The sequence below is a fragment of the Symphodus melops genome (assembly GCF_947650265.1).
Source record: "Symphodus melops genome assembly, chromosome: 13".
NCBI lineage: Eukaryota > Metazoa > Chordata > Actinopteri > Labriformes > Labridae > Symphodus > Symphodus melops.
In genome coordinates, this window is record NC_136703.1 from 21,227,411 (window position 1) to 21,288,929 (window position 61,519).

The window sequence follows — 61,519 nt, forward strand, 5'->3', positions numbered from 1 at the left end:
ACTGCTATAGAGACGACACTGGTTCACAGACAATTACAGTGTAATATGTAGACAGTGGGTGAACTAGTTATTAAGCTATACATATATTTCCAGCATCAGACCTTTAAAATTATAGGTCATGTTTAAAACAATGTCACAGTTTCCTGATGTTTTTTTTTTTTTCCTTCTGGTAAGACCAGGTGGGGTGCAGACGGGAGGAGTGAGTGTTAACACGTAACCTGTTTGTGCGTATTTGTCCTCTAGTGGTGGCAGCGGGGCCAGAGCAGCTGACAACGGTAATGGGGATGACTGTGTCGTGATCTCTGACTCGGACGAGGAGCCCGGTGAGGACGCTAGGGAGGCTGAACAAGGTCACAGTCGGAAGGAGGAGGAGGAGGAAGAGGAGGATGAAGAAGAAGAGGCGGCGGAGGGAGAACAAGAAGAAGAAGAGGAGGAGGAGGAGAGAGGGCCAAGCGCTGGTGAGTTAGAAAGTAAAACTCAACAATACAGGTAAAACCCGACTGGTCCACACAGCGGCTGTGAGCACAGCTACACTTCCCCACTTCACAGATTGAATCAGTCTTGATGATGAGATACATTCATGCGTTTTTTCTTTTATGTTGTTTGGAAAGCCACATTATTTTCTTTTTGTTGTTGCTGATATTCTGAGGGCAAGCGCTTGTAAGCTTCCAAGTTCACTAGGTTGTGTTGTAGCTGAAATAGGAATGTGTGGGTAATGCAGCCTAAACTGAATAGACAGGAAATATGTTCCCCTCAGATGAGAGCCCAGAGGAGGGCGAAGACGATGATGCTGGAGAAATTGTGATCGACGGTAAGACATCACTCTTAACAGCAGTGCGACAAATGTATCATTTGAAAATGAACAATAGATTTAGGAGCTCTGGGGATGAAAGTCCATCTTGGGTTTTTTTTTTCTTAAACTCTTTGTCAGACTTTATTTTACGAACGTACTTGACGGACTTATCAAAGAGTGTCCGGTGCAGTCAAGGGTGATATTTTTCTATAAGCGCGGGTCCCTTGAAATCTTAACCTGTTTTTGTCCAATAGGCTCTGATGACAGTGAACAGGACGAAGAGGAGGAGGCCTGAGAAGAGGAAGAGGAGGTGTGTTGGACCAGAGACCAGGAGGATAAAAAGGACGCCTGGTGTGGAAGAGACCCAGAGCAATTAATTGTCATTTTTATGCACAGAATATATCTATTCTTTTTTTTGTTTTTTGTTGTTTTATACCTAAAATAGGTAGAAACCATTTTCAATCAGGGTTAACTGTAATAATAAAGCCAAGGCAGCATGTTTTCCCCTCTATTTTATACAGTCAGTGCTGTGTATTCTGATGTCCTCTGATTAACTCTTTTGCAAATTGTCGTTTTCTTAATCTGTTCTTAGGCATGTTGTGCCTGTCTATTCATTCAAGTAGTGTTCCTCGGACGATGCGGAACACACTGCAAAGGCTACACACATGCACACACACACACACACACACACATGCACACACGGTGGGGAGAATTGGTGAGGGATTGTGGCTCTTTTGAGGTGTAATAAATGTTCTACAAACAGAACAAAAACATGCAGAAAGTGGCATTAATAGCGGTCATTTTCAAGACAATTGCTTTTGTCTGCTATGAGAATCGACATGAAAAGATGAGCAATGTCAGAAGTTAAATTGAAAAAATGATGACCGTACATTTCAGATGCACTGAGCACTGAACCAAAATTAGCTCTCAGGGATGATCATGGTGGGAGTTTGAACGGACATGACTGATTTTTTCGCACATTCACACTCTCTGGTTGTTGTCGGCTGTGTATAAGGAAACGTGTACTCTACTGTAGTAATAGGACCAGATATTGTTTAAATATGCTATCTGTGTTCTCCTCTTTAACTCTCCCTGTTCAGTCTTCTCACACACAACTCCCCGACCCTTCTTCACCATCTGTGATCTCTAAATCACTGCGTACTTTGACCAATGTGTCCGTGGATTCCTTTCCCTTTTTTATTTGTAACATGCCCCTCCAATAAGTAGTTTTGTATTCTTCGCCTCCGGATTTTAACTTAATTTGATCTGCTTTCTGAAACATTGACAATTAGACTTAATGTCATGTGTTTTTAAGATTTGTTGTGTTATTTCTTTTTAAAAAGACTGTATTTATTACGTTGCTTTTTTTTTCTACATGTCCACATTATGGCATGCCTGTGAGCATGCACTGTAAGACAGGACGATTACATTAAGACTTTTGTTCTGTACAGTGTCAGTAAATGTTTAACACACACCAACACCTCGAGGTGCACTGTAACTAAACTCTAGTATTTGTATTTGCTTCCTTTTCTTAGCAGATCCCTGTAAATAATATTTCACCTCTGTCTTTTGGATGAGACAATTACACACGTTTCATGGATCAATTTATCAAATAATCTGGACTTTTTCATAAACATGATCAGAAAGGTATATTTTGTGTGCTGTGTTTTATAGGACACTGTAGTTTAAGGATACCTTCTTGTTTGTTGCTTTGGTTTGATTTTGTTTGCTTAAAGATAAATGTCTACCTTTTGACTCGACCTAATAAAATAGGCAGTTGTTTCACTTTGTTGTCTGTTGTGCTTTACATAAAAGACTTACACCATTATTATTATTCTCTTTTTAGAGAACATTAGAAAACTAGTTTCACAAAGGCAGCAAAGTAATCAAACACTTCATAACATTTACAGAGTTTTAAGAAGAGCAGGTATCAGGAGTTAGGACCTTTTATAAAGTTATTGATTCAAATGTTTTTGTCATGACCGGCTCAAAGGCCATGGCAAATAAAGGGAGGGACACAAATATAATAAAACTGATTCATTTAATAAACTTATAAATGAAATTGCAAATGAGATTAGGTTTGGATGTCAGTAAAAAGAAAGAAAAGTGTAGTGTGCATGTGTTGGTTTTTAACGTGCATAAACGTTATTGTTGGTGGAAATCAAGTCATTGAGAGACAGAAATTACAAACATAAAAAACAGAACCTGAGGACATGCATTAGTGAAGAGCTGCTACACAGGGAGCACACCAGAGCTGCCTTGCTCAATGGCACCATGGCAGTATTTGGGAAGTGCCCTGGCACCTTTTTCGTTATTAGGCGTTCTAAGAATTGGATTAAAATGTTGTGTTAACATTTCTTATTCGTGTTGATGCTTAAATACTGGCATCAAAGTACTCTACGATCACGGTGTTCACTCATAAAGAAAATGAAAACAGTGTTTGAAGAACTCTGACAATAATCTGAGTCACACCAGACTAACCTCCATATTTTGATCCACGACAGGACTTGAACCGGTGACCAAACCCAAGTCCCTGCAGACTGAGCTACTGCCACCCATGGATGGAGAAGAAAAACTAAGTAACCAAACAATGTGTGATCTGAGTAAGGTGGCAGCCTTTGTAATGACTGAGCATTGGGCCCAGATACACCACACACTACCAAAATGTAAAGATGGAATAACCTAACAGGCCAGAAGGCCGTCACAGATGTTTTTTTAACTGTGTTTCTGGTACCTGTGAATTAAAAGAACCACAAGATGGCAGTGTGAATCAGATAATTGTCCGAGCCTTCAAACAAGGTGTTCATTTTCTTTATAAGTGAACACCGTAACCATAGAGTACTTTGAAGTCGCTATTTAAGCATTAACATGGACAAGAATAAGAAATAATGACACCATATTTCAGCTCCAGTGTCTCCGATTCTTAGAACTCCCAATAACAAAACAGACAAGTGTGACTCGCTGACGTAAAAGTCACACCTCTGTCATGCTCAGCTGCAACTTTAACAAATCAAAGAGGACTCACTGAGCTACAGCTGTTCTTTAATCTATTCCGTCTTTGATATGACGCCAGCCTGTGATATCTGACATTTTGAATGTAGCACTGCAAATAGCTCCAGGCAAGACATTTTTGGACAGGCCCAGACAAAGGAACGGCAGCGGTGTTGCAATGGTACACTTAAACCCTTGATTCCACTTTTAATGCACAGCTATAAATATTCCACCAGCAAAAACCTGTCGTGCTGTAGGCCCAGCAGCACCCAGGGTATGCAGTCTAGGATGGGCATATACTATTAATACTGGTGATGCTAAGGCGTTCTACCCCACGAAATGCTCCCACGTGAAACGCAGCATTTGTCTCCTCTTTGAAGCAGCTTTATTCAGGGGAGCACAACATGTTTTTATGACTATGAATTAATAATGGGCTTGGTTCCTACAATATTGATCATGACAAACTAAGTACAGATTGCTGGGACAACAAAGCCGTCCTCGGGCTGCTTTGTGGTCTGCGGGTTGTCTGTGAAGTCTTTGTTATGTGTGGGGAGGCAGAGGCCTAAAAGGATTCCCCAATGTAAACTACACTCCCCTGGTTTAAGCCTGTGTTGCTACTGTATACAAATCATCTTGTCGTGCTGCTTCATGCTCTCGCCTCTCAGAAACTGCTCCGTGAAAGGAATCTGCTCCTCTTAAGGATTCACTGTCAAGTGAAAAATGGAAAGGTAACACACAGCAGCTTATTCTTTATCTCTGATTGATGTCATGAATTATATTTTCTCCTGTAAGGTGGAACATTAAAAGAGCTTGTGCTGTTCTCTGGGGCAAATCTACGATGGATAATGTGATAGGTTGAGGTGGGACACCTGAATACTAACTACCCGTATGTAGAGACGTGGCACAACTATTTGGGGGACAAGGGCCACAAATTCTCAATTCCCACCGTGACAGGCTATCCATCTTGATACTAGTTACACATTGCTGTTAAAATAAACTAATTTAGCATGTTTAATATACTTAACTTATTGTTCGGATGTAATGCTGAGCTCAGTTAAATCAATGGCCTCTACCATTAAGGAAGATTTGGATGCAATTAAACAATTTTACAGCTTGCTAACAGACTTTCTTAGTATATTGAGAACACGCTCAATTGTTTTAATAAAGCTGTTTTTCATTATGTCCCCCCGAAATAAACAAAACAAAAAAAAGGCACCTTGTAGAATTATCTCCAGCCAAGGCATTAGTGGTGTTTGGAGATCTTGAAGGCTGGGGATCAAGTTCATTTGGTGGTTTATCTGTAGACAAGCCAGCCTGAGTGTATGGGCTTGCAAGCTTCCTTATAAAACCTTGCATTCTTTTATGCACCTCCATGCGTGCATGCGTTTTTCGCAGAAGCTTCACGTCACTTAGATATTCCCAGGTTCTCAACATTACAGTGCACCTATGCGTGATTGTCTGCTTGTCAGCTAATCAAGATAAAGCGTAGCATTTGAACTGTGCAGAGGTGAAAACAGAGCGAATAGACTGAGTATGATTGAGGGGAAATGGATGAGTGCTGTGATAAGCGGAGCTGCCTGGGCCCTGACAGATACACACAGCAGATGGATGACTCTTATCTGGGAGATCACAGAGTGCATACTCACGCCTAGGCCCAGTTACACATAGCTACCATCACACCAGACAGATGAATAGGCCTACCCCCCACCAATCACATTGCACATACAGTACACACATGGGTGCATGCGCACACCTACACAGAAACACACAACCACTTGATAGAGTGAAGAGATTGCAGCGCTTGCTTTACCTTCATGACTTTGACATTGAAATTCACCTGGAGTCCGGTGTCCCAAGGATGTGCTCAGAGGCAGGAGAAAGGAAGGGTGTGGAGGGAGATAAGAGAAATCGTTTTTATTCTAATTGAAGCAGCAGAGCATGTGCATCAGTGTGTTGTGTTGTGTTTCGTGCATCAGTGTATGTATGTGTGTATATCCTATGTCTGTCAACAAAACAAATTCACATGTATGTTGGTAGACAATTTTTACTTCCAAAAGATAGTGCCTGCACTCTGTTTCAGTTTTTCAATTGAAGCTTCAGCTTGAACATGCGTCTGTGTCTGTCTGTGTGTGTGTGTGTGTGTGTGTGTGTGTGTGTCTGTGTTTGTGTGTGATGGTGCTAAAGACAAAACACAACTTTTTTTTTAATTTAGGACACTTAACCCTGAACCACTATGACTAAAGGCTTTGCAAAACTGCTTGCAAATGTTTCTGTTAAGACACAGTGATTACACTTTCGCTCATCCGCTTCACATCCTTGCTGTTCTCCTTTTTAAGTAACCCTACCTCCATCCATACCTTCCTCCCTTTCACACACTCATTATTTGGAAGGAGCTCTTCTTCGACAGCTGTTGATTCTCCCAGCTGCATTTTATAGCAAGGGAGAGTGCCAGTCTTGTCTTCAAGGCAGATGGTGGCTGGCTGGCCTGCTGGACACGTGGCATGTTGGATGACTCCAGACGGTGCTCCATCTCAGGGAGGCTTCAGCTACAGTATTCCTGTATGTCTGTAAAAGAAACTGCAATCACCTCACGTTTAATATGGTGAGAGTGAGGCAGGCGAGCTGTGTCTGGAATGTGTGCCACGTACGCGCCCTTCACGTCGAAGATGTTTTCAAAAGTAGCTCTCCTTTGATAATCACTGGTGTGTGAAGTGCATGCATGTCACCCACACACACACCTGTTCCCTTTGTGCTTATCTTGCATTTTCATGTTTACATTTTTTCATGACCTGTAAGATAATAATTAGAAGGCTTATGTGAGAGGTGTTCTGGTTGTAAATAGAGAAAATAATCCTGGAGAATAATTCTACCCTTATTTTCTCCTCCCTACAATTTCCCCTCAGGGTCAAGGTAGTCTATCCCAGCATGCAATGGTGACGCCCAGGACAAGATTTTCTAAAACAGGCATGTTCAAACACTCTTCAATTCATCAATAAAACTCTTAGACTATCAGCAGGTCAAATAATGGGTTGTTTTTCCTCAAGGGGACAATCCTCTGCCACTAGAATTGTCATGATTGATGTGTCTGAGGGCCAGGGATTTATCCAGAGCCCTTGCTTGGCCTACAGGGATAAATGTCTACCTCCCATTTCACGTTACCTATCCATTAGACGAGGAGATCTTACTGACAGTGCTTTTTGTGGAGCGGAAAAAACAGACTCAGTGTTTATTTTTTAATCCAACACTATCTGTCTCCAAATCCATCCATCATGTTGGAGGCCTGTTTGGACGCACATTTCCTGCTCCACATGCTCATATACACAGAAGCAAAAAATACCCATTTCACAGATGAAAGTAGCGCTTTTGCTATCTCGTTAGCAAGGTTAGGCAGTGTTGGGTGCATGCTAGTCAGATAAGGACCACAGGATGGTATAGAAAAAGAGAGAGCGAGAGATAAAGAGATATGCTACAGATGACGTTAAGAGGTGTTTTATGAAGCAATAAGCTTGTAAGCCAGTGTCCATGGCCAAAGTTAAGTGCACAAGGAAACCTGAACTCGGACACACTTTTGACTCATTTCCTTAGCTGGAAACCGATAAATGCCTCCTGTGGGGCAGGAAACAAAGACTCCCTCCTGGACACATCATCTTTACACAGCGACGCCTGTATCACAGCTGGCTAATACCCAACTTGAGATAAGGTCACAGCTTACGCACTCAATGACTCAACCAGAAAATGTTGAAACAGCTGAGATTTTAAAAAAATCTATTTTACTTCAAAATGACCCTGATACCTTCATTGGCCCACACTGAAACCCTTACAACTATAGACGAGGTTAAATGGTTTACTTCTACTGAGCCACAATCTTAGATAGCAAGGTTACAGCAAATTTCTCCGCCTAAAGTTTATTTAAGCGAGCTGATGTTTAAACACGCTAGGCTAATGCTAGGTATTAAGTGTGCAAGTCATGTTCTCATCATGTTTTTAGCAGGAAGTTTTCTTTAAGTTCCCAGAATCAGGATAATGTTCTTGAAAACATAATCACTACCATTTACAGCTGCAGTAGCCTATAAGGATTCAATTTAGACAGTTGTTATTAGGCTACAGATAGAAAACATCCATATTGTTGGTTAGAAAACGTTGTTTGCTAACACTTTATAGCGTCACTCCTGCATCAGATTAGCTGTTTTTGTCAGACAATTTTTTTGAATAAAGCAGTTAATTTTGGGGTGGATAAGGTAGGCCTACATTAACTGGCTATTTAGCCTACTTTATAACAAAAAATAAAAGTTAAATATTTGCTACTGATAATGGTAGCGAAGCAGCTTTAAAATAATCACATGTCTGTGAGTGTTGTCAACCTCTATGACCTTTTACACACTGACACACCACATTGCCTCATGTGTTTAAATCCTATTTTATTGTCAGGCTGAGAATACATTCACCCTCTCTAATTTTTTTGTGTCTTTAGTGCCCCACACTGCGTCACACCTCACAACAAAGCCAGTAACGATGAGCTCTGAAAGCTGTTTTCATTTCAAGCTCAAGGCTCTTGTGAACAGGATGGATGTCCTTTACGTCGAGTCCTCCCCCCCTTCACGTTGCTTTGTCACTGTTGTCATGAGTGCTTGAGCCAGCAGGAGAGGAATCCCAGGAATCTTTTTTCGGCTGACCTGGCTCTCATGGTGACACTGTCCGAGTGGCAGCACCGGCTCCTCTTTAATAGTGTATTCAAGTCTCTGCATCATGTATAAGAATAGACTGTGGCCCTCCAGTGCATGAGAAAAGCATTCAACAACCTAGTCGCTCTATGTAGGCTACATCACCATTAAATCAACAAATCTGCTTAAATATACTTTTCCAACTAGTTAATACAACATTTTTTTTCCTGATACTAGCTGAATGTGTACTGACCAGCAGTGACAGGGTTAATCATACCCATATGGTGTACCAAGAGGTTTGGTTGAATGCTGCTGTGGGCCAACAGGAGTGGGAAGGCTGGGTGGGGGCAGAACAGAAGGGAGAGGACAGCAGGGCAGACTCTCTCTCTCAACACCTGCACCTGGTCACTTGATTCCCACTCAAACCCAAGGATCCGCGGACCAACATCTTTTCTCACATCCGTCATATGACTGCTCCAAATCCAGGCGTAAACTTTTGGAAATAGTGGAATACGTGTTCAAGGACCAGTGGTGTGTTTTTTTATTTTTCACGGAAGAAACTCGGTCGGTTTACAGCCACTTATTAGGTTTGCTTTTTTTTTTCTTTCTCTCCAAGGGAATTTTTCAAAGCGATCGGATTGTTTTAAGCCTGCGCAGAGCTGCTCCGGCTCTTACTGAAGGAGATTCTTTTTAACCCAGCTCCGACGCACCAAACACGGGGAATGCAGCGCTAACATCCAGCAAGTTTTTGGGATCCCAAACGCGTATCAAGCAAGTCTTAACTCAAAGGTAAGACATTCAACTTATCTCTGGTTTAACTTTTAACTTAAGGGTCGGTTACTCTGTCACTCTTTGTGCTATTTAACCGGAGTCCTCCACACATTTGTTCCGTTCCTATTTCGGGATGTTGAGTTCACAGGTAAGTGCGCACTCGCCCGCGGTTAAGAGAACTAGGTTTAGATGTCCTATAATTATTTTTCCTCTAAAGGGACACCATGTGTTTTTACAGCTGAACTTTAATCTGATCTGACGTTGCCACCCAACACAGAAAACCAGCATTCATAGAAATAAGTATAGCCCCCAATCGGACCATGATACATGGAGCCCTGCAGGCATGTTCTTATGCTATAGTTCCTGATTTATTTATTTATTTTGTTATAATTTAGGACTACTTAAAAGGATCTCATACTAATAGCCTATAGTGTGAGAGTATGAATGTTAATAATTCTGAGACATGTTGCCCAGTTGCTGTACCATTTTAAAATAAAACACCATATTCAAATAGGAAATGAAAATGCTTCTGAGCTGTTCATTAGTAATTGTTACTCTGATTAGTTGATGTTTATGGTGTCACTATTTATTCATTCATGCATACAAATAGCCTACTTGCTTCAATTTAATTTCTAGATGACCAAGGGCTGTTGTAATTGGTGATGATTTCTTTTGTTGAGAAATACTTGGTACTAAAGATGTGTGTCTCCTTAGTCTTTTTTTGGGACCTTATGCTGCCTTGGTATAGTTTTTCACATGTAGGCCTATATCTTTTGTTTAAGAAATTAAATAGTTTCACTTGGTTACAGCTAAATTACAGACAATGCTAAAAAAACAAATGCAGCTGCCTCATAGCAGGTGATCACAATGTGCATAATATAAAATTAAAGGGTGGAAAGACATCCAAATAGTGATAGACTTCAGCATTGTCATTGACCAATAGTCCTATCCTCTTAAACCGTTCAAATTGATTTCCCTTTTACTGATCAACAGATATCAGCAGTGAACATACAGAATTCGATAGGAGAAATTGAGATCAAGCTCCCCTGGTGAGCAGATATGGCAACTGTGTGATTATGCCAGGAAGCCTGCAAGGCGTTCCCCTTGGCTTCTGTTTTCAATTTCTAGACGTTCAGGCATGCCAGTCATTTCACTTTCATCCCAATGTTCATATTTTTCGAGGAAACATATTTTTCATATAATGCGGTGCACATAAATCCTTGCCTTTATTGAGAAATATAATGAAATCATTTTGTGAAATCTCTCACTTGTTTTTCTGCATGAATGCCTCTCCCTAAAAGCCCTCATTTTTCCAGGCTTGTACCTTATGCCACCAGAGGCCGAAGCTACATGGATGCCATGAGAAAAAAAAGAGAAAGCCCGCGGGATGGCTTACAGCCCGAGCAAAGCACACCTTGAGGGAGACAATTTAATGGATGTTGTGGACTCAGCTTTTAGTATTCATAATTTATATGGGATCCTCTCCAGCAAAGTGCAGATGCATAATGAATGCTTGAGTTAAGGTCTAACAGTTAGGCCACGTTTCAACACCCCTAAACTGTCAGAAATTGTTTCAGCGCAGACTACCTGTTTCTTTGAACTGTCATGTATTTCAGTCGTCAACTCCAGGAGGAGCGCTGACATGCTTTGTTGAGAGAGAAGCAAGGTGAATTGCTGATGGGCATCAGAGCCTTTCTTTAATCACTTGTCTATTAAAGAAGAGTATAAATATGTGTTTAAGCAGGCATAACATGTTTAAGAACATGCACAAGGTGACAAGGAGACATTCACCACCTTTTCAGACTTTTTCCATGAGAATGTGCTTGCAGATGCCTTTTTTACAGTCTCAACACATACCTCACTACATTTACACTTTAAATAAATAATAGACCTGTCATATTTTCCAGAGCAGGTGTGAAGATTTGGACGTTGTTCTGTCCTGCCAAACTATACGTCTCGCCTTGGAAGGCTGCAGGCCAAACTTCTGATCAGAGAGAGATCAGAGAAAAGGAAAGAGGGAGAGAGAGAGAGAGAGAGAGAGAGAGACTCTTTTCTGTCCTTCCTTCTTTTTCTGTCTCCCTTTTCTCATGGGGCGCTCTGTAATAATAGTTCATTCCTTTTTCTTTTTTCTCCTCCAGATTTAGATCTCTGTGGGCTACCTGCATGACTGTTACCATGACAGCATCTGGAGCCCAACTCCTCCTGTTGGCCTTATGTGTTTACAAAGGCTCGGCCCTGCAGCAGTCTGCGCCGCGGGTTCGCCTCTCCTTCAAAGGTGAGCTCGCGCCGATTAACTCTTTACTCCCCTGACAGCAGGGATTGTCGTAATTTCTCTTACTTGTTTCCCACAAAGTCACTCACTCACGCACACGCACACACCCACGCACACATCCACACCAGCACTCGGGCTTCCTCTTTTTACATATGTAAAGAGCGTGTTTCCTGCCTCATGTCAAACAGTGCAGCACTGAAAACAAAAGGTGGATGTTACGTGTGGTGGGTTACTGGTTGTGCCCTTCCACTAAGTTTCTTCCCCACACCCTAAAACCAACACACACTCCAGCCTGACCCGTCTCTTCTTCTTTGTTTTTTTTGATGTTTGACATAATGACACAAAAAGGAAACACCTGAAATCTGATCACAAGAGAAAAAAAACGATACTTTGGTGCTCACATTTTTTTGCCTGCAGGGTTGAAAATGTTCAATGAGTAGTGGTTTAAAGACCTTTTTTTTGTTGGAATTTGGGATTTTCCCGTGAGGTCTGCTCCGTGTGCCTATTAACTCTCACAGTAGAGACTCAGGTTACAGAAATTTCAATGGCACCTTTGATCAAAACAATGCTGCATGATAACAGTTATTTCTGCATCACTATCACGCTGTCACTGCAAGCACCAACGCACAAACGTCACACCTGAAGTAACTATAAGTAAGGATTAGAGGCGTAAGTCAGACGTATAACATTCTTTCGTGCTTTCATGTGGAGGTGAGTCAAAAGATGTTGTGGTCCTGAATCAGGTCCAGGCAGTGACGGTGTGCTCGGTGTCTCATCTTGTTCAAACTCACGTCATTATTACACAGAAAGAAAACGTTCCTTCTTTCTTCTTGACAGGATGGATGATAGCACTTAAATTAACTCTCTTAAACTCATCCATAAATGTTTGTGTAGTCAGGCTCCTCATGTGCCCGGTGACCTCGTGGTTAGGTTAGTTAGTCACTGAGTTCAGGCTCTGTAACATGTGGAACGTCTGATGGAGACTGGAACGTGCCATTCCTTTTCGTAAATCTTCACTTGGACAAGCAGCCGTTGCTATTCAGGGGATCGATATGTGGAACGCTTCACCTGAAGAGCTCAAACTGGGAGCAGAGTGGAGACTTTTTAAACTCAAACAGAAACACTTCTTTAAAGGGGACATGTTGTGAACATCAGCTTTTACGGTGTTTTTGAACATATGGTAACCTGAGCTCCTATCAACCCACAAAATGTGAAATAAACCCATCTGGTCCTTTATTTGTGGTCTGCATGAGTCTAACAACACAGAGCAAAATGCTCCATTTCAAATGTGCTCTCCTTGTGATGTCACAGTGGGATTATGGTAAAAAAAAAAAAAATTACCCTCCCCTCCAGTGTTTTCTCTGGCAGCCATGTTTTTCCTGGAGGGCACGCTGACAAGCTGCAATGGAAGCTCAAAGCTGAACTCGTGTCAGTGGAGCTCATTGCATTTAAAGAGATACACACACCAAAACGGAGCGTTCTGAGAGAGCTGGTTTTTACAGCGTCACAAACCTCCTCCGGTGCTTTATTCATGTTATACTGTATTTTGATCACAGCACAGACGTTTCATTTAGACCCCAGATGACTGTTTGAAAGGGGTACAATTTGTCCTCTTTAAGAGGAGTTAGTCTTGTAGTCACGTACGAGCCCGCTCTTCTGTTTTAGTTTTATATCACAGCGTGTATCCTGTACTCTTCTGTCAGTTTATTGTTGTGCTTCTATCCAACGTCGAGTTTTATGTCGTTTAAAGGACCATGTAGGGATGGGCTTCTCAAATAAGCGTTAGCTAGAAATGCTGTTGTGTGTGGCAACTGTTTAGTTGCTCCACACTGTAGTTGTCCCTTTACAAATAAACATGAAGTAAAAAATTACAAAGAAAAAAGGGTCAAGAGTAAATAAACAGAGGGACTTGAGACGTTTTCCTTCCCAGTGTACTGGTACATGTAAAAGGTGTGTATTGAGGTTGTGCGGGGAGACAGTTCAGTAAGTGGTCTACATTTAAAACAAAAACAAAGAAACCAAACGGTAAAGAATGGAGCTTTGCAAAATGTCAATGAGAGACATCTGATGCAAATTAAAGGTGAGCTAATCATGAGATGTGTCATTGCTGTTCTGAATTAAGCAGATTGTGTGTGACTGAAAACAGCTGTCTACACTGTGTGTGGCATTGTTTACAGCATTTGCGGCTTGTGAGACAGATTTCAGTGCATTTTTATATGAACTTTAACACTAATCCGTTAGCAGTAAACAGCTTATCCACACCCGAGGTTTCTTTTTCTTTTTTTTTATGCACAATTAGGGTGCTGAAAGTAGCAGTCTGACCAATTACACAAGTTTGGTCTTGAACTTGATGTGTTCCTCCCTGTGAGAGATACAAGAATTCACAGAGCTCTCCTCATAGATAAAATAACTCCTGCTGAGCATCTGTCCGTGTTTCAGATTGTTGATAAAGTTTGCAGCTGCAGCGAATGACTCACTCACCCTTTCCCTTTATGGATACCAAACAAAAATTGGTGAAAAAAAACCAAAACGTTGGATTTACTGGCCCACTGTTTTCTGCCACCCTAAGGATTGATTGTTCATTGTTTGTGACACCGGGTCCCTTTGTTCCCCCGAGGCGCCTGTGGAGGAGGTTTCCTCGGAGCGGCTACAGGACATGTGACTCTTCTGAACAAATGAGCCGGCCTGAGTGACACTCAGGAGGATACAGATCGAGCATTGTTTCCTCTGTCGCTGGGAGGTTGTGTCACTTACACGCACTTCAAAGGGCTTCCCTCGCTCTCATTTGATGGAATTAGTCAGCATTGCTAGAGAGCAAAATGTGCAGCGTAACTAAAGCCTTGTTGTAGAATCCCAGGCCCTCAATGTGCTGTCACCAGTATGTCCATACTTGAGATAGGCCGGGGACTAAACAGGAGTGGTCATTAGAGCCTCAGTGACAATATGTTGTCAAGTTGTAACACGAGAGCTTATAATAGAGGCTCGGCTGAAGCTCCGTGCTTGAGTCGTACGTCCTTCCCAGTGTTTCCCTGTCAGTGTCACTATGCTGTCAGGGGATAAGTGTGAGCTGAATGTTTACCAGATGATGGCAGGACATTGTTTTCTATTTTTGGAGGATGGAGACATGTATAGGGGTGTGGTGTTTCTACATTTAGCCCCCCTCTGTGAATCCACTACGGCCCAGTGGAGCTCGTCCAGAGGCTTGTTATCCTGTGTTTACCTCTCAGGAACAGGACCGGACCCTCGCTTCCACCTCCGCGGCTCCACGTAGCGTTGTCCGGAGATCCGATTGCATATCTTATTTTAGTCGTACCTTGACTACATCCTGTTAACATTGACCTCAAAAGGGAAGATGGCAGGCTCTTTGATGTAAATAAAGATTGCGCTTCCTGCTTGAATCCCTGTAAGCCAGCTTCTGACGCGTCTCGGCGAACATTTGTCATTTCATAAGCCTGCTGCCTTTACCCTGCTTACATTGTGTCCCAAAGTGCAGACATGCCGGACAATATGTTGAACATGAGTGACTGTGTGCTGCTTTTTATGTCCGCAAATGAAGCGAAGCATAGCTGGACGGAAGAATGGAAAAGAAGTGACATTCAGAGGCAGAGTGCAGCACGCAGCTCTCCCAGCAGATGAAAATTGTTCAATCAAAGCTTTCAGGAGAACAAAAAAAGAAAAAGAAACATTTTCCACTGCGGCGTGTCTTAACAGGCTACGCTCTGCTGAACACAATCCTGATCTCAAGAATTAGCTGCGAGTTCCACTGACCGTGTTCCCTAAGGGACCGGCTTTTTCGCCCAACTCTGCAGGGCACGTGGTGCCTCCAACTCAATCGCACAGGCAGGACACATAAAATATTGAGATCTTAAAAGCAAATGTGTTTCTTAAAATGCACCAAGTTGAGTTATATTTAATCAGTGACACACATTTTCCAGAAAAGAAGTGAGATGGGTGTTGTTAAGGAGGCCACAAGTTCAGCAAAGTCAGTAATGAAAGATGTTAAAGGGTATTATGTGAAAGGTTTAGAGAAGTAACCCCCCCCCCCCCCACACACACACACACACACAACACTCCCTCTGCTGTTAGTTTGCCAAGTGCTGTTTCCTTTTCTTCTTTTTTTAACAAACTCTTTATGTTTATAATTATGCCAAGTAATCGAAATCATTTAAAGGGTGGGTGATTGGTATGAATCAAGTGAACCATCTGATGTGTTAAGTGGAGCTTGTGTTCTCCTCGTGTTCGTCTCTAGCATTTTCTTTTCTTTTCTTTTTCTCCATCTCTTTATTTACATCTTATAACATACAGCAAGGAACAACAATCGAACTCAAGGTAGTCTGTAAATAAGCCCAAAACCCGCTCCCTCCCCTCCCCCTTTGCTGATAAGAACGTTGTCTTGATCTGTCACAAAAAAAGAAGCTTAAAGGTCGTCATTTTCCCTACTTCAGATTGTCTGTTAATAAGGTGTGTGTGTGTGTGTGTGTGTGTGTGTGTGTGTGTGTGTGTGTGTGTGTGTGTGTGTGTGTGTGATGGGTTGACATAACGACAGACGGATGATAATGAGAGGAAGTCCTAGAAGATGTGTGGCACATTTAGTTTAAAGACGATGTTTGTTTTGAGCTTATTGTACACCGTACTGCAGACTTTTGAGCAAAGTGAATAAAAAGAGTATAATGATGATCATACAAGAATGCTCCTAAAGCGACCTGTGATTGGCTGTCTGCCTGGTAAGAGACTGGTAAGGTTTAAATGAACTCATCCGGCATCCTTAAAAACTGGCTGCTTGTAGCTTTTGTGTCATTCAGTGAAGCACAGATTTCCTCCTTGAAGAATTGAGTGTGGACGACTTTTTTTTTTTTAATTATTTCTTTTTAAACTGGGTAGTATTTTTAAATAAAGCAACAACAAAAAAAACCTGTCCACAAGACACAACAGCAGTTTGATACGATAATCTTCTTCGAGTAGATAGGACAAGCTGAGACAGAAATGGATGCGTATGAACACAAATATGTCGAGCCCCTCCCGCACATCAAAGTGCCCACGTCGGGCCACCCCACCTAAAAGTTAGTCAAGAGAAATGTTTGTGCCTGGACGAGTCCATACTTTCAAACTGTTCATACACATTTAATCGGTAGTTTAAGCCTTCGAAAATGATGAACAAACATTAGATGTAAATATTTGTACAGTTGACTTTTTGTAATGCATTAATTTAAAAAAAAAAAAAATAATTAAGATTTGTTTTTGGTGTTCTATAGCCTTTATTGTAGATGAGGATAGTGGATAGGGTTGGAAAGTGGGGAAAGAGAGAAGGGAGAGACCGCCACAGGCCGGATGTGAACCCGGGCCGCCCTCGCGAGGCCCGTGCCTCTGTAATACATAAAGTTTTATATTCTATACCAATGAGCAGCTGTGGCTCAGTGGTAGTCAACTGTCTCTCAACCAAAAGTTGGGGGTTCAATCCCCAGCTCCAACAGGACCATGTCCAAATATAAAGGGACAACACAATGAACCCCACATTTTCCAAGTGGCGTGTGAACGGAAAGAACTGTTAGGAAGTTGGACACTTAACTTAGCCTCTGCCATCAGTGTGTGACTGTCGTCTGAATGGAGATGTAGTATACAAGTCCTTTGAGTAGTCTGAACACTTGAAAAGTCCATTTATCATTGAAGTCTTCCTGCTTTGTAATACGTCACGTATGTTGTCTGTTGTCCTTTCTTTGAACTGGACATTGAGTCTGTAACAAGACTGGACTGAATAAGAAAGCTGCCACTCTTTTTCACACAGAACTGATGGACACGAAAGCAGCTCGACCCTTCAGTTTCTCCTTCAACACCAGCGACTACCGCATCCTGCTCATGGATCAGGATCAGGGCCGCCTGTACCTGGGAAGCCGAGAGTACCTGGTGGCTCTCGACATGCACAACGTCAACAAGGAGCCTCTTATAGTGCGTACAAGCTCCACCAGCTTCCTGCTTCTTAAATCCAGTCTGCTATTTGGTATGTGGCAGTAAGTCTCAGAATGCAGTGATCCTCAATAATCCAGTATTTCACCAACACAGATCCACTGGCCTGCGTCGGCGAAGAGAAAGGGAGAATGTCAGATGACGGGCAAGGGAAGACAGGTGGGATCTTGTATTTACATCCGGTTTCCTTTTGGTTATAAAAACAAGACATCTGCTTTTCAAGACGGGACAATGGCGGTGTTTGAATTCCACTCGTCTTACTCCTCTTTGTCCAGGGTGAATGTGCCAACTTTGTGCGCCTGATAGAGCCGTGGAACCGCACCCACCTCTACACCTGTGGGACGGGGGCGTACCAACCAATCTGCACGTTCATCAACCGAGGCTGGAGGGCAGAGGTGAACACAAAGACGTTTACATTTCCCCCAGAGTGAGCTTTACCGCACAAATCCCTCAGCAGCAGCAGCGGCAGGCTTGGAAAGCTTCGCCCTGATAAATATTTCAGGCTTACAAACTGGGACAGTGATTTGTTTACGATTTTTTTCTTTTTTTTTCTTCCCATGTTCCCTTGTGACGTCTATTTTTAATGCATCTTCTTCCTGTCTCTCCTGTCTCTGCAGGACTACCTGTTTAGACTGGTTGCTGGTTATGTGGATTCAGGGAAGGGAAAATGTTCCTATGATCCCAAACAGGAGAGCGTTGCCGTTTTGATCAGTAAGATGTTTTTTTTTTTTTTTTAATGCCGAAAAAAACACAAAATCCTTTATCTTAAATCCCTACTCACAAGAGATTCCTTCTTGCATTCGCTTGTTTTCTCACTTCACAGATGGTAACCTGTATGCAGGCGTCCACATAGACTTCATGAGTACAGATGCTGCTCTGTTTAGGACCATGGGAGGCAGAACAGCAATCAGGACAGAGCAGTACGACTCCAGGTGGCTCAACGGTGAGTAAGTGTGGGTGTGAGGAGGAAAACGTCTCTGATTACAGGTTATGGTTCCTCTCATTTTATTTGACAACCGCTTTGCTAAATCCGCTCTACTCTTATGTGTCTTTATCCTCCTAGAGCCGGTGTTTGTTCAGATCCAGCAGATCCCTGACAGTGCAGAAAGAAATGACGACAAGCTTTACTTTTTTTTCCGGGAGAAGACTCTCGACTCGAGTGGCGGGGCGAGCCCCAGCGTTTTAGCCCGGGTGGGAAGAGTGTGTCTGGTAAGCCAAATAGAAAAAAGAAGAAAAAAAGAAAGAACTATCTGTAATAAAAATAGATCAATCTTACCTTGTGAAATGAAAGCCATTGTAAGAATCAAAGCCATGACCCAATTTCCTGCCTGTCTAGAATGATGAAGGAGGGCAGAAGTCCCTGGTGAACCGCTGGACGACGTTCCTCAAGGCCCGTCTTATCTGTTCAGTGATCGGAGAAGACGGAGTGGAGACACGATTTGATGAACTACGTGAGGCCACAATCAAATCAGCTCTGGCTTTAAACTGATAGCTTTTTAATTGCAGCTGCTTTTACCTTCCTGTTATTGATTTTGTGTCTTTTTATCTTGCAGGCGATGTGTTTATTCAGCCAACACAGGATGAGCGGAACCCAACGGTGTACGCTCTCTTCACCACAGCCGGGTGAGTTGTTTTAGGTTGATAAATTCACACCTTCCTTCCACCCTCATCACACATTTTTGTGAATGATTCATGCTGTAATTGTGGCTCTAAATTACCCTAATTGTCTTTTTCTGCTCAAGCTCTGTGTTCAAGGGCTCAGCCGTCTGTGTGTACTCGATGGCTGATATCCGTAATGTCTTCAATGGACCGTTTGCCCACAAACACGGACATAATTACCAGTGGACAGAGTACACCGGCAAGATCCCCTACCCCCGACCTGGAACGGTAAGTTTCAGTCATGTAATCTCCAAATCAAAGCGCTCCAATAAACGACACACATCTGCACGTATTTATGTCTGTTTCTGTTCTTTTCATCCAGTGTCCAGGAGGAACCTTCACTCCTGGTATCCGCTCGTCCAAGAACTTCTCGGACGAGGCTGTGAATTTTATCAGAGCTCATCCCCTCATGTACCATCCCGTTTATCCCGTCCACCGCCGCCCCCTGGTGGTGAGAACCGGTGTTGACTACCGCTTCACAGCCATGGTGGTGGATCAGGTGGACGCTGTGGACGGACGCTATGAGGTGCTTTTCCTAGGGACAGGTGAGGCAGCTCCCAGGTTGATGAATTGTAAGACCGGAAGATTAGTTTGGCAAAACCAGTAAGATTTAATAAAAAATGTTTGTTTCACTTCTAGATCGAGGAACAGTCCAAAAAGTTATAGTTTTGCCAAAGGACCCAACAAGCATGGAGGAGCTGACACTGGAGGAAGTGGAGGTTTTCCGGGTATGTTTAAATAAATGATCCTGAAAATATCAATACAAATAAAAATATTCTATTTTTTACTCATTTTATTTTGTTCCCATTTATTAATAAACAGAGCAGAGCTCCAGTCAAGACCATGAAGATATCCTCTAAAAGAGTAAGTTAATCCCCTTATTTCTAAATGATACACATGTCACTGCATATATTGAAGCAGATTCCTCACAGTGACCCTGTTTGTTTTCTTATCACTATAGCAACAGCTGTACGTGTCCTCAGATGCGGGGCTGACCCAGGTGTCGCTGCACCGCTGTGGTGTGTATGGCCGGGCCTGCTCCGACTGCTGCCTGGCTCGAGACCCCTACTGTGCCTGGGACGGAGAGAGCTGCTCGGCCTTCACTCCGTCCACAAAGAGGTGACGGATACTTTTTAGCTTTACATTTAACTCTTTGGTTTCTAGGCTGTAAAGTGAGGCATTCCACTTCATCATTTCTCTCCATTTGTTTGGTGTCAGGCGGAGCAGACGTCAGGATGTTAAACATGGCGACCCACTGAGGCAGTGCAGAGGCTTCAATGCTAAAGGTGTGGCAACATAATGATTAGAACAACATGCTAATAAATGTTGTAGTTTGTTTTGACCATTTGTTGATGTTTTTTTTCCTCTCTTTTGGTGCAGTGGAGAAACGTCTGAGAGAAACGGTGCAGTTTGGGGTGGAGGGCAGCAGCACCTTCTTGGAATGTCAGCCTCGCTCTCCTCAGGCCACCGTCAAGTGGCTCTTCCAGAGGGAAGGGAGAAGGAAAGTGGTGAGAAAGAGTTCAAACGTAATGTGAATGATGACGGTTTATTTGACATTTAGGGACATAGAGAAATCCTTAAAAGTTAACAACAAAATCACTCTCTATTGTGTAATTAATGTAGACTTGTCAGCGTGGGACAGAAGAGGGGTCATTGTGCCCAGCTGAGAGAGTCACAGAACCCCTTGTATGAACACTTGTATGCTAACACTTTGACTTTCCTGCTTTAATCTTTTTTCAGCTGAACCGTCTGGGAGGTGTCATGAAAACCAACCACGGTATCCTTCTGAAGTCTCTCAACCAATCAGACGCAGGGCTCTACCACTGCCTCGCCACCGAGAACAACTTCAAACACACTGTGGCTCGTGTGGCGCTGCGTATTCTGGATCGAGACATTGTTTTAGCTCTCACTGCTCAAGACGAGGACGAAGAGCAAAATACACGTCATGAGGGACCTTACCAGCAGTCGTCCCTCTTCACCACACCCTTCCCGCCTGAGATCAGACTGATTAACCAGTACTGCCAGTCCTACTGGGAACAGCTCAATCCCAAACAGCATCAGCAGCAGCAGCAGCAGCAGCGTAAACGCACCAGCCGCAGACACACAGAGAGTCAGGACCAAGGGCTCGGCTAGAGGACCAGATTCACCATGTCCAACACTGGCCTGTCTGGACTTTTTAGTGGACTTTTATGTTTGATGAGCATGTTAGCGTGTTGCCTCCGTTCTCTCTGAGCAGGTGATGCTCTTCATGCTGTCATTTCAGTACTGTACTGGTGGTTTTGTAGGTTTCCGCCTAGAAAATACCATTTTGTGTATATTTTACACCCCTGAAAACACTGAATATTTCAAGGTTCACAGGGCATTCATATCAACTTTTAGACTGAATACTTGCTCTAGATTTATCACCATCATAGTGATCATAATAAAAATGGTAAATTCCAGTATCTGAGAACAGCAGCCGAACATCATCGATTTTAGTCCTACCCCCTTGTTTTATGAATATACAGTATGTGGAAGCATGATTCCCACTTATCCTAAAAGGCATTTTAACTGGTCATTAGCACCTCTGTATGCTAAAAAGACCATCACACAGAAGATGGACTTCCTGGTAGTTTTATTAAATGCCTGTTGTGCAAAAGTTTATCGTTTTCCAGCAGGATTCCACACCGAGAAGTTTGTAGTGTGAGTTTGTTACCCAGGTAAAAAGGAGGAAGGATTTTTGTTAAAGAAATACACAAAGACATGTACAGGGCAAAACAGGATCAGCAAGGACAAAAACAAAAAAGGTTTTCTTTTCCACGGGGCCTTCCAAAACCAACACAGAAAGGAAATGCCTCAAAGTGCTTGAGATTCCTGATACGTCGGTATAAAGTTACTGTGGTGAAAAAGAAAGACCTTTGGTGGATCACATATTTGATGCTACTTTGTTAGAAATGTTAGACTTGGATGTAAAGTATTTACAATTTGTATTTAGAAGGCTCCAACGTACCAAACCACAGGTATTGTACTTTTAAGTATGTTGAAAAAAAATGTAATATATTGATTGTGAATATAATATATATGGTCATTGAATTACTCTCGTATTGTATGAAGATATTATGACGATGCATATGTTGCATGCATTTCTGTTGTTTGTTGCAAGTTGTACATTTGACTGTTTTGGACCGTGGTGTGTTCTGATGTTAGTATGGTGTTATGTGTTCTGCTAAGCTAATTCCATTGGATGTTGTCATGTAATGACTCCCGTTACTGTCCTGTGCTCTAGTGACCTCCAGTATGTGAGTGTTGAAGATTTGTATAGCGTACAGTGTTCTTCCAGTTATGCACTTTGTCGGTGGTGGGATCGAGGGAATTTGGGGATCTTTGCACAGATGTATGAGAAAATGATACAAGAACAAAATGGTTTTTTTTTAATGTACAGTATGTTATAAAAACTGGGAATGAATATGGCTCAGACTTAGTATTGATCGTTGGTGTTGTGTCATAAGCTATATTTACAGGATTTAAAAAAAAAAAAAAAACAGGCTCTTTGAAAGGAAACATGAGAAACGACAAAGAGCCTCTGTTCACCTTCATGTGAGTGACAGTGATGTCATCCTGATGAATCCTACACTGGAAATGTTCCAAACAAATATATAAACCTTTCATGATTCTCTAGACTTGTTTTCCTGTCAATTTCAAGTTTTTTTCTGTCGAATATTATTTTATTGAATCAATCAATCAATCTTTATTTGTATAGCGTCAATTCATAACAGGCGTTATCTCGAGACACTTTACAAAAACAGGTAAAGGACCTTACTGTTTGTCTGTTAACATTAACGAAAGAGCAGGTAACAAGACCATGCTCATTGTTATGTTTACAAAAAGCAGGTAGAGGACCTTACTTATGGCTATATTACAAGAGCCCAGCTTAATCCATCATAGCGTGGCAAGAAAAAACTTCCTTTTAACAGGCAGAAATCTTCAGCAGACCCGGGCTCATGACGGAACAGCCATCTGCTAAACTGCTAAACACTTTACACAAGTTGTATTCAAGTTTGCTGTAGTTGGAGGTGAAAAAAAAACCTCCCAAAATGTTACAATATTGCAACTCTAAATCACAGTTGAACTTAGCTCTTAATACAAATCAGTCATCCCATTCGTCGTCGTCTTCGTCATCATCTCCACCTTCATCTTCACTTTCGTCTAGAAAGAAGAGACAATAAGTAAGGAGGGTTTGTTCCCCTTACGGTTTATAGGTCCTGAATAGATGAATGTATTCATATTTACCAGAAGAATGGATGGCTTTACTCCTCTTCTGCATGACTGACATGAGCGCACCGACGATGCCTTCACCTGACCCTGGTGGTGTTATTGGACCCTGATCAGGACTATCTGTCACCTAAAAAAAAACAAACAAGAAAAAGATGATAGTTTTAAGATAAAAGTATCAACAAATATATTTATATAATTTCCCATTTCTGCATCACAATATTTGTGATAAGGGGAATTTCTTTACGTTTTTAAGCTTCATCCCGAGTCGGATCTGATCCAACAGAGCTCCTCTGCTCTCTCCTCCCCCACTGGATGGAGCAGGAGGTGGTGGTGGACCACCCGAGAGAGGAGGAGGCGGGACATTTGAGGAAAGGGCAGACGGTGGTGGAGGAGGCGGAGGAGGGGGGGGAGGTCCTCCACCTCCTCTTCCGGGTGCAGAAGGAACTGGAGGAGGTGCAAAACCCATGGAGCGCTGCTGGCTTGACGGCGGCATTGGGGGTGGCAGGTTGTGTGAAGAGGACTTTGGCGGTGAGGTGAAGTGAGGCGGTGCAGATTGTGCTGGAGGAGGTGGAGGAGGAGGACCACCTCTGTTTGCTTGAGGAGGTGGAGGTGGTACTCCCCCACGTGTTGGAGGCGCATGGGAGGATGGGCTCCCTCGCTGCTGCTGGCCTGGAATAGGAGGCAGAGGGCCAGAGCGGCCTCGTGGAGGAGGAGGGGTCGGAACAGAGTGACCGGAGCCCGGCACAGGAGGCAGAGGTCCCTGTCTGCCAGGTGGAGGTGGTGGAGGGCCAGAACCTAGAATGCATTGGAATGATACATGCATTAAAGCAAATCCAACCATGTATTAATCTTATATTAACATGCAGTGAGTGACTCTGACCTCCTCTGTTCATCTCTCTTTTGACGGCCTCCATGCCGCCAGACTGCTCGATGACATTATAGATGAGCTGGGATGTTCGTTCGTCCCTCATCTCAGCCTCACTGATCCCAGCCTGGGAGAGCAGCTTGGACAGGTCAGGGTCCAGGTTGTTTGGATCAAAGCCCACATGAGAAACATGTCTGACCATAAGGAAATGAGAGGAGAGAGTCAGAAACTATTAACTCAATGATCAGAAATGCACAACACTACTTGTTAACTTTTTTTCTTAAGTGGTGATATGTAAGACTTAAGATGCTGGTGGTTCAACTAGGTTTTTATACCCTAGTAATTCAACATACAATCCACGTATAATTTTTTTTAGATCATAAATAGAATAATTTTTCAATGTCTTGGGAGATGATACAAAATCTAAATAAACATTTTTAAAAAATCTAAAAATACAGCATCCCCTACATTTATGTCCTTGATTGTTTTCTTTTGTTTGGGACAGGTTAAGATCTCAGGTGTACTCATTTATCATGGCATGGCAGGGACAGCTGTCCATTGGTAGTTTTCTTTATAATGACAGCTGGCTGGCCCAATCACGCCTCCCGCAGGACTGTTTACGCAGCTACCTCTCCCCACTCTGTTTGCTCCTGCTCACTAAGAAAGTGCCCGAAATACTCGAGATGTGTTTCGGGCTGTGTTTAGAAGGGCCAGAGAATTGTAATGCAGAATAAATTCAGATGACTGCAGCAGCCCTGGAGTTCCTGCGGGTCACGGTTGTCTGTACCTGTATTTAGACTACTGTCATGAAGCCACAGGTGGAGACGTGAGTGGCGCTGCGGGCTGAGAGTAGGAGGTGAGAACAGGTGGGTAGCACAGTGAGGTTCTATTATTAACGGGGGTAAGAGCTATAGTCAGATCAAGCACAAAGAGAAATACCTCTGTATGATATCCTAACATCCGTAACATTATTAGCTTGAGAGTATGAAGATTTATGAAAAAGCTATTTGAGGGTATCTGTTGCTCTTTTGTGCAATACTTGTTAAGCTATGCCAGGGATGGTAATAAACGTAGGTTTTGCCACACCAGTTCTGTATAAAAACTAGAAATTAGAATTCCAGCTGTACACAGTGGTGTAGTGGGGCCTAAAGAAATGGGTACACTCTCTTTTTTTGTGGCTCGTCCAGCTGCCTCCTTACATTGCAAATGTGGCCTCCCAAAACTGGATTAGGAGGCATCTGAAAGTTATCTGCTCACTCACTTGAATCCACTTGGTGCTCCTATATCTGCTTTGGAGAGTTTGACGCCTTTTTTTTTGCTCTTCTTATCCTTCTTTCCTTTCCCGCCAAAAGCTGAGGCAGCAGAAAGTGAGGGTGTCGAGCGGTATCGTGACGACTGAATGTCCGGGTTCTGTATGTCCACTGTGGTCATGTGGAAATTGCCAGGGCTGCCAGGTGAGGCTTTGGAGGAGGTACACAGTACATGCAGGTACATGTTATTAATTTGTACTTTATGCACGTTGGTCAATGGTTAAAGTAAAAGCATGTTGTGGTTAAGTTACCTTTTTCAGGTGGGAGTGGAGGCAGGGAACCTCTGTCTGCAGTATTTAAAAAAAAGGATTAAAAAATACCCCACTTACAGTTTGTTTCATACAAATGCAGTCTAAAAGAGTGATGCTTTCTTACCAGCATGCGGCAGGGGGCGCTGTTTCTTGTCTGTCAATAACAGGAAGATGGAAGAAACCGTTTTGCAGCACACACACACGCACACCATCCCACAAGCCAAGATTTACACAGCCAAAATACACAACAGTATTTTTTATTATTCAAATGAGAAAGAAAGACATTTGATTTATTATTGTTAACAAATTAAGCTATCAGCATTAATAAATAAGTCAAAAGCAAACCCTGATAATTGAGTAAAATTTTCTTTCTAATGGACTATTACTACTAGTTCTTATGAACTCAATCCTGAAATAGATATAAAAAATAAAAACTCTTTTAGCTCGTTTAAGTATTTTACCCAGGATAACTGTGAAAACATTATATTAGCTTTCTAAATAAATATAGTAAAGTTACAAATGTTACCACAGTTGTATTGAATCTATATAGCCTATATATGAGACACTCTTATTGTAAAAATAAACTTTGAGTGGCGCCGGTATGAACTCACTGACCTTGGCGGTTGTTTCTTTGGTTTATTTTCTCCTGGACAGCATTTTGGAAAGTTTCTGCTTCCTGCCGCTCTGAAAAGTTTAGTCCAACTTGACAGTCCTGAAGTGTCATGAGGAATCACATGATACAAAAACGGTACTTTAAAGGTTTGCAGACTATTGATAGAAATAACAAGCGCATCAGAACTAACACGAGAGGACAAACTTAATATGTGAACTATAGCTGTGGTAATTAGTGAACCAAGGTTGTGCTTACATCTGCAGCAAAGGTGTGAAAGTACGGCTGCGGTGAGGAGTAAACAATTTGGTTGTAGAGCTCCTGCTCCCAAACCTGCCTCCCTGTCTGTTGGAAAACATAGTCATCATATTTGTCCCTTAAAATTGCTCATGTAAGTTGGGGGTAATGTCATCTCATCTTACTTTTCATTACACATTTGATTTCATCATCAGTCTAGAAAGAGCTAAATAAACATTATCTTGCAGAGTTAAAATGAGAGTCTTGTTATAAAGAGAGGTTACCTTAAGATCAAACAAGCGTATGAAGTAGGAGCGCATAGGGTTGTCTTTGACAAAGCAGACCACACCGGTGTGCTGCAGGCTCCACATGGACGGAGTGTGAGGCAGAGCCATGAACAGCTGGACTACTGCCGTGGCCATGGACTAAATGCATGCACACACACACACACACACACACACACACACACACACACACATACACACACACGCACGCAAACAAACAAAGTATTGCACTTCTGTAAATTTGCAACTTTTTGTGGTGAGGATTCACTTCCTCGTCTGCCGTCATTTGTTCAGATAATATGGTAAGTCCTTCAAACACCCAGCTGGTGATGGTATGTTGCTCAGCAGGTGTGCCTGAAAGTCTGAACTGTTGTTTACTTCTGTAGCTTTTAAAAAATTCAGGAAACCAAACTACCTCCACTCCTCTGCATGACTGATACGAGCTTATGTGTCTAATTCTGACAGCAGAGGAAGAAACGGTTAAGCCACCATTTCCTGTTACAGCTGCCTCCTTTTTGATGACCTCATGTCAGCACTTCATTTTTAACTGCAGCTCCTTAAAAGTACAGTATGTCCCTTTAAATAATGTCATCAATGGTTTATATTATACAAATAAAAATGAATATTTTCTTGAATTGATTAAATGAATCTTAAAAAAGAAAGTGAATTAAAAAAAGGGTCAGATGAGGAGTCAGACCTAATCATCGGTGTGTCGAGTTGAATATAAAATCCCTAGTACCTTATTTCCAGGTTCAGCTATCAGCTGTTTATTTAAATTCAAGATTAAATATTTAACCACACATGGTAAAAAGGTTTGTCGCGAGGCCTGAAACTCTTTACATTTAAATAGTGTGTGCTGTCTTGGATGCCTTTTTCATTCACTTCAACAATGAGCTATCAGTAAGGGACACATTAAAGAGAAATACAGCAAGGTGTCAGACTTTACAGTTTGCAATGATCACTTGTGAACTTACAGCACACCTTCTGCCCAGCAGCTCCTCCAGCTTCTCGTTCTCCTGCAGGCTCAGCAGAGAGCTTCGGGCGCCCTCCGCTTTACTTTTAGATCCACGGCTCATGGTCCTCAATTAAAGCTCACGGTTTATCTCAAATGAACGTGAAGAGCATCTAGGACAAACAATGTCCTCTCGACACTGACGGGTTACTGAGCTCTACAGTGAAGGAAGTTTCTCTTCTCTGTTCTGTGCACACATCAGCTCAAAGCAGGAAACGGCCAACCACACTTCTCTAACCCCCACTTTTCTTCTCTCTCTCAGACACAAATCACAAATGAATGTGTTACTTCCATTTTCACAGGGAGGCAATGCATTATTGCTCTTCTTCTGCTGTTTCAACATTCACTTTACAACCCCACTGGGGATTTCTTTGTCTGAATAAAAGCAACCTCAAACTTGTACAAACGAGAGACACATTTTATTAACAGGTGACAACATTCAAATTAATTTAAAAATGTACAGGATGAATAAGAAAATCTAAATATTTTAGTCAAATAAAAAAAACAAAAAAACAGGCTCCGTTCATTTTAAGTTAAAAACCACATTATTTCTCACCATACTGATTTTCATAGACATACATATTTTTTAAAAAAAGGAGTTGCACCAATTTTATGTGAAACAAAAGTTAACTTCTTTGGTTTTCGCCACTACGAATAAACTGTGTGTCTGTTCTCTCACATTTGATTGTCAGTATCTGTCTCTTTGACCTTCTCTGGCAGCAGCTGAACAACCACAAATTGCACCATCTCTTCACAGAAAAAGCTCACATCAGACTCAAATTTAAAGATCACCTTAAATTAAATTAGTAGATTAACACAAAACAAATCACATTATCATTTCACTCTGTAAAAGTGATTGGATTTTGTATTTTGGTCGATTGGTTGGTGTGAAACGTCAGACTAACCCTTGCTGTTAATACATTGGGGGGATATGTGGATAAGGAGAACATGACATAGCAGCTGATGAAGCGTATTGATTGTAAAAAAAAAGAAGGAAAAAAAAAAACTTCATAAAGGTTCCATATGATTTCTGTCCTGTACATCTAAAATGAAGGGAAGTAAGATTAGAAAGATTTGGCAGTGACTGAGCTATTCCAGGGAACTGTGCACATCCACACTCTAAAATGGGATTTCCATTCGAGTCATGCTCTTCTCATTCATGCCTTTTTGCATTTCTATACAGACCTCCAAATAACATCCTCGTAACGAGCCACTACATGGGTTCAATTCAGTCGGAACACACTGCTTCTGTGTTCACTCCTCTTTGCAGGGCTTTTTTTCTCTGCACATGAAACATGTTGAAATGCTTTCTTTGTTATTGTTCTAGGCGAAGGGTACTTCACATGTCCTTCATATCATGCAGCCAGACTTTGTCGTCTGGCTTTAGATGAGATCTCAGCAGATCAGGGAGTATTTTAAAAGACGGAGAGGGAGCTTTGGTTGGCTTTTTGTTTGTAGTTTATCTTTTCAGTCACGGCTGCTAGTGTCCGCCTCCGCTTCTAGACTCTCCAGATACCCAGTCAATGATGATAAACGACAAACTCATAACCATGAAGATGAACCCCAAAGCAGCAAATAATGCGGCCTACGGGAGAGGAAGGTAAGAGACAACACTTTCATCAACAACACAATAAAAATACAGCACGATAAAGAAAACGATAAAATCATAATGCCCTCGAAAGCTGATAGTTCGTAGCTTTACCTGAATCTTAGGTCTGGACAGTAAAGGCTCCTGGTCTTCAGGAATGATCCGGACGTAAAAGATTCCAGGCAGGATGAAGATGAGGCTGGGGGCAGATGTGGCTCCTGAAGGTGAAATAACGAAAAAAATAACGAGTTTATGAAGGTATTTACAAGTTACACATTACATTTACAAAGTAAGTAGTGATGCAGATAATGGTTTGACATTTCACACCGCAGATTTGCATCGAAGCTCAAGCCAGGCGGCAGGTGTAAACATACCAATGATGCCGAAGATGTCCCGGATGGAGGGCACAAAGATAACAAGTAGGTTGACGATGAAGATGAGACTAAACGCGATGCCGATGTGAATGGCCCAGTGGAAAGGTTTGTTGGGGAAAAAGATCTGGAGCAAGGCTCTACGGATCTGCAAAGGGAGGAAAGAGGGTGAATGTAAAGGTTTTCTCTACATGAGACCATCTGTGTCAAGACTGATGTGCAGAAATATGCTAAAGTAAGAATTAGAAAAGAATTTAAGGGAGCGCTGTTGAACTATCCAGTAAAGTCATGTTAAGATGCAGTTTAAAAGAAGTGGTTGGCCCTAAATATTAACCAAATGAGGAAGTTTGTCTAAAAACTGCATTGTAAATGTTTTCAATGTCCTGTGGTTTGTACTTCCACTGGCCTCAAAAAGAATAATGTAAATGTACATGTGTGTAAGATGAGATAAGAAATTACATTCTTGCTCCAAAATTGCAAAGTTGAGCGACACAAAAGAGCATTAAATATATTTGTTTCAGGGTTACATGCAAAGACACAGTTATGTCTTTACATTGATTTTACGTGACGTTAGCTTAGCTCACACTGGAAATGAATCAGTCTGGAAATTGAGACTAACTAATTAATAAGGGATTTGATTGGTATTGGACAAAAAATAACAGGCAGGAAAGAAATCTGCACACTGTTCAGCCAAACCTATTTATCTACTGTAAAAAGATTTTCATGTTTTAAATGTTCCTCTTTGACTGCAACAAAAAGTCTGCATCCACAAATCAATAGTTGTGTCTACTTAATAAATAGCATGAAATGAGAATATATTAATATTTGAAACAGTCGGACAATTTTAGGGCAACTTAACGGATATTAATCAAAACAACAGTTTTTTGTTGTTCATTGTTTTTAATCAGAAAATCTATCATTGAACTTTTAATCTTGGCTCTGTATTCGTCTTCCTGTCAGCTTCATCTTTATTGATTTATTCTGATTCTACATTTTTTATTGGTTTAGACACCGAAGTGCAAAAAGTGGAGGGATGTCCTAAACTGTTATTTTTCTGATCAAAACATTCTTTATATACACTCAAAGCCTTACTGGGAAAAGAACCACAGGCACAGTCAGTGTTACAGCCACCAGAACAGCCAATCGGACACAGAGAATGTGGACGTCCAAGGCACCCGCTCGAATGTAGGTGTGCAACAGCTCCGACTCCACAGCACCTGCACACACAGAGAAGCAGACACCCACACTTTGACATATCTCTCGTGGACTAGTCCCTCATTCACAAAAGTGGAAAATGCACATGAGCTCTCGGCACAAGTGAGTCATTCATTCATCTGAAAATCTTTCCATATACAACCCCAGGACAAGCTGATCTTTCACTCTGTGGTGTAAACAGACTCTTACCATAAAAAGTGAGGTAACCAAAAAGAGCAGTTAGCAGGTACATGACGAACATGGCCAGGATGGAGAAATTAGCCACGGTCTGCATACGTTTCTTGGTGGCACTGGAGGGAAACAAGGTATAAAGTAAATAAAAAGTCATTTTTAAATCTTCTAAAACTATGAGCTAATGTGGCATTGTAACCTGGGTGATGATAACATGACTTACTCTCGTAGCTCTGTGTAGATCGGCAGCACCTCCGGGTGGCAGACAAAAGCAAAGGCCAGAATAGGGATGGTGTATGCCGTCTAAAAGTGAAACACAACAAAGGTCGGTGAGTCATCCACCAATGCCTGCTGCTGACACAACATGCTATGCTGCAGAACATGTGGCAGTGAAGCGGCTGCTAGGCTAACCAAGAAGTAAATATGCTGCAGAAATTCAGGAACACAGATTCAGTCAAAAGTGTCTTTAGTGTTTTTGGTCTAACCTGTGGGTTGATCGTGAAAAGTTTTGCTTCACAGAAGTCGTCTGTCCCATTCATGACACCGTGATCATCCAGAATATGAGAAGTGTTTGTTGGTTCATCTTCCAGCGGACAGGGGATGTTGAACTTCTTGTAGATGACCTGAGAAGAAACAGTGTGTTTAACAAAATTAACATATTTCATTGATGCAAAGCAAGTGGCATCGCATGCACGTTTGTTTTTACAAACAGCTAAGACTCACCGAGATAAGAAAAAACACCATGCAGGAGAGGGAGAAGCCGCTCGTATATCCCAAATAACCTACAGTGCAAAGACAACGAGATGTTCAATGGATTTACCAACGTACGGTTCATGGTGGAGGAGAAGGAGCTTAAAGTGAACACAACAAAATGTGTGCCAGCAGAGATTGAAGAGAAATGAAAAGATAAAGAACAACTAGAAAATGTGATGACAGAACGGAAAAACATACCGAGTTGTTTCATGAGTGCTAGAGGAAGGATGACACAAGCACTAACAATGATGATCAAGTAGTTTCCATTCAAGAACCACTCTCTAAGAGACCGCAGGACAAACAGATGAAGAGACATCAAAACAATGTCAAACTACTGAATGTGGAATTAAAAAAAAAAAACTACGGATGAAAAATAGTGTTGATTGTTGTTTAAATGATGACACTCACCCTGTGTTTTCTTGTTTACTCAGGAAAGCTTGAATAACCAGCGGGAGCTCCGACTTGACGATGAAGAGGTAGCTGGACATCGCTAATAGGAAGTGTAAGCGTTCTTATTTAATGGATATGTAATTTATCCTGATCAATTGCACATGCTTTCATTTACAGGTCACACAGATTAAAGGGGAAAATGAGATCACAGTACCTCCAATGTTGTGTACTGTGATGATGCAGCCGGCCAGCATTTTTCCTGGGGGACCAAAAGCCCGATTCCCGAGCTGCTCATAAGCCCTGATACCTGAAAAAACACAGATATTAAGTTTACTCACATATGATGAAGAGTTTATGGGCGTGATAAAGTCGCAGAAAATGAAGAGACAGAAAGTGCAGTTCCTTAAGTAGCCACTTGAGGCTGGACCTGTAACTAAGTTAGCTCTACAGTTTTAGACCCAGTGTCAAATTACAGTGAAAAACTCACAAGCTCTCTCAACTTTAAAGACAGATATATAAATGACTTTTTTCAGCTAGCCTCCCAAAAAGAATATCATTATCTCGTCAAACCATTAGCCGATGGTCTCGAACGTGAAGCTCTGATCACGTAGCATCTGCTAACTCCTTCCTACTCCCCTATTCCACCCTCTTGAACCAATATGGCCACTTGTGATTAAAAAACAACAACATTGTGACAACAGTTTGTCCTATTCAAGGCTTCCACACAGCTGGTTATAAACAAGTGGGAGCTTTCGATATTGATATATCCAATGGAAATAACATTCAGTACAGAATTTAGAATCACCTCTGTGGCTACGTATGCAAAGATATTGGGTTGAGTGTTGAGTCCAGCTCCGACTTACCAACGACTCCAGCGCTTCTCAGCAGGAGGTGAATTGAATATGCAGACAGAATGGCAATGAACACCAACAGGATTCTGAAACACAGAAGAACAGGTACGTGACTTTTTTCAAAAGAGAAAGAATGACTTTTATTTTGTTGAAAAATGTACAACCATATTTGCTCCAAACTCCGACAACCAATAGAACCGTCCTACACGCCTGCACAAATACTCCATCTTTGTATTCAACCTTTACATATCCAGGTTAGTCCCACTGAGAGCAGGGATCTCTTTCTTAAGGGAGAGCCGGCCAAAAACACATTTATGAATGAAATAAAAGTGAGGTAGTAAAAAAAGTGTAAAGAAGACGAGGCGGTGCATTCAAGTTCCAGTTTGCCAAGTGTAAAGTGTTAAATGACCTTTTTGTTGTTACAGTCCATTATAAAACTATAAACTCACATTTAATGCAAAGTAAACTCAGTAACTATGTTCTGTTGTTTTTCCTTTTGGGTGTGTTTATGATTTAACCATTACTCATATGAGTAATGAGATATTCTGTAGAAGCTTCATTTTGTTAACAATCGTCTCTTCGGTTTATTGTAATTTTTTTCTCCACTCATATGAGTAAGAGACTGGCTCTCCATCTTCCTCCCCCTGCCACATAGCACAGGACTGATCCACGGCAGGCGTGTCTTGGATCTGATCACTACGGGCTATTTTTATCTGCTCAAATCTGTTTAGTAGAGCTGCGTGTGTACAAGCTGATGTACATTCTCAGGCTGTGTAGAGCAGCAGTTACATTTAAATACAGTATGACAACGACATGTCACACAATAATCCTGATTTATAATTCACTTAGCACTTTTTTTTTTAAAAGAACAAATTAACAAAGAGCTTTACAGAGATATGTGCAGCATAATGTGATATGTAAAGGACAAATAAAAAGCATAATTCTCGACAAATACGTAAAACCAAAATAAACACAAAATTTGGCATCTAAAAGATGGCAGAATAAAATTCTTCTAATTCAAAAAGCCAAAGAGAAAAAAAAGCTGCTTATAAAAGCCCAAGACAGCTGCCCAAAAGTGACTTCAGTTTGCAAAAATCCTCTCACTGTCGGTCCACATATCGTAAACTCAACACACACACACACACACACACACACACACACACACACACACACACACACACACACACACCACACACACACACAACAAACAGCCCAGCTCTATTCTTGTTCAACGGAGACCTAAATACGATATAAATTACAAGCTAAATCAATATATTATTTTTCTCTTTGCACAAGAAAGGGCAATATGAAAACAGTTTGCTCTGAGCAAATATGTAGACAGACAGGCAAAACACACACACAGAAAGTTTTCAATTCCAAAGTAGGGACTGTGTGTTGTCGCTCACATACTCACATAAAAAGAATGATTCCAGTGTTGGACATTGCATAAGCCAATCCCAGAATCCCACTGCCCATTATGGCATTACTGAGGTTAAAGATGGACATGCCAAAAGAAGTCTTTCCCTCAAACTAGAGGAAGGAGACAACAGATGTTAGACACAGACGGATCAATGCAGAAACTAAAGTAACATCAACGTCAATAGTATTACGGGTACATATCATTTTACAAACAGCCAAATCAATCAGACGTAGACTCTTACATCGGTGAATTGGGCTTCTTTCTTCTCTCCAGTTTTATGCGGGAGAAACTCTTCATGTTCAGTCATGGCTTCAAGACCATCAAACCTACGGAAACAAAGACGTTGTTTTCAAATACACATGAAGAGACAAACGGGAGCTGATGCATTTATAGAAACTGACATTGTAGCTATAAATCTCATTTATTGTTGTTTTTTTCCTCTGTTTGCATCTCCCTCATCCCACTGTTCATGCTCAACATAAGTCAACATAAGTCTGGTTCTGCTCAGCTGGAGTTTTTCCATGCTACTGTAACTTTGCTAAATGTTGTTTGTGCTCATGATGGCTTCATGTCGGGTCTTTGTGGACAGTAAAACAAATATTATGGTCTTTAAACTTGTCATAAACTTGCACAAATAGTGATTTTTTTTTTTTTCTTTGAAGAAGCATCTTTGTTGTGATATGTGAAACAGTAAATAGTCTTCATGTTACCCATCGTCCCTGCTGTGTCCGTTCATCTTCTGAAGCTCCATTCTGATTACTGGGGTTGTGAATTCAGAGACTTTGAAGATCGACTCGTGCTGGACTAAAAGAATCCTCTTCCAACTTTTACCAGACTGGAATAAAAAAAAATAAAACAATGATTACATTTCTGAAAAAACTTTTTACATCACCTGCAAATGCAGCCATTCTTTCAGTTTTTATTTTTGGGTGGGGGGGGGGGCTTTTTATGGATTTATTGGAGAGAAAGGACAGAGGGATAGAGTTAGAAATCGGAGAGAGCGAGAGAGGGGGGTATGACATGCAGGAAAGAAGCAACAGACTGGATTTGAACCTGGGCCGCTTGCGTTCTTGGACTTTAGTCTCTGTACAATAAATGCACACTAACCACTAAGCGACCCGGGACATGGATTCTTCCAGTTTTTGTTTCTTTGTGAAGAAAACTGCAAGCAATAATCCTTTACATTTCCTCTCTATGTATCACCACTTCCTATATCTTGTGTTAACATGTTTAGGTTCAAACAGAAAACCCTCCAAGAAGCTGCAGCTAAGTATGGCAATAGCTATTAAGTGATAAATATATCCTGTTTGGTCAGTAAAGTAATAAAGACAGAGCGTTGTGGCAGCTCGGAAACCCTTGGTCTTTTAAAAGTATATATACAGTACTACAAACATAATGCGCAAGTGTGGCTTCAAAATGGCAAACCTATTTACAAAGCCTTGAGACGCACAACTAACTCTGTAACAATCATTTCTTATTGCCAAGGACGACAACAATGTTTCATGTTTGTTGCTTCAGATATGAGGGTCCAAAAACGAAAAGATCACTTTAGAAGATCAGAAAATAAAAAAGGGGGTACATTAGCCTTGGATGTAGGTCAGCTCAAAGCTGAATGTCTTTAAATAACAAATGTTGTCAGGGGACTTATGTTTTAATCTGCCACACAAAGCTGGCATGAACACACTCTGGGAAAGAGCGTAGGTCTGTGCTCCTGCTGACTGAGGGGTCATGGGATACTTCCCCTCTCTGTGTGTCAAATTGCCCTCAGGATTTTCACATCTTGACCCCAGAGGACACACTCACATTATTGTGCCATTCCTTAGGAGTTTTGAACAAAAGAAATCCGACGCTCATCACTGTAACACTGCTGTCGATGCAAAATAATCCAAACAGCTTTGGAAGTCGATAGCAGCCGGCCGCAAGGATAAACAAAGGCTTCTTGTTTAAATGGTGCCATTTAGCCTAAGTACAGAGTAGCCTTCTCCATGCATACTTGCCTCAGGTCAACTCTAGTTGGAGTTACTTTCTTTAGCTACATACCCGGAGACTTTCCCAGGGCTCATGGCCAACACACACAACCTGGCAAAGTGCAGTCTGGGTGTAGTTTAACATGACTAAAGGACAGTTTGGATGGAAGAGTGACCACTTTCACATTGAGAAAAAGCTGCTTTTACATTTGGCCTGTTTTCTTTGAATTTTGTGGGGGAGACAACGAAAGTAGACGAACCTGGTTTACGAGAAACTTCATCACAGTTAGAAATGTCATTGGTCAAGGTGGAAGCGTTTACACGGTGAAAACTCTGTGAGGAGTAAAAACTTAAAGCTTGTTCCTGTTCTTTCTGATTCCAACTCTTCATACCACAATTTTCCCAAACAGCGTATCCCATGTCCTTTTAGACTATCACAATTAAGAAAGTATGAAATAATGTTGTCCAAGAACAAGAGTCTGGTGTCAAACACAGACACTTTTCTTTGGTCTTACTATCCAGCATTACAGCCCACATGGCTTTTGTCTGATGCAAGAGCAGCTCACTGTGACAGTCAGCCCTTCCCTTCTTTAACATCTAATACATAAGAATTACACACACACACACACACATTTTCCAGCAACTTACCCTGGAGACCTGAGGAGCACACTGTGTTTTCTTTTCACAATAATGTCAGAATAAATCCTTCTGCAATTCCCCTCAGTTTTCCCTCCTAAGGTTTATATATAGCTTTGTTCTTAGGAGTCTCTCCAAAGCTCCTTGGTAGTGAGGAGGGGAGAGAGTGAGAGAGATTAGAGGCTGTGGGGGGAGTGAGAGGGAAATGGGAACACCCATACTTAACCCTTTGTCGAACCACAAACAGGTAGACTCACACAGCTGCAAAGAGGCTGACTGTAGGGATCCTCTCACCAGGTGTCTGCACCCAAAAGGTGTTGAAACCAGAGTCCAAACAAAAGCCACGCATGATGTTTTCGGAAGCAGTTCAAGGCTACAAGTAATCCAAGGAACTCTTTAAACCAACACAACAGGGCGTCTGGCCTTCATGCTGGAGGCTAATTAGCACGTCATTACAGAATATTCAAGTAGAAAAGGAGGGTGTCATCTGAGAGGGGTTTTTGTTACAGCATGGGCGGATATTCGCTGACAGTTTGCATCCTGCTGGAAGTCACAGTGATGCTAATTAGCTTAGGAGATAAGTGCTTTTTTTAAGATAGCCCACATGTGATTGTGCTTAAGACTGGAAACATTGTGCATGCTTACAACTGATCATGTGCTTGACCCAAAACTCACGGTAAGACCTGAGCTGACACGTAAGAGAACAAATGACCGAGGGAGGCAACAGACAACTAGGTCTGTGTTTGTTATTGTTGTTATATATTGATGACACTTTACAGGAAGCTACATGTGTGAGGCAAAGACAGTTTCCCAAAGGGACAATTAAGCGTATCGTATCATACGGCGCCGCACTGAAACGTGTGGCAAGGACACAAACGTCTTCCTCTTCTGAGGGGAGTTTTCAGTTGGCAGATAGTCAAACTTAACTGAGCTGCACACCCAAGAAACACCCAATTCTTCTTTATCTTACTGAGACACCAATTCTTTACAGCGTCACAAAATGTTCTGTTATCTTTCCCAGATGATCTCCCCGATGACTACATTTTACAACGCAGAGACTTTTTGGTCTCATCTGGAAACATGAAGGTTTTATATGTTGCTGTAAGAAGAGCTCACTTTAAACGTTTCAGTACTTGTGTCAGACTGTTTTGAGCCATTTGTGAGGGAAATACCGAAATTTAGCCAAGAGCAGATTGGATGTATTAAAGCAGTCATAAAAACAAGGACAAACTCAGTTACCTTAAATGACCTCTTGGAATGAAAGTCAACGAAACCGGACCTTTGAAACAAATCCTAGATAAAGTAACTGATATATTCACTTGCAAACTCAGGGTGAAATAAAGCTCACCAGGAGCCATTCTGTCTTGGTAAACCGTTCATCAAACACTTCACATGATTTTAATAGGGACTATTCATGCCAGCATGTGGAGCCAAGATACTCTCCCATTTCAGTGAGTCATTTGAAATCCCTCCTCTGTGCTTTCCAAACTGCCAGCATGTCACACTGCAAATGAAAGCCTTAAAATGTCCTCAGTGGAAGAGTTGAGCTGCTGGGGAAAAAAAGTTATTTTCATTTTGAAAAATGTACAACCATAGGAGAGAGGGAGAGAAACTCCCTGCGGAAACTGCCCCCATGTATGAATGAGAAATTGTGTCGTGGCCCACATGCTGGAGCAGCTGCCAAGTGCTGACGTGAAGGAGTTCTTCTGGTACTCACCCTGGAAGTCACACAGAGGGATGTCTTCAGCCTGGACAGAAGTTTCAGGGTAAAAGTTAAAACTTCTGAGCAGGTCCAGCTCCAAAGTCGGCTTTTCCCAGAGCCAGGAGCCTCTCTTCAGCTGAGAGAGGAGAGCGAGAGAGAGAGAGGAAAAAAAAGAGGGGGAAGGAGGGAAGCAGTCATTTGGCGCGTTAAGAAATTTCCTGCCATGTCACAATGTCAAGCCCCTCCTTGTTGCTATGAACTGCTCAGGCCACATGTGGTGCTCTGTTACATTTTGAAATATGGACGTCTTATCTTACACACTCTCTTCTTTTTTCTAATGCCCTCTGGACGGCACTATCTTGCCCCTCCAAGGAGAACCAACAGATACACACTTTTGTCAGGGGCGCTTCTAGGATTGGTTGGGACCCGAGGCAAACATTTATCTGGGCCCCCTCCAACCAGCTTCCATTATTAATTTCACAGCAATAATGCACACTTAGCAGGGCATTGAGAGAAAGTGCTCTCAGATGGGGCCCCATTAGGGAGGTTTCTTACAGTCATTGCAAAATGTGCACATTTTAGGGCAATACTGTGGTTTAACGTTTGTCAGCCGTTGAGGGGCCCCAAGCAGTTACCTCTGACTATTTTATCCTTTCAGTTATCAGGCAGCTGAATGCTGAACAACTTGACTAGATTTTTGGACAGATGCTGTACGCTTAAGAAACCTGTATGGTCCATTCATTTATATGGACATTTTATTTCATCTACTTGCTGGATACTTTTCTGCCATTTCTGGATTTATTCATTTCTACATTTTTCTAGCTTCTCATTTAGCGGCCTGTCCCTCTGTCGAATTCTTGTTACTAGCTTGTAAATGTTATTTTCTGAATTCCGTTGTGTAGGTTTCCTTCATATTGTTTTGGTTTCTTTTTAGGACTCTTTAGGCTGTGAGACTACATTTACCTTCTGGGATTAATAAAGTCTTCTGAATCAGAATTAGAGGATACTGTCACCATTCATCCCAGCGCGTTACCTGAGGAACATTTCTGAATCATTGGACTGAATAAAATTATATTGGTAATAATGTTGCTGTACAATTGGAAGAGTCAATAAAAAGAGTTGTTTTGGGGTGGGTGGCATGTGTGGCTGTGGTCCTCCAGACGGGCAATCCAGGTTCGATTCCAGCCTGTGGCTCCTCTGCCACGTTTCACTGATTTCTGGATCTATCCACTGTCTTATCTCTTCATCATAGGCATACCACCCCCTTTAAAAAGTGTTTTTTTGAACAGTTCATTTTCAGTAGCTTATTCTCAGGTTCAACTTTGTGTATAATAGCTCACCACTACCACCTAGTGGTCCCAGACACAAGTGCCATAAGGAGCAATTAGACATAACTTAAAATAGACTTTCAGACCATCTTCATTCAGATATCAGGCAAAAATATGTTGAGCTTAAGTAGAATTAAAATGTGTAAAAGTAAAAAAAAAAACAACAACAAACAGGCTTTCCTCTCAATGTAAAGAAGTCCAAAGTAGCCCTGGTAACGACAGCAACTGTGACGGGGAGAACGCTCAACTGAAATCATTCTAACTTCAACAAAACATTTTTTTAAAAAGTAAAAATAATATTTATCGTTTTAAATACATTTCATGGGGAATTCAAGCTGCTCTTAACTTGTGAGCTGGTCGACCATCATTTAGTTTCTTTTCAAGTTGGTCACAGACATCTTATTATTCAACTCACGCCTCTTTTGCAGGGCTGGGTTTTAGTTCAACTTTTTCTTTTCCATCATGTCTAGAGATTCTTGCTACACATACAGCATACACATATGTTGTGCAACCAATAGTTTTAATCTTAGGGTGTAAAGCATTGCATTGGAGAAGCAGGATACCTAAAAAACTATTTTCAAAATCACTTCTGATTAATTTTTGGTTCATTAACTCATCTTGAAAAACTGAAACCAAACTCAAAGTAGTAGAAAACTATACAGTATTTTATTATAAAGCTAGGAAAAGTAGTTAACAAAACAAATCTATGACATAATGAGACATCCATGTAGTAGTAGGTTGAAGGGTGAGTCAGAATAATAAAAAAAAAAAATCGAATCAGGATCCGTACAGTAAAAATGTCACTTCCCCTTTTCAACCCACATAAAGAAATTACAACGAGCCTCTGGGTTGGAGGCATGACCCTGAGGACGACAGCACACAAAGAACTGTTTGCCCATGTTTGGCCCCTCCTTTTTCACAGTACGGAGCACGCAGGGTTCCCCGTGAACTTTGCAGGGAGGTGGTGGGGGCGGCCCGTGAAGAATGGACTTCCAGAACACTGAAGATTCACCTTTCTTGGAAAGGGTTTTACCAACAGAGGGCTTTGAGGTTAACACTGTCCTATTGATCTGTTTGTCCTCTTCCTCTTTAGTGCACTGCTGCCCTGAATTAAGCTCAGGCTCGCTATCTTCAGGTAGTGTGCTTGTGACGGAGGCGACTTCCTCACTAGCTGAGGATGCTTTTTGGGAGTTATTGGTTGAGGCAAGTTCCTCCAGTCTGAGTGTTTTTTCACAAGAAGCTTCAGTTGAGGAAACATTAGCGATTTTGGGTTTGAAAAAGGAGAGGAGGCTGCCTTGTGGTTTTGAAGATGTCTTGACAGTCTTCGCCTTTTTACCTTTTGGAACAGCAGCTTCTGATGTCAAGAGCCGTTTCTTCCCAGCTCCGATTGGGTTTAAATTCTCCCTCCTCTCGTCCTCCTCTTGAGATCCAGGTAATGCTTCCCTAAGCTCAGGCTCAATTGATTTCTGGTCAACCTTTACAAGAAAGCGGGAGAGTTTCTGCTGCTTGCCAGCGAATTCAGGCAGGTAGCGAGTGCAGAGGGGAGGAGGCTTCGAGCTGGGTACGAGAGAGCAGCTCAGTTTCCCCCACACAGGGCAGTGGTCTGAGCCCTCAACCTCCGGCATGATGTCTGCGCTCACAAACTGCTCCGTGGCGAGCTTCCTATCTGCGAATATGTAGTCAATGCGCGTGCCATAGTTGGTCTGCCTCGCTCCAGTGAGAGTGGACCAGCACGTGAAGGCGTTGGTGCGAGTTGGGTGGAAATGTCTGAAGGTATCCACAAACTTCCCCGAGTGGATGGGTTGTGTTGAAGTCAGCTCAGGTTCTTCATCAGTTTTGTCATCTTGCCTGTCCTCCTGTTGTCCGTCACCGTGCAGAAAGCCATTCAGCCATTTCCTCCCAGGGTTTTCTCCAAAGTCCTCCTGCACAATAGGAAAAATATAAAGGAAGAGTTTCAATATAATGCATATACAATTCATATTTAAAAAAATAAAGGGCTCCATAGGCTTTCCCTTTCATGGTTGGTGCCCTGGATAGATATTTATCTTAGAAATCAATGAAATAATAATAACATAAATTCACCCTGCACACCTAAATAAAAGCAAGTAAGGAAATAATGTTAACATTTTTAACCTCTTACTTACAATATCACTGGGATCACAGTGATCTATTTGCCGATGAGATGTGTTTATGTCTCCTAAAATGATCACATGGCTGAAAAGTAGAACAGAAAAACAAACAGATTTTTTAAAGAGAAGAGAGAACAACAATATACTGTCAAAAATATGACTGAGAGCAGAACCCAGTAAATAGTGTGACAAATACCAAATGCCATTTGGTAAATATAGATATACAAATCAGATATCCAAATACTAATCCTACCTTTGTTACTACAAATGCAGGACCTAATTTGTATTACTTCATTCATTCACATTAATCACAGTGCATACACGGCCAGGTAAATGTTAGCAGTTGCACATTCGAGACTGTTTCTTACCAGCCTCAAATCAAACTGCCTATAATCAACATGGTAGGATAGTCTGAAGGCGTGTGGTTTAAGCAGGAAACACCTGGGTCTCGATTGTAAAATCTAACTGCTCTCGTCTGCGGAAACTTCTTAAAACTCACCTCCCATCATTCAGTATGGCTTCAGCCCGACACTGAAGCAACTTATAGAACTGAAGTTTGAACTGCTTCCTCTCTGGCTTTTCAGGGTCAGCCCGTGGACAGTACACGTTGATTACAGTGACCGTTTGCTCTTTGCCTTGGCACCTAGAACAGAATCAAAAAGAGGCACGGAAACCTACAGTTTATAACTGACTGACATTGGCACATTGAAGAAAGCTCTGTGAAGACTAAAATATTTCTCTTACATGGTTTTGTGCTGTGTAATAACAGCTCGTCCTTCATTATCCAAAAGCTGGAGCTCCTCACTACAGAACCCTGTTTGGTCCCCATAGCATCCAGCAGCCCCTTCATGGTTAGTCAGCAGACCTGTGAGACCCTCCTCAGCAGCAAATGGAGTGGCTCTATCTTTACAGTAAGTGGCAACCCCTTTGTGAATCAGAAATAGGAGGGAAAATAGTGAGTCATAAATGGCACAAAAAGTTGCACTATTGATAATTGGTAGAGAAGTGTGAAAGTCGGAGAAATGTACAGATTGTGTGGTATATTATCATAACACTAACTGAGTGTCCAATTTTACCTCTGATTACAGTTTGTGTATTTAGTTCAGAAAATATAGCATTTTTGGAAGTAATACAGCAGTTTAAAAAGAACATAAGGATACCTAGAGGCAAATATACTATGTGTATGATTTGTATGACTTAGTAATAAACCTGAGTAACCGCTGCGTCCTCGACTGAAGCTGAAATAAGAGTTGTAGCCGTCAACAATGGCAGTCCTTTCATCAAGCAAGTCTCCTGTAGGGGGAAAATCTAGTTAATTCTGGTTTTCATGTTGTGTCTGTGCTAATCCACATGCATAGACAGTAAATATAAAGCTGCACGACAGATCACGTGTGTGGTCTGAAAACACTAAGCGTGCCACTTACTCGTCACTTTTGTCTCTTGGACACAGATAATATCTGCATCCAGTAAATCGAGAGCCTTTTTGATACCGCCTCTGAATGTCCGTATGCCATTTATGTTCCAAGTCACGATCTTCATCACGAAAAACTACAGCTGTCTGACAAGAGACAGCGGACAAGTTGACGGCAGGGAAGTAAACCGGAAGTCAAGAAGAATACGAGCGGTTTCGCACAATTAAAAAAAAAAAGAAAAAGAGCACGAGCGGAAGTGGATTTCTTGAGCTATCTTTCCCTCCATAATGAATGTTTTTTTGTTTTTGTTGTTGAAGTAAAATGGACGTAGCATTATTTCGTTAATCTCCCTGTCGAGGTCGTGCGACATGAACGCAATTACAAGACGAAGAAGAAGCAAAAAAAAAAGAGAAATCTAACTGTCGGTGTAGTTGCAATGTGCTGTTGACTCGCTAGAGGGCGTGCTCGTGCTGTCACGTTTTCGGCGCGCTTTTGACACTGACCTCGTCACTGTGAAACCAGAGAACCGGGTGGGAGTAAAAAAGGAAGCGTCTGTTCACTAACCTGAGGCTGTTACCCCTGACTACTATCGGTGTTTAGCAACCGTGGGCCCCTGACAGTTCATACAGGGAGAGCGCGCGCTGCACGTTAGCTAGCAACCGTAGAGCTCAATCTTTGGCAACGGAACAAGACGGTGAGTAGCAAGGTGGCTATCTAGCGCTAGCTAATTAGCTTGTCTGACTGACGTTATCAAAGGAGAACAACCCCCCGTGTGTCGAGTAAACGATGCTGCTAAGCCTCCGTAAATGAAGCTAATGACGAAGCTAGGATGCTGGCGTTATCCACTAGTTGTTACTGTTCTTTGACTCGACGCTATTTTACCGACATCGCGGTGTTTAAACTGCGACCGACATTAGGCTAAAACTACTCATGCTAGCAGTCCGGCCATGTCCTGTTCACAGCACCGATGTCGTCTCTGGGTTCGTGTCCTCAGTCTGAATATATCCACCCGCTAATAACCTCAGGTTATTCTGTAAACACGGAGAGTATCCATTCATGCAGCTAGAAACACTGACGTTTTTAATGGTGAGTGTTTAAAGTATCCTCAGTGATGCTATGATAACTTTGTCTGAAGAGGAAACAGATGCTGTCTACATCACTTGACACCGGATAAACCGGGGGATGGTGTTTCCATCTTGGGTCAAAGAAGAGGGGGACATCTGCCCCACCCAGTCGACACGGGTGGTCGAAAATACCTTTAATCCATAATATTGTGAGCATGGTTAAAGAGATGATTATTGTGATACTACAATACCTACCTGCTGACATTTCTATGGAGCAAAGATTCGCTATTAGCTACCATATTGTACCGTGGCTGATGTTGAATAGCATCATTAAGGTCAGGCCTGTGGAGGGTCAGGTCTGCCTTTCAGTCTAGTTTCATATTTAGTCGAGTCGTGAAATCCCAACTAATGACCTTAAAATACAATTAACTACTAAGTGCCTTATTAGAAGATTAATTTAACACTGAAGTTGTCTTTTGGCCAATCATAACTGTGGTGTAGTAAATTCCTTTTAATATATATAGTTGACGTGGCTTAAATGTGTTCATGGATTATACACTCTGCAAACTTTAACATTAATGGATGGTGAACTCTGTATTGTCTCGGGGCCATTTGGCATAGATTAAAACAATAAACACATTTTTTTTGTCAAGAAGACTTGTAGATGAAAAGTACTGACTTTAAACACACAAAGCTACAAGGATGTGTTAAAAACTCATAGGTAACAAAGACAAATATTTGTGTTTGGGATTGGGGGTTTAAATAGCCATTTTCCATTGTAACTTTTTTGAGTTGAAGTGTTCTCTTACTCAGTCAAGCCCAAAGTTGGTCTATATACATGCGGTTTGCTCAATTGTTTGTACAGTGTGGTTTAAACAAAACCCCTTTCCTAGTCATGCCAATGTTCTTAGTACTTTACATAACCTCCGTCTTTGTGCTTTGCCTTTTTGTAGTCTGGAGTAATGAGACTGGGGGAGTGAAGGAGGCAGGTGTCCCAGTGGAACGTTGGCATAGAAGTGGGAGGCCAAGCAAGGATGCTGGAGGCAGATGCAGACCCAGCAGGTCAAGCAGCAGCAGAGGGAGAATCGGAGGCAGAAATGGGGAACAGAGACATGAGGTGTGAGGTGGCGAGGCTCACCCTGGAGCTCCAGGAGGCCACTGAGGAGAAGCTACAGGCAGCCCGCTATGGCCTTGTAGTGCTGGAGGAAAGTGCTGCCCTCAAGAAGAAACACAGGCAGCTGGAAGAGGAGCATGAAGTCCTGAAAGCTGAGCTTCAGCAGCTCAGAGAGGTAGGAACACCGGAAGCCTTTTAGTTAGACTTATTTATTACTAATACTGCTATTTTCTGTTCTGTAGATTTCAGGTCTTCTAATACCTTTGCTTGTCTTTCACTCAAACAGAATTATTCAGTAAAGTAATGGTAAAAACTGAATCATTACAGTAAATATAAAAATCACTGCCTTAAATGATAAGTTGTCATTTTAATGTTGGTTATCTTTGATTAGTTTCACCTATTCTAGCTTGCTTAATCAATTTGTACTGAATATTTCTGCTATTAACATCTAAAGCCATCGGATTTAATTGGGTTAGCACCAGATAATCAAGATGAAAAGATTATAAGAATATGTCAAAAATCTGATTAACACATAATCCATGCCTTTCCAGGATTAAAACTGTAACAGATGCTTGGGACCGGCTTTTTTCTTTTATTTATTTATTTGAATTTTTATTGGGGACTAGTTTTCCATTATTTGGATTGGGCTGTGGAAAGAGCAGGAAATCAAGGAGAGAGAGAGGAGTAAAATGTGGGTGCAACCTAACCTCTTGGCCATCTGCACCCTGAGCCTTTGTTCTTAACAAACGGTGTACTTCCAACTAACTTTATCAAAATAGTCTTCCATGGCTGGTTGGTTAATATTGTGTATTTGAAGCAAAGCACCAGATAGGCCTGAACAAGTTTAGTATTGCTGAAATAGGCTGTTAAAACCTCCTGTCCAAATCAAGAGAGAAAAATCCTCCCTATAAGGAGTTTGGTATTTAGCTCAAATATGTGCCAGAGTTACACTTACACCGGTCCAAGCTGATGTTTAGTAACCGCATGTCGAGCAAAGCTCTTTATGTCTCTGAAGGGACATAGTGGTACAGAATGTCAGCAATTTATAATCTGCATAAACCTCATTTCTTGGCTGTTTACCTTCGACAGGCTTTGTTAAAGTAGAGCAGACTCGTGTTGTGAATTAGCGTTATTGTATAAGCACATCAGGATGTTTAGTAGAGCATGTTTATGGTCTTTTATCAGAAATCAGTGATGCATTAAGTAACGTGTTAAGGTTACTGACTCTGGCCAGCTGTTGAGATTTGCCTGGTATCACTGTTTCATATCTATTTAATGGCAAAGGCAAGATTCAAATACAGCAGGAAGTGGAGTGAAAGCTGCTTCGTGTAGCTAACTTATCTTCTTACCAAACCATGTGTGTGCTATATCATTGCTGCAGTCTTTTGTTTTTTTTTTGAAGATATTTGTCAGTTTTGTTTCTATTTCTGTGTTAGACATGTTTTAAATGTTTGTCTTCTTAAAGCTATTCAATCATCAATGCAGCTGTCTTTTAGCACTTTAAGGGCTGTTCCCACGTTTCTAATTAAATAGTTCAACTCTCACCCTTTCTGACTCGCTTTTTCTTTTCTTTTCTTTTTTAAAGGCATTTGCAGATTCTGTGAGCAGCCAAAAGCGTGCAGCTGCAGATGGAGAGTGCCGGGAGGAGAATTTGCTGCAGGAGACTGCCACTAAGGAGGCTGCCATGGCAACCCGCATGGAGGAAGTCCAGGCAGAGCTCAAGCAAGCACGCCTTGCTCTCGGCAATGCTCACGCAGAGATCGATAGACTGGGGGTGTTCTCCACCCAGTTAAAAAAGGTTAGGGCCATTCCCTCAGTGCACCTTCATCCTCTTATTCTGTATGATATCAGCTCTCCTTTGTTCGTACATGAGATGGAAAGCTGAAGCAACATTTGTAGCTTTATTCTAAGAGTGATTGTTATTCATTATTAATCACTGAGGGGAAATTCTGGGTTACAATCTGTCATTGAGAAACAATACAGACCCGATGGACATGCGTACCTGGAGAGATGTCAGAGTGGGGCTGCTGCATCCGCGTCAGAGCTGTTGGGGGGTTTTGGTGCATTGCTCAAGGGCACCTCTACAGTACTCTGGTTCTCAAACCAGGTCCCTAAAGGCTGGGCTACTTCGGCCCTAATGTGTACCTGACAAAAAGGTCAATTGTGCAGTTTAAAATGTGATCGTTGCACCGATATGACGATGTGTTTTGTTCCACAGGAGTGCGAGTGTCTGGAAGCAGAAAAGGGTCATATGAGGGACGAGATGAAGGAATTTAAAGTACGAGAGATGCGCCAGTTGCAGGACAATGCTGAGCTTGAGGAGGAGAATATATCTCTGCAAAAACAGGTTTCTGTGCTCAAAGAAAATCAGGTAAGTTAATACTCAGACCACAACTATGTTTTTACATTGTTACCGTCTTTCTTTGAGAAGATAATGATGGATGGAAGAAGACATAAATATCTCTATTAATAAAACCAAAACTGTCCCATTCTACTGTTCTATACATTTGTCCTCATACCATTATTAATGATGGACTACAGGTGGGTGTTGTAAACACACTATCATCTGATCATTGTTGTCGTTCCCTGCATGTTTGCATTCATTCTTTTCCTGAAAGACTACAAAACCTCTTGGCATGCAGCAACTAATCTCCCTCACATGTCTGTTGACATAACTTCAGCACCGAGATACGAACAGGCCAGAGCCTAAGAGTTTCTGGATGATTCATGTTGTTGTTTACGGAAAACGATGTCCCTGCTACATCCATGGACATAAACAGCCCCTTTCACCTCGAGTTCTTCCACTTGTCAGCGAGTTTTTAACCCAGCACGTTTTACTCCATGTGCTGGGAAGGCTCTGTCAAAGTGTTCTCCAACAGAAAGGATTTACAGTCTTCATGTGGGTTGTTAGACTTTGCAGTTATGTGAACAAAATGGTCCAACAAGTAGATGAGCCAACTGCATGAAAACGTCAAAATGTTAAAAATAAAAGCTGAGTTCAACTGAAGCCCCGTGGAAATGGTCATCTCTATCTGTAAGAGAAATGAGTATTGCTGCTCACCATCACTAGTGCGATGTCCTTTTGTCTACTGAAGCCGCCTGCATGTGTGACTGTAACACTATTGTGCTGAATGCGGTTATAGGTATATTTGCATGTTGGGGCGAGAATGTGCACCCATATGTTGGCACCCAGCAACATAGAAAACACCTCTAATCACAGACGTGTGCTCTTTGTCTCCTTCCAGGTTGAGTTTGAATCAATCAAGCTGGAACTGACCCAGAAGAACGACGAGCAAGAGGAGGTGCGCGGTCAGCTGGAGGAGGCGGAGAGGCTGAGGGAGATAGCAGAGAGGCAGCTGGATGAGGCCCTGGAAGCCCTGAAGGAGGAGAGGGAGCAGAAAAACAATCTACGACGGGAACTCTCTACCCTGACCCTAAACCCCTTCGATTCTGTGGGGAACCTGGAGCTCCACCTGGAACAGCTGGATGACAGTCAGGAGGAGGGCCAGGGGCGAGAGGGAGAAGGCGAGGGAGAGGACCAGGACAGCGGCATTAATAACGGTCCTGGGTCTGCTCCCGGTTCTGCTCACCCTCCTTACTTGGGGGGCTCAAAAAGTAACGGCCTCATCCAACGCTTCTCCACTCCACGCAACAGTGACGTGTTTCTGCGCGCTCCGGCCTCTGGGCTGGTGTCGGACCTGCTCAGTGAGCTGCACTTTTCAGACAGTCAGAAGCTGAAGCAGCAACTCCTACAGGTGAGAAACAACAGGACCTTCTTTAACTGGTTAAAACAATACTCCGATTTCTCTAAAAGTTTCATGTTGGCTGTCCTTTAAATCGTCCCATAATGCTTGTTCACGCATGCCCCACACGTTTCGCTTTTATATCAAGGTATAGTTTAACATATTTACAACCTCAACGAAAAAGAGAAGAACATACGTGGGAACAATAAACAAAATGAATCGGTTTCATCACATGCACAGAGATTACAAAGAGAACATAAAGGTATCCTCCTCTCCAGCTCCATCACATTAAGGGCCCGTAGAGTCCGAGTGAAAAACAATACAGGAGTTGTTTGTATGTGGAAACACCAAAAACTTTTGTATCCTTGTTTTTTTGTTTCACGGCAGTCTGCGCTCTTCTGGAAAGTTGAGATTCCAGTTTAACTGGAGCGATCTTCATGAGAAGAGAAAAAAAGGCAAAAATAATTCCATTAGAAAGAATTTGTTATTCATTGTAACAGCAGCTTAAAACAACATTTCAGGCCTTGCACATTTTTCACACTACTCAAACTTTACTGTAGACTTTTGTGCAGTTAAAAATATGTTCCTAACCTTTAATTTAGTTGTATGTAATGAATGATATAACTAATGGCATTACCTTAGAACTCAATGATTGCCTGTTCGTTTATGCAAACACTTAGAAAGAACACAGTGTATATTTGAGGTTATTAAACTTTATATTTAAATAGTCCACCCTTTTATCAAACTAAGTTTGAAGGTTGTCACACAGGTTGGTTCGTGTGTTGAAGCTGTCGATGTCTCTGTTCCTTCCTGCTGTAGACCACATCCGCTGCATGTCGGAGTGTGCCTGTCTTTATTAATGAAAAAAAAAAACACCTGACACCACACGCATCTTCACTCAGAGTTATCGTTCACCAGTCAAGTACACTTAAGAAAATTCAGAATGTCTTGAACTGCCATTCCTCTCAGTCTGGAGGTCATCTATTATTTATGATGCACTTTGATTGGGGGTTGGGTGAACAAGCTTCTACCCAACAGATGCTGGGAGTGTGGAGCTGAAAGGGGTCATCCCCATTAAACATTTATAAAATATAAAACTGGCTTTTTTTGTCACAGAAAGCTGTCCTTTTGTCTTGTGAAAATGTTCAATACTGAGTGTTGAGCTGGCCTCCATTTTTCACCATTTGATTATTTTTTATTAAACGAAAGGACTTTTAAAGTACTTTCAGCAAATTTGAAAATTGTGTTTTCATATCTCGTAAGATTCTTGTCTCTTTCTGTTTAAACAGGCGGAACGAGAAAAGTCCGGTCTGGCAAGCAAGGTAGAGGAACTGCAGATGCAGCTTGTGATGTCCAAACAGGCTCTGAACCAGCAGGAGGACAAAGTCGGATCTCTCACCCAGCAACTAGAAGCCGTGCAGAGCAGCCAGCAACACCACCAAGAGGCAGACGACAGGGAGGAGGACGAGACAGAGAACGGAGACGGTGCCGTCTTTGACTACGAGGTCGACACCAAGAGCAAGGAGGTGCTGGAGGCGCGCATGCGTTCAGCCAGCGAGGAGCTTCTCAAGCTGCGAGATGAACTGTCGCAAGCAGGAACTCGATACAACACCCTGGAGCAGCGCTACAAGCATGAGAAGGATCGTTGGAGGGCCGAGGCCCAGGAGTTGGCCGACAAGATCCGTCAGTGCATCAAGTCCAGCAAGCAGGACCAGGAGCGCATCGGAGAGCTGGAGAAGGAGATCGGAGCCACACGGAAAGTGGCGATTGATTCAGAGGGGCACCTGAGCGTTGCCCAGGAGGAGCTGCTGGCCTTCTCTGAGGAGCTGTCCAACCTCTATCACCACATCTGCGTGTGCAACAACCTGACACCCAAACGAGTCACCCTGGACTATTACCGTGATGGCGCCAGGGCGAGTGGTGGAGGAGGTAGCGCTCGAAGATCACACTACGTCTATCCTCAGCACAGCGCCCAGAAGAAGCCAAAAGCCAATGAGATGTTCAACTCCAAAGCTGCAGCGCTGCAATTTATGGGCGAGGTGGACAGTGCAGGAACCGCCACAGAAACTCCAAGCTGCCCTGGGTCACCCACCCTGGATTTCAGGGACCCCTCCAACGTCCGCAACTTGGTTGCGGTCATCCGCTGCCAGATAAAACACCTCCGGGTAAGGCAGCTTTTTTAAAATGTATTTTTATGCTTCACAGTTTGTCAGACGATGATTGGAGTGCTAACGGCTTGATTTCTGGCGAGCTGAAAATGTAACAAATACAAGTTGTCGAGTGGCCGTGGCAGTGCTGACGCGCTGGGATTGGTTTTGTTACGAGGCCTCTTTCCTCCCTCACAAACTTCCTGATGAAGCTAATGCTCAGCTCAGACACTGTAATGGACTTGAATAGCTCCCGTGTCTGCTCAAATCCAACACCTGATTGGACCTTGTAGACACGTGTGTTTGTTTGAATGGACTGGATTATCAAGGGTCAAAGTTGGACCTTTCACTGCAGGGAATCCTTTCAGAATACAGCTATGCCTGCAGCACTGTGATTATGTGTTCACCTGAGTAAAAACCATTATTTTTAAACATGTTTAATAAATGTGAGGTTTTTGTTGAACGATTGTTCATAACGTACAGTTTATATGTAGCATATTTTAAAAGAAAACAGTCCAATCGTGCAGCTCAACATGTTTTCAGTTCTGTTACAAACAGCTTGTCTTTGTGCTCTCTCAGGTGGCAGTGGACCTCTGTCGTCAGAGGGGCGCCATGCCGTACTCCGGGTTGAGCAGCGCTGGAGAGTCAGAGCGGGATGCTGAGAGCCTCCTGGAGGAAGTGCTCAAACTCAAGTCTCTCCTCAGCACCAAGAGAGAACAGATAGCCACGCTCAGGACGGTCCTCAAGGCTAACAAACAGGTACATCGCTGTGAGCGCTGGCTAACCTGCAACGACGACACTGTCTGAGATCAGCTTTGATCAGGACATTGTTCTTACTCAGAACAGGCCAAAACAGGCAGAATAGAGCTGCACTAAAGCAGATACCAGGTTCTGCAAGTAAATATTGAAGCAGTGTTAAAATAGAATATGTGCTGTATTTAATCTGTGTCATGTGCAGCATGAGGTAGCAGGCTGACTTTAAAGTGTCTGTACTGATTAAGATAATTACCGGTAATGGAAACGTGGACAATCGTTCTGACAGTCAAAAAGCATCCATACTTGGAGGTGATGCATGCAGAGACGATGACCTACTGTATACAGTCTGTGTCTGGTAGACAGTCTCTTAGGCTGCACCTGTAGGACAGTGTCTTTGCTCTTTTCAGAAGCTGAACTCTCCTCCGTGCCTTCAGCACTGCATGACCTGCTTCTGTCCTTCCCTTATCTCTCGCTCTCATTCACACACGAGCACACACACACTCTTAAACACTCGAGGTAATCTGTTTGGCTCGTCTGCACTCACCTCCAGCGATTCCCCTGCTGAAGGCTTCCAGGAGTATATTGGCCTCCCCACTCGGTTCGACATGTGTTACTATAGCACTGATAAGAGCATTCAAGTCTCACCGCTCAACAAGGTGAGAGGGAATAGTTGTGATAGTGCCTTCAGCTGTATGTGCGTTAACAGAAACACACACAGTTTTTATTCCCTTGACATTCTCTGGAAGACAAACAGGCCTTGTGCAGTCACAGCAAATCGCTCAAATGTAACCCGTCTGATAGCTGAAGGTTGTTTTATAACATCGAAGGTGTTTCTCCGCTGGGATGATGCTGCTCATCTTTCCTTATGATCTTCATTTCATAGCGACTCAGAAAAGTGAATGATTTGAGCTCTTGTCTTTTTGTTGAATGCAGACTGCGGAGTTGGCTCTGTCCAATTTAAAAACCAAGTATGAGACGGAGAAGAGCATGGTGTCAGAGACCATGATGAAACTGCGGAACGAGCTCAAAGCCTTGAAGGAGGACGCTGCTACCTTCTCTTCACTGCGAGTCATGTTTGCTAGTCGGTAAGATCTCTTTTTTTCATGGGGGGGGGACATGTTTCCATAAGAGAAATAAAAGTTGTTTTTTTGGGGGTTTTTTTGTTTTTTTTTGGGACCTATGACCAAGTAGATATTTGATTACTTTAAAATTCCTTTGTTAATACATTCTGATTGGACGTTCCCCCTTTGCTAGTGTTCTTTCTGCTTAGTAATGGTGCTCTTGTTGTAGCACTTCTTTTTGTTAGCCCTCTTGTAATAAGCTTATCATGCGTATTACGCCTGTGGACAGTCCACTGGTTCACGTGCAGATTATGAACCACATGCTCTGCCCTGTGCCGACAGGGGAGGAGGAGGGAAGGACAGATTTGTCCCATCAAGCCAGGTGACCTTAGGGACGGAGGGGCCTAATGTTGGCGGGAGTTTGGCGGGACTTTAGACAGGATGGGAAGGTGCTGCAAAGGGTTAAACTTACGCCTTTAGCACTCCACCTACTAATCACTAACCTCTTCTTAGAAACAGTTGGCATGGATGACTGTTTGGAGTTGATGTCTTTTAGTTCCTTGTTTTCATTCTAATCTATTTAATGGAATAACGGATTATTAATTGGAATAATATTTACATTTGCCACAGGAGCTTATTGCATGTGCAGAGGCTCTTTAGGCCGTCTCCAGACAGTTATGATCCAGATTTCATAATCCTTAAGAAGGATTGGAGAACAGACTGCGGTCAAGGACTCCCGTCTGTTGCAACAGGCTAAAGATTACAGCTTACCATGCTCCTGTTGTTTGGAATTAAGATTTGTGGTGCCATCGAGTGGTCAGTTTGAGGGACTGCACGTGTGCGTGACAAACCTGCAGCACTCTTCTTTACGCTCTTAAAATCAGTGTTATTAGTATTATTAGTTCTTGTGCTCGCTATGCAGCTTCTCAAATATGAAAGTATGTTAAATAATTTGGCATAACTGGTGTGAAAACATATCTGCTTTGTGATTTGACTTGTGATTATTATTATTTTTTAGATATAACTATTAATTTATGAATTAAAACCTGTGCTGCATTTTGCAATGAAATCATCATGAGCTGCTTTGCCACAGCTGGCTACGATATCTTGTTTAGCATGTGTTTTGTGTGTCTGAGGCTTTAATTTGTTCCCGTGTGTGTGTGTGTGTGCATGCTCTTGTCACTGTGTGTGCGTCTCTCAGGTGTGACCAATATGTCACCCAGTTGGATGAGATGCAGAGGCAGCTGGCAGCGGCCGAGGATGAGAAGAAGACACTGAACTCTCTGCTGCGTATGGCCATACAGCAGAAGCTGGCTCTCACGCAGCGTTTGGAGGACCTGGAGGCTCCGATGTCGCCCCACAGCTTGAACAGCAGTCCCCGCCGCTCCCGCGCCAAAGAACTCGCCGCCAAGTCAGGGCGGGCCCCACGCAGCCCGAAAAGCAGTCCTGCACGCCCCCAACTGAGGAGCAGTCCACGAGCCAGCCCGGTTCTTGGCAGCAGTGTTCCAGCCATGGCCACGCACCACCTGAGGAGTCTGACCAGAAGCCTCCACACCAGCCCCGTAAGAACCGCTCTCTGTCTTTGTCCCGACGACGCCATCCAAGCAAGCAGCCAGTCTAGCAGAAGCAAGCGTCTCCCACGAGACGCCACCTTCATTAGGAGTCATAGTGTCAGCGATGTTTTTAACTCCGATTCAAGCCCCGGTTACTTCTCGACACGTAACAGCTCCACCAGTTCTCTAAACAGCGAGTTATCCATCAAAACAGAAAGTCAAGTTGGTGTTTCAATAAAAGGTGCACCAGCTCGGAGAGCGTCGGTCCCCGCACGTCAGGACACCTTCATTACAACCCGTGTTGTTTCTGCCTCAGCCGCCAGGGTGAAGTCTTCTGTGTTTACCTCATCCACAGATGATCTAACCTCTTCTAAAGCTTTGCGTGTGTGTCCTAACGTTTCTGAAGCATGGGGTGAAACTAAACAAAAGCCCGACGTAATACCAAACACAGATCATTCAGTTCGAAGGAAACAGTTCAGTTCCAGGTCGAATTCTGTTCAGACAGAAGCTGCCTGCAGAAACGCACATCAGCCAGACGCAGTCTCTTCTCAGGTTAATACTAAACCTACAGGAGCCACTTCACTCTATGCCAACAATCCAACTGGCAAGACCAGGATGAGTGGAATCTGTAGAGAGTCGAGGCGTAGGTTAGCCAACTCGACAAGCCGAGCGACTGAGGAATCAAACCTCACTGTCGTTAAGAGTTCTGCTAATAAACCTCAGGGCACGCCCGCCAGGCCTCGCAGTGCACACTCCAAATCAGCACGCAGACGATAAGAACGATCTTCTGAGTGCTTTTGAGTTATCAATTAGATTCATCTTCTTTCTAAATATTGGTTTATACGGTATACATGATGTAATAAATATAAATGATGTTTGATAAAGGTCCCTATAAGACAACAGTTGGAATCGTCAGCCAAGAAGACCCAGAGTGTCTTTCCATTTTTTTGTCAAATCTTTGCACTTTAATTTTTCTACATAGTGGAATAGAAGCAGGCAGACAGTTTAAAAAGCATGCCTCAAAATGTCCCTTTAAAAGTTTCATCATTTTGAAGGCTGTGAGCCAAATTATCCAAAGATGTTGCCTGTTCTTAGAATCGAACAAAAAAAAAAAAAAAAACGAGTACAAGGTGAGGCTGAGCAGAGCTGCTGAGAGTGAATCAGTTTGTGTTCAGCTGTTCGTGGTTAAGATTCCCTCAGTGTTGCTCTCACCAGGAGCAACTTCTGCACCGAGTTCTCCATCTTATAAAGGAGCTGAACCCGTGTTGAACACTTTGTTCGATGGCTGAATGAAGCGGTAACGTGTTGATGATGCGTCTCATCAGGGCTGCAGAGAATCTGAGCTGAGCTACTTTTAGAAAGCAGCTTTGTGTTTCAGATCCAAAACTCCATTTCGCTGTCAGACATCCAAAAACATTTAGTTTTTAAAAAAATGGTACTCTTTAATATTTGGAACAGTCGGGTGCATTTTTTATACACATGCATTTTAGAAGTACCGCTTACTTTGGTGAAATATTTTTCTCTTTTCCCATCTCATTTTAGCTGATAGCTTTTTGGAGCTCCTCATTTGCTGATCCATTATATGTACTATTGATGTGTTTTATCATTAACAATTACCCTCACCCTTATGAATTAATTTCTTTAAGTTTGACTAAATCTTATTATTTTTTTTGTCTCTGTCTCATCCCTGTCTCTGTAGCGCTGAAACACTCCTTCCATTACTTCAAACCCCCTCGTCTCCATAAGGACCTGTCTTCATGTTGACTCCCCGGCTCCCTCCTCCTCCTTTTCCTGACTCGAGACATCCTGTCCATCCCAGATATGATGCAACATTCCCCACTATAACTTCCAGATCCATGGATTTTTTTTTAATAAGTAAAAAAAGACAAAAAAAAGACAAAAAACAAACGTGCTCTCATCCCGTACTCCCTCCTGGTGTTTGTCTGCTCGGAGCGGAGAAACCTGCATGCAGCCCGGAGAAGGATGAAGAGACAAACGCGCTGCTCGTTCCTCTGTGAAGTCAGTGACTGTGTCTTGTCCCGAGTGGAACGAACTTCCAATATGGTCTCGTTCAAGACTTTGTGTTGTGGTGAACCGTTGACAGTATTTATTCCGGAAACTTTTCATGTACAGCATTTCCTTTCCTCTGACTTTGACTTTAGGCTTTGATGTGTTTTAAGGCTACAAGTCTTCGCTCCTTTTGCCTTCCGGTTGGCATTCTGGTCAGGCCTGTCTGGCATCGTAGCTGGCGTAGTGTCAATCGATAGTTCTGTCATCTGTGATAGCTCTCCCAGGTAGTTGTTTTTATAGGACAGTGCCGCCTTACTGACAGACTTACTCTCCTCGCTATTTGTCTTGAGGTTCCTCCTTTTCACACACACCACTTTAGACTCCTGGTATGTATCCGGCTCTTCAGCCACACCCTTTAAGTCGAGCTCAGTAACACGCCATTTGATCAATAGTAATAAATCAGCCATAAGTTCGCCACCTCAGGTTAAACACAGATGAATAAGTACAGAATTTGGGTGATCTTAAATGTGCATTTTACTTTGTAAACTATGCAGACCACGTCGAGACTCTCTCTCTTCTTTAGGATCAGGGTGGGTTTGAATCTTACCGACATTTGCCGTTTTCAGAGGGTGGTTGCAACTGTTTTGAAACAGCTGTTTAGCATCTGGCAAAGCAAGGAGGGTTTACAGATCACAGGCGGTGCGACCTGAGATCTGCTAAAGCATCCTATTTTCAGAAAAAAAGTACTTTCCTGACTTTTGGGGCCGTTGGAGTCAAAATCCCTGTTTCATGTCAAGTAAGAGTCGAAGTGGCTTTGTTTCCCTAAAACTTAAATGTCAGGCCATGGTCATGTCTAACCCTAACTACATAACCTTTGTCATTCAGCTTCTCCTGGCTCCTCTGTGCAGCCAAGCAACAATATCAATGTGTATTTCATCCCTCCATGTCAACTTGCTTTGTTTGTGCTATCAAAGTAAGCATGCTGTGATGGACTCGTGTTAGCCACTGAAAGCTCTTCACCTGAAAGTATCCAGTGTTAGAAACGCTGATAGTGCTCGCAGGCTGCTGTTTGTGTTGCTGCTTGTTGAACAAAACTAAATGCTAATCCCGTCATTTAAAAAGCATTGCACAGTGCTTTAACTCTAGCAGCACGTTATGACTTGAAAAATAATCAACTAAAGCGAACAAAATGTAACGGACAATTAACTCCCAACATGGCATTGCTTAGTTAGTTAGTGCGACAGAAAAGAAACGGTAAATGAAGAATGTATCCGTAGATACAACACGGTTTGCTTTTAGAGTAGTTAGAGTTCAGGGCTCTGTTTGTAGGATAGCAGCACATAGTTTAGGCTAATATTGGAACTTGAACACCTCTTTCATTGAATGCAGTTTATATTCAAATCAAACGAACCTGTTGGATCAATCACATTTGGAAAAACGCTGTTTGAAAACTGATTTTAAATGCAAGAAAATGTTGAAATGAATGAAAGCTGAACAGAAGCAGTGTCTCACTGGAAGATGCCGCATCCTGCTGACTGATTTTTTTTGTTTTGTTTGTTTTTAGTGCCTTGGTTTTGATCTTGTCTGTTTTGGGTTTTTTTTTAATGCCACATCACATTTTCCAACTAGAGGCATTCAACACTGTAGATGTGATGTATTTGAAGGTTATGTTTGAGGAAACTCATGCAGTGTTATCACTGGATTAGGCGGTATCTCATTGTGGGAAAATGTTTTCACTTTTTTATCTTGCATGACTTGTTAGAACTTTCATAATGAATCCGCACTACTGGCTCCCCCTGAAAATCATTATTTGTTTTCCTAAACTGTTACTGTATAAGAATAATTAAGAACATAATGCATTGCACACATTATGTATTATGTTACAGTAAGGGTTTAAATTCTTCAGACTTCAGGGGGAGATGGCCTGATTATGTTTGACTGTTCATGCACTCGTGCCGAAAAGTGGAAATGCTTTAACATGATGTTATATCGCTTTGAAGGTTGTAAATGGATTTATTCATCTATTTAATTCACTCTGTGCAGATTTGTGTTTAATTTAATGACCTCTGTTGTATAATATTTTAACTTCTATTTATGTGTTCTGCATTCTGTGTACATTGATCTTCAGGATGATATGCACACACACGCGATGGTCCTCAACTTCTTCTGTGTATGCAAGTTCCTTTCATTGACCTGTGAACCACTTTTGTCATGAAGAATAAAACAAGCCAACACTGTACTGTCATGGTGTTCTTTTGAATTCAGGCTGAGTTTCCTGTGACTGAGGCCGAATAATAAGATGCTTTCTGCTCACAATGAGTTTTAAAGCAGCCGTTTGTGTCTGGGTGTGAACAGGAGTTCTTCTGTCGCTCCTGTGATCTTTTCCAACACCACACAATTACTTTTACGCAAACCTCCATTACGTTCACGACTCCTTACAAGCTTTAAAGAACTAAAACTTTGTGTTACACTCTTCAGATTGGGGATGAATAACCACTACTCTGAACTTTCTGCTGTGATGTGACTGATGGGTTGAATAATATAAATGTCCCTAAAACTGAATCTATCAACAGACTGGATAATATTAACGCAGCATATCACGGCCGTGGTTCTAATCTAACAGACAACACTGAGACTCTGTGCAGGCTGAAAGATAGACAATTTCATGTTCAGTGTGGAGCCATTATATACCATTCAATAGATGTCATAAATTCCTTCCCACTTTGGATATTTCTATACATGGTCTAGAGAATCACATAACCTTTACTCTTTCAATGTCAAACCTCTATTTGAAGAACAATTCCTCATTCCACTGTCAACTGAGGCCATACATTTTTACTTTTGGAATACCTCTAATGACATTCTTTCAAATATGGTCATAGCTTCTCAGAATAGAACATAGTCTGCTAACAGTAAAGTCACCTCTCCAAAGTGTAACCAAACTGAACGTATTCACAGAAATTCGTACTGACGGTGCTATAACTCTACAAGCTTGCTTGTTTGGGTTTATGTACTTTCCAGTACATCATGGAAGTTCAACATCATAATCAACACGTCAGTGATACAAAGCCAGAACCCTCTGGCTCCAGATTCGACAGCTCCAGTCAGGATCCAAACCTGGATGGCTGTGAGATAGCAGTGCTAACCAGCAGGCCAATGTGCTGTTTCAGTTAATTAACTTTCCAGTGCATAATGTTTGCTGAAGTGTTCATATTTCAAATTATTCATGATTCATGAGGAAAGACTTTGGCAGAAATGTGAACCTTGCTATGAGGCTCAATTGCTGACTTCAGAACTCCTGATGTGTTTGTTTTCCATTACTGAAGCTTGACCAACAATCTGTAGGTGGAATCTGAATCATTCAAGCCTTTACAGCTCCAGGTGGGATTCAAACCCACAACCAAGTTGCTGTGAGGTGGCAGTACAGACCACTACACAAACAGCCCACCTTGAAGTTTGTACCTGTTAAAATGTGTTTCTGTCTGTATGTTTTTTAAGAGAAAGATTTGGGGACTTTGTGGGATGAAGTACGGCACAGTAATTGTACAGAACAGTATTTTAAATCGATACTGTCAAACCCTGTCAAAATGTGTCTTCACAGTCTGAACCAGAAACCAGCTGCAAAGGTTTGAAAACATTTAAGAATATTTACTTCAATTAATTAATTATGCAAGTGGATTAAATTGCCATCCATGAAATACCAAATCAAATTGGTACTTTATTGATCCCAAACTGGGAAATTGTCGTGTTACAGCAGCAATTTAAAAATATAAGAGTAAATACAAGGTAAGTAAACAAAGCAAAATAAAAATAAGGATAAATATATACTGTATATCAAGGATTATTAAGGACAGTTTTCTGCTTGCAAGAGGGGAGCTGTTGCACAGGGTCATGGCCTTCGGCAGGAAAGATTTCCTGTCTTTGTCCTTGTGGCAGAGTTGGACCAATCTGTAAGAGAAGCTGCTCTGCTGTCTGTCCAGTAGGTGGAGCAGAGGCTGCTTAGAATTATCCATAATGGATAACGGTTCGCTAAGGCTTCTCCTCTCTGTCACCACTACTAAGGAGTCCAGCTTGCAGCGTGTCACAGAGCAGACCTTCTTTATAAGATTGTCCAGTCACTTGATGTCACCAGCTCCAATGCTGTTCCCCCAGCAGACCACCGCTGGCCACCACAGGCTGATCTCCAACATCTTGCTGTACACAGCCT

General features: G+C 42.2%; 6 protein-coding genes across 13 annotated transcripts in view; 3 read left to right on the top strand and 3 right to left on the bottom strand.

Annotated features, from left to right (window-relative positions):
- tspy (testis specific protein Y-linked) overlaps positions 1-2,578 on the top strand; it is a 6,278-nt gene extending 3,700 nt beyond the window's left edge. The window contains exons 6-8 of one of the 2 annotated variants that reach the window (XM_079360270.1): positions 244-458; positions 758-811; positions 1,048-2,578. In XM_079360270.1, the coding sequence (XP_079216396.1) occupies positions 244-458; positions 758-811; positions 1,048-1,088 (310 nt within the window). In that variant the 3' untranslated portion in view covers positions 1,089-2,578. The remainder of the gene's footprint in view (positions 1-243; positions 459-757; positions 812-1,047) is intronic. The other variant, XM_079360271.1, reaches the window with a different exon arrangement.
- Positions 2,579-8,058: 5,480 nt separating this feature from the next.
- On the top strand, positions 8,059-21,589 carry LOC306834181 (semaphorin-3F-like). The gene is made up of 18 exons (XM_079360004.1): positions 8,059-9,234; positions 11,355-11,491; positions 17,271-17,431; positions 17,546-17,608; positions 17,725-17,844; positions 18,067-18,160; positions 18,273-18,392; positions 18,513-18,658; positions 18,786-18,900; positions 19,003-19,072; positions 19,192-19,336; positions 19,431-19,653; positions 19,748-19,836; positions 19,931-19,972; positions 20,070-20,227; positions 20,327-20,394; positions 20,489-20,616; positions 20,849-21,589. The coding sequence occupies exons 2-18, from the start codon at positions 11,380-11,382 to the stop codon at positions 21,239-21,241; spliced, it is 2,247 nt and encodes a 748-aa protein (XP_079216130.1). The 5' UTR covers positions 8,059-9,234; positions 11,355-11,379; the 3' UTR covers positions 21,242-21,589.
- Positions 21,590-22,826: 1,237 nt separating this feature from the next.
- Positions 22,827-28,228, bottom strand: LOC306834182 (actin nucleation-promoting factor WAS-like). Of its 2 annotated transcripts, none has more exons than XM_079360005.1 (11): positions 27,894-28,228; positions 26,920-27,060; positions 26,657-26,743; positions 26,404-26,500; positions 25,913-25,942; positions 25,789-25,824; positions 25,489-25,687; positions 24,243-24,421; positions 23,607-24,157; positions 23,378-23,489; positions 22,827-23,293 (listed from the first exon to the last, which is right to left on the bottom strand). In XM_079360005.1, the coding sequence occupies exons 1-11, from the start codon at positions 27,993-27,995 to the stop codon at positions 23,235-23,237; spliced, it is 1,593 nt and encodes a 530-aa protein (XP_079216131.1). In that variant the 5' UTR covers positions 27,996-28,228; the 3' UTR covers positions 22,827-23,234. The 2 variants fall into 2 exon arrangements, with proteins under 2 accessions (XP_079216131.1, XP_079216132.1); XM_079360006.1 differs by having other exon boundaries at positions 27,901-27,953.
- A 100-nt stretch (positions 28,229-28,328) lies between these two features.
- LOC306834183 (sodium-coupled neutral amino acid transporter 3-like) lies at positions 28,329-39,167 on the bottom strand. Of its 3 annotated transcripts, none has more exons than XM_079360007.1 (16): positions 39,011-39,167; positions 35,401-35,525; positions 34,932-35,016; positions 34,685-34,800; positions 33,283-33,356; positions 32,634-32,726; positions 32,438-32,519; positions 32,228-32,310; positions 32,000-32,058; positions 31,762-31,899; positions 31,500-31,579; positions 31,295-31,395; positions 30,983-31,107; positions 29,894-30,038; positions 29,634-29,737; positions 28,329-29,516 (listed from the first exon to the last, which is right to left on the bottom strand). In XM_079360007.1, exons 2-16 carry the CDS (start codon positions 35,439-35,441, stop codon positions 29,412-29,414), a joined length of 1,431 nt encoding a protein of 476 aa, XP_079216133.1. In that variant the 5' UTR covers positions 35,442-35,525; positions 39,011-39,167; the 3' UTR covers positions 28,329-29,411. The 3 variants fall into 3 exon arrangements, with proteins under 3 accessions (XP_079216133.1, XP_079216134.1, XP_079216135.1); XM_079360008.1 differs by lacking the exon at positions 39,011-39,167 and adding an exon at positions 37,306-37,466; XM_079360009.1 differs by lacking the exons at positions 34,685-34,800; positions 34,932-35,016; positions 35,401-35,525; positions 39,011-39,167 and adding an exon at positions 33,481-33,675.
- A 1,800-nt stretch (positions 39,168-40,967) lies between these two features.
- Positions 40,968-44,228, bottom strand: apex2 (APEX nuclease (apurinic/apyrimidinic endonuclease) 2). The gene is made up of 6 exons (XM_079360411.1): positions 43,877-44,228; positions 43,662-43,745; positions 43,197-43,377; positions 42,952-43,095; positions 42,468-42,537; positions 40,968-42,245 (listed from the first exon to the last, which is right to left on the bottom strand). The coding sequence occupies exons 1-6, from the start codon at positions 43,989-43,991 to the stop codon at positions 41,124-41,126; spliced, it is 1,716 nt and encodes a 571-aa protein (XP_079216537.1). The 5' UTR covers positions 43,992-44,228; the 3' UTR covers positions 40,968-41,123.
- A 48-nt stretch (positions 44,229-44,276) lies between these two features.
- On the top strand, positions 44,277-59,551 carry LOC306834487 (protein bicaudal D homolog 2; the record flags this gene model as incomplete). 4 transcript variants are annotated; one of them, XM_079360406.1, is made up of 10 exons in its annotated part: positions 44,277-44,558; positions 45,882-46,217; positions 47,628-47,840; positions 48,261-48,413; positions 49,288-49,797; positions 51,075-51,950; positions 52,512-52,691; positions 53,622-53,773; positions 54,951-55,311; positions 57,002-59,551. In XM_079360406.1, exons 2-10 carry the CDS (start codon positions 45,963-45,965, stop codon positions 57,005-57,007), a joined length of 2,706 nt encoding a protein of 901 aa, XP_079216532.1. In that variant the 5' UTR covers positions 44,277-44,558; positions 45,882-45,962. The 4 variants fall into 4 exon arrangements, with proteins under 4 accessions (XP_079216532.1, XP_079216535.1, XP_079216533.1 ...); XM_079360407.1 differs by lacking the exon at positions 44,277-44,558 and adding an exon at positions 44,576-44,950; XM_079360408.1 differs by lacking the exon at positions 44,277-44,558 and adding an exon at positions 45,006-45,137.
- Between the last annotated feature and the right edge of the window lie 1,968 nt (positions 59,552-61,519).

Bases quoted from the DNA above. Each gene is read 5' to 3' on its own strand.
- LOC306834183 (XM_079360007.1), bottom strand. From the start codon at position 35,441: ATGGAGCTTCAGAAGATGAACGGACACAGCAGGGACGATGG. The intron at 32,727-33,282 runs GTAAGTCGGAGC...GTGTTTTTTCAG, and splicing joins GAGAAGCGCTGGAGTCGTTG to GTATCAGGGCTTATGAGCAG. The intron at 29,738-29,893 runs GTATGTTTACAC...TTTCACCTTCAG, and splicing joins GGACATCTTCGGCATCATTG to GAGCCACATCTGCCCCCAGC.
- LOC306834181 (XM_079360004.1), top strand. From the start codon at position 11,380: ATGACTGTTACCATGACAGCATCTGGAGCCCAACTCCTCCTGTTGGCC. The intron at 11,492-17,270 runs GTGAGCTCGCGC...TTTTTCACACAG, and splicing joins GGTTCGCCTCTCCTTCAAAG to AACTGATGGACACGAAAGCA. The intron at 19,337-19,430 runs GTAAGTTTCAGT...CTTTTCATCCAG, and splicing joins CCTACCCCCGACCTGGAACG to TGTCCAGGAGGAACCTTCAC.
- apex2 (XM_079360411.1), bottom strand. From the start codon at position 43,991: ATGAAGATCGTGACTTGGAACATAAATGGCATACGGACATTCAGAGGC. The intron at 43,096-43,196 runs GTAAGAGAAATA...ATTCTGTTCTAG, and splicing joins ATTACACAGCACAAAACCAT to GTGCCAAGGCAAAGAGCAAA. The intron at 42,538-42,951 runs GTGAGTTTTAAG...TCTACTTTTCAG, and splicing joins GCCATACTGAATGATGGGAG to CCATGTGATCATTTTAGGAG.
- LOC306834182 (XM_079360005.1), bottom strand. From the start codon at position 27,995: ATGAGCCGTGGATCTAAAAGTAAAGCGGAGGGCGCCCGAAGCTCTCTG. The intron at 26,501-26,656 runs GTAAGCACAACC...ATGACACTTCAG, and splicing joins TTCACACCTTTGCTGCAGAT to GACTGTCAAGTTGGACTAAA. The intron at 25,943-26,403 runs GTCAGTGAGTTC...TGTTATTGACAG, and splicing joins CCAAAGAAACAACCGCCAAG to ACAAGAAACAGCGCCCCCTG.